The following is a 71,006-nucleotide window of genomic DNA, read 5'->3' on the forward strand; positions in this document are numbered from 1 at the left end:
GTGCGTCATCACACTACAACCAAGTCCTTTACTTGAATCGATTTCACTTTTCTACCTCAGCGTGTTTTGCGAGGCAGTTTCCTTGGCACGTCTTGTCAAAGCAGAGATCGTGTGCCCCCCTTTTATGGGATTCTCATCAATACGGACGTGGGTAACCCAATCGTGCCCGTTAGCATGTTTTCTCGATTAAATACGAGTCCCAAACGGTTACGGGGAGGGCTCCTGGTATTCAACCTTTTATAAAGAGACCAGGGCCTTACTCCTTTTCTCCAATCCCAAAACGAGTTCGCCTGTCGCCTCGAGTTCCAACACCCTAGGCTCCAGATTCCGGGCACCTCAGACCTTCGACAATGTCCGGTTCCGACCTTCAAGGCCGATGGATGCCCTCCTCCGTCACGGAGGAGGACGTGCTAAAGTTGAGAGAGGCTAAGTTCTTGACCGCCGAAATTTCGCACAGGTTGCCTGCTCAAAGGCAGGCTATCCCCAGTCCCCAGCCCGGTGAGAGCGTAGTGTTCGTGTCTCACTTCCTTCGGGGGTTAGGCTTCCCGATGGATCCCTTTGTGAGGGGACTGTTGTTTTATTACGGGCTGGAATTTCACGACTTAGCTCCGGAGTCCATCCTCCATATCTCCTCGTTTATCGTTGTATGCGAAGCGTTCCTCCGTGTTACCCCTCACTTCGGATTATGGCTCAAGACTTTCAAAGTGGAGCCGAAGATGATCAAGGGACGGCACGCAGAGTGCGGAGGCGCTATTATAAGCAAAAATGCTGATGCTCCATGGCCCGAGGGCTCTTTTCAAGAGGAGCTAGGCTTGTGGCAATGAGAGTGGTTTTATATCACCACTCCCCGGAGCACCAAGTGGGTGGCGCTTCCTGCCTTTCGCTCAGGTCCCCCACCACGGCTAGCATCGTGGGTTAACAGAGGGTTAGATTGGGGTTTGCCCAAAGACGTGCCCTTGTTACAGGGCCGCATTAAGGATTCTTGGAAGGAGACCTCAGCCAGGTCAAGGTGACGTAGGTCATGCTGATTCGCCGAATATTGCCCGGCAAACGTCGCTCCCTTCGCCTGTGGGAGTTTAATCCAGAGGGACCACGAGCTCTCCAGAATTTTATGGGCGCAACGCCCGCGGAGATGTATAAACTGTTCTTTGGATCACAAGAGATGTGTCCGGATTTAACCGAGGACGTAGGCCTAAGCTGCAATCGCCCGGATACTCAAGTAAGCAACCTTGTGCCCGGACCTTATATCCGTATAATTGTCATAAACTTGCCCCTAAAAGAGCCGTCCTTTTAAACAGGAGTGGATAGCGAAGGAAAAGTTGATCAGGTGTCCGGCTCCCCTTCCCGAAACCAGGCCGGATCCCGTGCTGGTCAGGATGCTGGAGATAATGCCTTTGGAGGGAAGCAAGGGGGAGGACAAGGAAAGTATGGCCTCCTCGAAGGAGGCTGCTCCGAAGGGAGGAACCGACAATTCCTCTCCTAAGGGGAAGAAGAGAGCCGCCTCTGACGACCCGGAAACCATGGCCTCGAAGCGGGGGGGAAAAATCCTCGTCAGAGGGTCCGACGCCGGGGAGTTCCTTGGCCGGACTACACCCTCAAGGGGATCAGCCCTCCAGCGAGCCGTAAGTAGAGAAAGATTTTCCTTTTAAGGGATGAGGGAAATCCTTGATTTATATCTGAGAAGATTAACCAAATTTTTACCTTGTAGCTCGGACCTCAGCCCTTCTCAGCAGAGCTCGTCTTCGGGGGATCTCCTTCCGGAGATGATGGAGAGCAGGACGCCTCCCCCTGCCATGCCGCCTAGCGAGGCGGGCGACCCTGAGGTGTCGTCGCGGAGGGTTTCTCCGAATCCGGCAGGGGCGGAAGATAGTTATGTGGCCCCCCGAGGTTCTCCGCGTCCGGCCTTCGAAAGAGGTCGTGGGACAAGTCCGGCACCGTATGGTGCTCGGCCGGAGGAGCTAAAGATTCTGCTGGGGCGAGCTTCTATCTCGGAGGAGCACCGTGCATTGATGGGCACGGTGATTGAAAGGATCTCATCCGCAGAGAGCGGATTGCATGAGGCCGTCAAAAGTTTACTGACGGGTTTTGAGGTACATTAGATAATGTACACTTTTGTCAGTTGCGCATGAATAAGATGCGCCCTGTGTAGATAGTAGCCCCTGAGACTCTGCGCGTCGTCAAGAAATGACGGCACGCGGAGGATCATAATCCCAGGTCTAAGATGTCGCCTTTGAATGTAGGCGGCAGGGTGTCCGGAATTGAGCCGAACTGATGATTTTGCTGAACTAAAGCGGCAACTGGACGTCGCAGATGCCGACATCGCGCTTGTCAGCAAGCGGCTTGATGAGGCTCAAGGTATGTAATTCCTCGGGCGGCATCAGGTAAGAAGAGTTTTATGCCAGTGTCTTACGATGTGTGTGCTTGACACAGATGGTGCGGCCGCCGTGGAGAGTCTTAGGGCAGAACTTGCCCGAGCTAAAGAACAAGCCAGAGAAAGTGATGCGGCTGCCAAGAAAGCCCTTGAAGAGCTGAGAGCCAAACAGGCTGCTCATTGCCGAAGCAAGGAAGAGATGGCCGAGATGGCCGAAAAGTTAAAGAGTGCTGCAGACTATTGCAGACTTCTTGAGAAAGAAGACCAGGCGAAACAGACGGACTTAGAGAAGGCCGTTGCCAATGCCAAGGACGCGCGCTCTGCGATGAGAGCTGCGAAGGAGGAGCTGCGTCAGGCCGAACAGATTGCGGCTGGAAAGCCCTTTATGCTGCGAAGGAAATTTTGCGATCCGAAGTTTGCTCCGTTGGACCGGATGTGGAGTGTGGAGGATACCTATCTGGATTTGGCAGCGAGTGCTGCTGATGCGACCGAACACATTCGAGATCAGAAAGATCGCGAAGTGGAAAAGCTTTTCTGGTCGCAGTTTCACAATCCAGAGCGTCCACTGGCAGTGGACGATCGTTTGGCTCAATGGGCCGAACTGAATAGGTTGTCCGGACTCGCCATGAAGTACGTCATGGGTCATCTGTGGCCGGGGAGATCGGAGCCAAAGAGTTATTTCAGCTTGGTGCAGCAATTCCTTGACGCGGTGCCGTGTATTAATGCAATGAAGAGGTCAGCATGCATAGAGGGTGCAAGGATGGCTCTTGCCCGTGTCAAGACATACTGGGCAGAGATGGAGACCACCGTTGTTGCGTCCCGAGATTCGGACAAAAGCCGAGTACCCTCCGAGCACTATTTTCAGGAAGTCCTTGAAGGCGCTCGTGTAATAGAGACGCAGTGCTCGAAAGATGCTATGTTATGATAGCATATGTAATTATAAAGTAATATTTTGATAAACTGTAGTGGCCTTTTTATACTTGTGCCTTCAAGTATTGGGAACACCTCCTGTGCGGCCGTTTTAAGATATATATATACAAAATCTGAAAGATGGCAGTCGTTGGCTTCAGCCCCCACGCACATAGTGCGGGGGTGCTCACAGAAGACGCATTTTCACACTTAACCCAACGTCTTGGTCCTACAAAGGAGGTGATAGCGCACCGGGCCAGGCAACCGGACTATAATGCTTTAACACTTTCACTTAGCCATAGGAGCTTGACAGTGAGACTATTTAGGTAGCCTCTTGGTGGCGACTGCGCTCGCCCGAGTTCGGGGCGCGTATGTGCCTGACCGGGAAGCGGCCCTTCGTTAAAGCGGAGGAATCCGATAGATTCCGATAGGTCGTCGAGTGGCTGACCAGTCTCACGCTACATCATGACAGTCAGTTTTCGGCTTTCTCTACTGAGGTGCTCGCTCGGCCGAACCGGGGCACAATCGCAGTAGTTCTCCTGGTGCTACCTTAGCCGATAGAGCGGAACGTAAGGTAGCCGAACTCAGAAGCCGGGCAACCCAACATTTGACCAAAGACATGATTCGGAGCTGATGCATATAATGCCAAAACTCGCGACGCCGAACACTCCCTAAGGTGTTCGGTCTTTATGAGTGCGGGCGAAACAACACTCTTTATTAAAAAAGCCCCTAGTGTCCAGGTACGTGCAAAAATTCTGACGTGGCCACATGCCAAGGCGCCAGCCTCCTCCTTTGGTTATATCAGAAAAAACCAGGGGATGTGTATCAACAAGAGACAGTAAAAAAGGTTTACGCAGGGTCTTAATCTAAAAAGAATCCTTTAGGACGGGTCCCTACTGCACGTATGCGCCTATGTCTCCGTTGTGCCGTATCCTGGATGGGCGTCGCACGACGTTCATCTGTAAAAGAGAGGAACTGAGTTGAAAACGGGTCGTGCCAAACAAAAGTTTAAAATAAACAAAGTATAAAGTAAAATATATATATATATATATATTTGAGCTTTATTGTCTCTTATTGTATATGCGTGGAGCCCCTAGTGGGGGTATATGGCCACTAAGCCTGCATCAATGATGATTTTGTCCCGAACTCGTCTATCCGCGTTCGTGGTCTTTAATGACCTATTTCGAAGTTTTTTGGCCGGTGAGGCCATTTTACTGTGGGGTTGTCAAAGCGGCCGCACAGTCCTCCGCTTGGGGAGGCGCACTTTAGTGCTTCCCATTCAAAGAGATGATGCCTCGTGGACCGGGCATCTTAAGCGTGAGAGATGCATAATGCGGTATTGCGTTAAAGCAGGCGAAAGCTTCGTGTCCTAGTAGTGCTTGATAGCAACTTGAGAATGGGACGATATGGAAGGTCAGCTTTTCGCGGCGGAAGTTATCGGCAGAGCCAAATATAACTTTGAGCCAGAGAAAACCCATACAATGGGTGTCCGGACGAGGTGTTACCCCTTGAAAGGAGGTTTTGCTGCGGCGGATTCTTGTTGGGTTTATCCCCATGTGATGGATTATATCCTGATATATCAGGTTTAGTCCACTGCCGCCGTCCATAAGGACATTTGAAAACCGGAGTCCGCCAATTATTGGATTGAGTATCAAGGCAGTCCAGCCTGCATTCTTGATATTTCTAGAATAATCTAGCTGATCGAAGATGATTGGTTTTGACAACCAGTGGCGGGACCCTTTGGGGATAGGTCGTGTTGTGCGTACCTTTATGGGCGCCGCACGTTTTGTTATGTGAAGTAAGTTCACTGTTTTTACTTCTTGTGGGAAGTTCTTTTGTTTCCTGGTGCTTTGCTTTTGGGGTTCATCCTCGTCTTCGCTTGGTGTGTCGAGCCCCTTGTGTTCGGCATTGAGTCTGCCGGATTGTTTGAAAACCCAACAATCTCCTGTGGGTATGGTTAGCAGGCTTCCCGGGAGTACTGTGTATCTGACATATCCTGTCCAGGATTTTATTTAAGTTGGATGGATCGTCCCTGTTATCCTGGAGGGGTGGTTTTGCCTGATTTTGTCGTGAACCTTTGAATCCGGCATTGACTGTCGTGCTCTTCGGACTTTTTTCCTTAGTCCGGCGACGGTCCTTGTTGCGTCGCGGTTTTCCGTTTCCATCCCTAGTTTCGGATGTACTTGGGTCGCTGGGCCTGCACCTTGCCAACCAGCTGTCCTCTCCTGCACAAAAGCGGGTCATGAGGCTTGTTAGTGCGGCCATTGTTCTTGGCTTTTCTTGGCCGAGGTGTCTGGCGAGCCATTCGTCTTGGACGTTATGCCTGAAAGCTGCTAAGGCTTCGGCGTCCGGACAGTCGACTATCTGATTCTTTTTAGTGAGGAATCTATTCCAGAACTGCCGAGCTGATTCTTCGGGCTGTTGAGTTATGTGACTAAGATCGTCTGCATCCGGAGGGCGGACATAGGTCCCTTGAAAATTTGCTCGGAAAGCATCCTCGAGCTCTTCCCAACTTCCAATTGTGTTTTCAGGAAGGCTTTTGAGCCAATGCCGGGATGGCCCTTTAAGCTTAAGGGGTAAATATTTTATGGCATGGAGATCATCTCCTCTAGCCATGTGTATGTGGAGGATATAATCCTCGATCCAGACTCTAGGGTCTGTTGTTCCATCATATGCCTCTATGTTTACGGGTTTGAATCCCTCTGGAAATTCATAGTCCAGGACCTCATCGGTGAAACATAGGGGGTGTGCGGCGCCCTTGTATTTGGGTGTGCCGGATTCTGATGATGGCTTTATTGCATTGCTTACAAGAGCTTGCTTTCTTGGCCCATAAATGGACCTAACTGGGCCATGATGCGAATCCTTAAGTGGATCGCATGCCGATTTAGGTGCGGCGCCGCTTGCCGCTTTATGGGGTCGTCTATCCGACCATGTGGCTTTCTCATTTTTTGGATGCGAGGGCTCTAGGGCCTCTTCGTCGAATTCAGGCAGTAGCTTTCTTTTAGGATAGCTTTTAGTGCGGCGACTGTCGCCGTATTTATCGGCAGTATTGATTACTTTGCTCCATCTAATCCGGAGTGCATCTTCCGCTGTTTTTAGCTTCCACTTCTGCTTTTTTAGGCTGCGTGCAGTTGCAACGAGCCTCTCGTGGAGATTCTTCTGCTCCATAGGTTTATTCGGCGTGAGGTCGTCCGGAATGTCGTTTTCACCGGGGCAGGGATGTTTGGTTTCTCTATCCGTGTTGCCCTGTTCGGACGGTTGCTCTAAGGCCTGCTCGTCGTCTACCGGCTCGTCTTGCTCTATGGCCGGGTTTTTGTCGAGGCGGGGCTTGGGTCGGCGTTTACGCTGACGCTTTGATTGCTTTTCGGGGGGTTGATCTCCCGTCCCATCCCCTTTTTCCTTGTTGTCGCTTCCTTTAGGGGTATCCACCATGTACACATCGTGAGATGAGGTGGCTGCCCAATGCCCTATGAGCGTTGGTTCGTTGGTATCTCCTGCATCGTCATCCATGCTGTCGATGTCTCCGGAGTCGAAGTTGAGCACGTCGTTTAAATTGTCGACAGTGGCTACCAAGTGGGTGGTGGGTGGGCTTTGAATTTCTCCATCGTCCGTATCCCGTCCTCGCTGACCGTAGTTTGGCCAGGGCTCTCCTGATAAGGAGAGAGACTTGAGAGAGTTCAGGATATCGCCAAAAGGCGAGTGCTGAAAGATGTCTGCGGCGGTGAACTCCATTATCGGCGCCCAATCGGATTCGATCGGCAGGGGCGCGGGGGGTTCGGAGTTCGGAAAGGAGTCTGGATCCTCGGAGTCACGAATCATGCAGAGCGCGGGGCTAGCGTTCGGCTCGATCGCCTTTGAGATCGAAGCCCCCGAGGTGACGTCCAACTGCTCATCCTCGATTGGCGCAATAGGCTCCGAGTTAGGGGTCGGAACCGATGCGTGTGTGGCCTCCAGGACACTGTCCGGAGGCAGAGCTAGATCATGCCCCTCGAGATAGTGCGGCGCGCTTGGCCGTGGCTCGAACCCGTCGAAGATCAAGTCTCCGCGGATGTCAGCCGTGTAGTTTAAGCTTCCAAACCTGACTTGATGGCCAGGGGCGTAGCTTTCGATCTGCTCCAGGTGGCCGAGCGAATTGGCCCGCAAAGCGAAGCCGCCGAAGACGAAGATCTGTCCGGGGAGAAAAGTCTCGCCCTAGACCGTATCATTGTTGATGGTCAAAGGAGCCATCGGGCCTAAAGGCGATGACACAGAGGAACTCTCAACGAAAGCACCAATGTCGGTGTCAAAACCGGCGGATCTCGGGTAGTGGGTCCCGAACTGTGCGTCTAGGTCGGATGGTAACAGGAGGCAGGGAACACGATGTTTTACCCAGGTTCGGTCCCTCTTGATGGAGGTAAAACCCTACGTCCTGCTTGATTAATATTGATGATATGGGTAGTACAAGAGTAGATCTACCACGAGATCAAGGAGGCTAAACCCTAGAAGCTAGCCTATGGTATGATTGTTGTAGATGGAGTTGATTGCCTACGGACTACAACCCTCCGGTTTATATAGACACCGGATAGGGTTAGGGTTACATAGAGTCGGTTACAATGGTAGGAGATCTTGAATATCCGCATCGCCAAGCTTGCCTTCCACGCCAAGGAAAGTCCCATCCGGACACGGGACGAAGTCTTCAATCTTGTATCTTCATAGTCCAGGAGTCCGGCTGAAGGTATAGTCCGGCTACCCGAACACCCCCTAATCCAGGACGCCCTCACTAACCATAGCATGAAACATATGGATCCAAATCAGCCCCTTACGAAGCAATGCATAAACTAGGGTTTAAGCTTCTGTCACTCTAGCAACCCATCATCTACTCATTACTTCCCAATGCCTTCCTCTAGGCCCAAATAATGGTGAAGTGTTATGTAGTCGACGTTCACATAACACCACTAGAGGCTAGACAACATACATCTTATCAAAATATCAAACGAATACCAAATTCACATGACTACTAATAGCAAGACTTCTCCCTTGTCCTCAGGAACAAACGTAATTACTCACAAAGCATATTCATGTTCATAATCAGAGGGGTAATAATATGCATATAGAATCTGAACATATGATCTTCCACCAAATAAACCAATTAGCATCAACTACAAGGAGTAATCAACACTACTAGCAACCTACTAGCACCAATCCCGGACTTTGAGACAAGAATTGGATAATAGAGATGAACTAGGGTTTGGAGATGAGATGGTGCTGTTGAAGATGTTGATGGAGATTGCCCTCTCCCGATGAGAGGAGCGTTGGTGATGACGATGGTGATGATTTTCCCCTCCCGGAGGGAAGTATCCCCGGCAGAACAGCTCTGCCGGAGCTCTAGATTGGTTCCGCCAAGGTTCCGCCTCGTGGCGACGGAGTCTCGTTCCGAAAAGTTCCTTCTTATTTTTTTCTCATCGAAAGACTTCATATAGGAGAAGATGGACGTCGGAGAGCCACCAGGAGGCCCACGAGGTAGGGGGCGCGCCCTAGGGGGGGCGCCCCCCACCCTCGTGAGCAGGGTGTGGGCCCCCTGGCCTTCATCTTTGGCGTGGATTTTTCTTTATTTATTTTAAGATATTCCGTGGAGTTTCAGGACTTTTGGAGTTGCGCAGAATAGGTCTCTAATATTTGCTCCTTTTCCAGCCCAGAATTCCAGCTGTCGGCATTCTCCCTCCTTATGTAAACCTTGTAAAATAAGAGAGAATAGCCATAAGTATTGTGACATAAAGTGAAACAACAGTCCATAATGCAATAAATATCGATATAAAAGAATGATGCAAAATGGACGTATCACTGGTACATCATAACCAGATGCTTGGGCATTATGCACTTTTCAGTAGAATGCGTGTAGCATCCACACTTGTTGCAAAGCTTAGATTTATCAAACCTGGGCTTTGAAGTGCCTTTTCCCTTGCCTGGGTATCTAGATCTCATGTTCCCATTGCACTTTCGCTTATGCTCGAAATTGGATTGTTTACCCCGAGAGGTGCCATTAAACTTTTGTCTATTTGCAACATTCAGATGGACTTCGGGTAAAGGTTGTGCCCCAACTGGGCGTTGAGAGCCATTCTTAGCGAGTAGCTCATCATGCTTTTCAGCCTGAAGTAACATGTGAATAAGCTCGGAATAGACAGTGTAGTTACGAGCACGGTATTGCTGTGTGAGGATCCTATATGAAGGGAGCATAGTAGACAAAGTTTTCTCTATCTTCTCCCCCTCAATAGGTTTCTTCTCATAAAAGCGCTGGTTGGAACATATCTTATGGATAGCATGATTGTACTCACCAATGGACTTGAAATCCTGAAGACGGAGATGAGTCCAATCATGGAGTGCTTCTGGCAGACTACTGCCTTCTGCTGTTCATACCTCGTTTTGAGGGCCAGAAACAGAGTACTAGGAGATTCCTCCTGTAAATACTTAGACTTGAGATCTGGATGAATATGGTGCCTTATGATGAATAAAGCAGCATAGTTCTGCTGTTCTGTCAGCGGCGTGGCCCCAGCCGGGAGAGGAGTCTCCGGGGGTTGTATTGCACGTGCTATCCCACGGGACGCAAGACTGATCTTGATGTCCATAGCCCATGTAGGATAATTGTGGCCATTGAGGGCAAGCTCCTCAAACTCTTTGTCAGTCATCTTTGCCTACATGGGAAAACCAGAGATAATTAATTTACGGGTGGTAAATTAAAAACCATCATGGTTGTGTAATAAGAATGAAAAAAATTGATACTCAAGTGTAAACTTAAAAAATTCTCAACCTCAATTGTGTTAACATAACACTTTGAAGATCACTTAGATCTCACAGTAATAGGCTACATTGCTATTACCTTGTGTATGCTACAATTTGAATATAAGGAATGCATGGTGGAGGTAATCGGTTGTCATGTAACAAAACGTGGGCCTCGCAGTAAGAGGAGATGATCTGCATATGAGCAGTGGATCTCAACTCATTACCGTGTGATTCCAAATATAATGAGGGGGAAAGATTCAAAAATTTGCAAGTTCGATATGCGAGAGAAGATGATCTCAATCGCAAGTACATGTTCAAGAGAACTGGGTATGTGGTAAACACATAGAACATGTCATTCTTCCCAGATGAACTCCGGTACTTTATTTATATGCAATCCATTACATAATATAAACACACCTACTAATAATTACACAAGTCCTACATAGAATAAATCTAGAACAGGACTAAAATGTAAGTAGTAGTCAATCTAAGTACTAAACATAGTCTAAAATTGCACAAATACAATAATTAGTACTAATGTTAAGAAAACAGAGAAAATAAAATAAAATAAATCCACACTTCTGGCCGGCCCACCCGCCGCAGCACCACAGAGGAGAGGAAACAGCCACCGCGGGCGCCTGGGCCTGGGCCTGCCCGGCCTTTGGCCGACCCACGCGCCGCCGCACCGCATAAAGAGATAGGGGAGCGAGTGGGTTGGATAAGGGTCGGAGTATCCGAACCCCCGCACCACCACCTCTGCTCGATCCCCACTATCACATGGCGGCGCCGACGGGAGGAGTGGCCGCCGCAGGCCCTCGCGATTTCGGTGGTCACCGACGTAGCACCGACGACCCCTCCTCATCCGAAGAAGAGTCGACGACGACGTGATCCGGGCGAGCAGTTTCTGGTGCGGCGCTGGCGAGTCCGAGGCTCGCCGGAGCCCACGAGCCGGCGCAGCGGCCGGGACGGCGATTGAGGGCGGCGACGGCGCGCCCGAAGAGGCGGCCAAAGCACCGCCCCGCGTGGATGCTTGGGCCTGCAGAAGCCTCCAGTGGTGGTGGGGAGTTGACGCCGGCACCTTCCATCCCTACTCCGAGGCGGATGACGCCAGAGGCGCCGGTGGGCGCTGACACGAAGCCAAGCGTGGCCTCTTCATCCACAATGGCGCGCATCGGGACAGGCGCGTAGCCAGGAGGGCCACGGCTCGGGCCAACAGCCTCGCCGGCGGGCGTCGGCGTCGAGGGCGGGAGCCATGTGGCCGGTGGAGGCAGATATCCGGGGGGTGATCCAGGCGCAACGGCGACCCCGTTCATCATCGGGGCGCTCGGGCCGGCCACCATCTATGGGTCGAGCCCCATGGGCGCATGGCCATGGGCGCGAGGAGCACCACGGTGGGCGCGTCCTGTGGTGCGGCGACCCTGTCCCGGGACATGGTGAGCACCACGGGCGCCTCTCCTAGCGCCACGGTGGCCGCATCCAGTAGCGCGACGGATAGCCTGGCGACGGAATCGCCGGAGTCTACCCAGTCCGTGGAAACGGCGACCATAGCGTCGGCCATCCTCGTGGATCAGGCGGAGGAAGAAGGAGACGAGGCTCGGCATCTCACCGGCGGCAAGTGCTCTCCCCCCTTTCTTTCCTCTTTTCGCTCTTCGCTGGTTGTTCTACGTGCGTGATAACGTGTTTGAGATCGAAAGTGAAATCTCTGTATTGATTGATGGTTACAGGCGCTACTTATATCATCTGAAGAGACGCGACCGAGAAGAGGCGTCGGTTCCAAAGGACAGGAGTGAGAAGGCGTCTGTGCGGGACAAACCACACGACGGTTTGGGCAAGGGATGATTTTTCCCTAATTACAAAGAGGACTGCTACGCGTCCGTCGGCTGATCTTCGGCCGGCTCACGGGCCATCAGATCTGGCGCATTGGCGCTCTTCATCATTGCAACATAGGTCTTGTTGCGGAAAATTTCTGCAGCAGAGGTCTTGTTGCATTTTTTTTTTGCAACTCAGTTTTTGTTACATTTGTTTTGCAACATATGCTTTGTTGCAGAATATTTTTTTTTGTTTTCATCTTTTTGCAACTGAGGTTTTGTTGTAGTTTTTTTTTTTGCAACAGAGGCTTTGTTGCAGAATTTCTTTTTTCGTCCTTGTCTTTTTGCAACATAGCTAATGTTACGAAAAAAAAACTAATGCAACACTGGCGATGTTGCAGAAGTTGCAAAAATATCGTCAGCAACTAGTGGCATGTCACGTGGGACACATGTTGTGTGAGCAAGGAGGATGGATGGGTTCTAAGAAATCAACCGGTCAAGGGGATTGCGGAAGGACTTTTGTAACATGAATGATGTTGCACAAATTAGAGGTAGAACACCATGTAAAACAGTAGCCTGGGAAGAACACGGGAGGCGACTGCCCACAAAGGAACCAGATCCAGATCTTGCAACCTACGAGTTGTTGCGGTAGGCAAACCGCAACAAACGCTCAGTTGCAAAACTGTAAGAGATAATGTTAGGTGAGCCCACGCGAGACACGCGTCGCACAGACGATGCGGCGGATGTCCGCGTGCGATCCACCGGCTGAACCTAAGCGATTTTCAATTACAAATTGTAATTAATTCTAACAATATCGTGTGTGTTGCATGTACATGCTTGCTACTAGTTTCGAGTACCAGATAAAATTGAATTCATAACTGACTCAGCAGATATTTTTTTTTTCCACGAGCACTGCTATGCGAACGATAAAATTGCTGCTGCGGCCACCGTCGGATGCAGTTTGCCAGCACTTCTACCGCGGTCGATTCGAGTATCGTGTATTCGTGTGCATATCGGCCACGAAGCGTCGTGCGCACGGCAAGTTTCGTTTTTTCATGCGGTCCAAGGAGGCCCTTAAAAGCCATATTTTGACTTTGAAAAAAACGAAAAAAAGCCCGGCCTCGCCGACCCGTGCGGTCTCCTGTCCTCACACCCCGCCCGCGCGGAGCTCTAACCCTAACCCTAGGGCGCCGCCGCCGCCACCCCGCCTACCCCCGGTCCGTCGCGCCGCCAACCCACCCGGACCCCATCCGCCGCAGCCAAACCCAAATCCCCCAACATCGCCGTTCTTCTCCTCCTCCGCCGCCGCCGCCATGAGTCGCAAAAACGCCTCCTCGTCCTCCTCAGCCGCCGCCACGAGCCGCAAGAACGCCCCCTCGTCCTCCTCGGCCGCGGGCGCCGCCGGCAAGAAGGAGAAACCCCTCTCCGTGTCGGCCATGCTAGCCTCGATGGACGGCACGGCGCCCAAATCCAAGCCCGCCAAGGCGGCGCCCAAGCCCAAGCCCTCCAAGGCGCCCGCGTCGTCGTACATGGGCGGCATCGACCTGCCCCCGTCGGACGACGAGGAGGACGAGGCCGACGTCGCCGCCGTCGCCGCCAAGCCCAAGCCGGCTCGCGCCACCGTCGACCTCAACGCCCTCGCGCCCTCGGACAAGGACTCGAAGAAGAAGGAGAAGCGCGAGATGATGGCAGCCGCCGTCGCCGAGGCTGCCAAGCGGGAGGCGCTCCGCGACGACCGCGACGCCTTCTCCGTCGTCATCGGAGCGCGCGTCCCCGGATCCGCCGCTGAGGGCGATGCCGCCGATGGAAACATCAAGGACATCGTGCTCGACAACTTCTCTGTCTCTGCGCGAGGAAAGGAGCTACTCAAGGGCGCCTCCCTCCGGATCTCGCATGGTCGCCGCTATGGTCTAGTGGGGCCCAATGGCATGGGCAAGTCTACCCTCCTGAAGCTGCTCTCCTGGCGGCAGGTGCCTGTGCCCAAGAACATTGATGTCCTGCTTGTGGAGCAGGAGATTGTTGGTGATGACCGCTCGGCAACCGAGGCGGTGGTTGCAGCCAATGAGGAGCTCACGGCGCTCCGGGCTGAGCAGGCAAAGCTTGAGGCCTCTAACGACCCCGATGACAATGACAAGCTTGCCGAGGTATATGAGAAGCTAAATCTATGTGACTCTGATGCTGCACGCGCTCGTGCGTCCAAAATCCTCGCGGGGCTGGGGTTTGATCAGGCAATGCAGGCAAGGTCCACAAAGTCCTTCAGTGGTGGCTGGAGGATGCGCATCTCGCTTGCCCGTGCTCTCTTCATGCAGCCAACATTGCTGCTCCTTGATGAGCCTACCAACCATTTGGACCTCCGAGCTGTGCTTTGGTTGGAGCAGTACTTGTGCTCGCAGTGGAAGAAGACCCTTATTGTTGTCTCCCATGACCGGGACTTCTTGAACACAGTGTGCAATGATATCATTCATTTGCACGATAAGAGTTTGCATGTTTACCGTGGTAATTTTGATGACTTTGAGAGCGGGTATGAGCAGAAGAGGAAGGAGATGAACAAGAAGTTTGAGGTGTATGAAAAGCAAATGAAAGCAGCAAGGAAGACTGGGAGCAAGGCTGCACAAGATAAGGTTAAAGACCAAGCAATGTCAAAGGCCCATAAAGAAGTTGCCAAGGGGAAGGGGAAGGGAAAGAATGTGGCAAATGATGATGATAACGTGAAGCCAGCAGATCTGCCACAAAAGTGGCATGACTACAAAGTTGAGTTCCACTTCCCAGAACCCACTTTGCTCACACCACCACTCCTTCAGCTCATTGATGTGGGTTTCGGCTACCCCAACCGTCCGGACTTCAAGTTATCAGATGTTGATGTTGGCATTGACATGGGAACACGTGTTGCCATTGTTGGGCCCAATGGAGCAGGAAAGTCTACTATTCTAAATTTACTTGCTGGTGATCTTAACCCATCCGAAGGAGAGGCAAGAAGGAGCCAGAAGCTGAGGATTGGACGATACTCGCAGCATTTTGTTGACTTGTTGACGATGGAGGAAAATGCAGTTCAGTATTTGCTCAGGCTCCACCCAGACCAGGGAGGAATGAGCAAAGCAGAGGCTGTCCGTGGCAAGCTTGGAAAATTTGGCTTGCCAGGTCACAACCATCTTACTCCCATTGTTAAATTATCTGGTGGTCAGAAGGCCCGTGTTGTGTTCACTTCGATATCAATGTCGAATCCTCACATTCTCCTACTGGATGAGCCTACAAATCACTTGGATATGCAAAGTATTGATGCTTTGGCAGACGCTCTGGATGAATTCACTGGAGGTGTGGTCTTGGTTAGCCATGACTCGCGGTTGATATCTCGAGTTTGTGACGATGAGGAGAAGAGCCAGATATGGGTTGTGGAGGATGGCACGGTGACTAAATATGATGGCTCGTTTGAGGATTACAAGGATGAACTAATGGCAGAGATAAAGAAGGAAGTTGAAGAGTAATGCTGCTCATATTGAGCTGCAGATTGCTTATTCTTTGTAGAATGAGCTGGTTTGTTCTCCTGAAATCTCATGTATTATTAGCAGCTTTTGTTTGCTTTGGTTTGCAGAATATACATATGGTTTGTCATATGCGTACTATCTATATGGCCAAGATGAGTTATTTGTTTGCCTTTAATACATTACAAGATACTGGAAATCTGGTGGTGTTTCTTTTGTACGATTTTGCACAACACTGTCGTACTAATGCATCTTGGGCGGTATACTTCCATATATTGTATTTTCTCGTGTTAACTTGCTATATACTCCCTCCGTTCCCTTAAAAAAGACCTTTTACCTTTTTCTTGATTTGTATGTACCTAGACAGATTTTAGTATGTATGTTCACTCATCTTAGTATGTATGTAGTTAATATTAAAATAGCTAAAAGGTCTTATATTAGGAACGGAGGTAGTAGTTACCATTATATGTTCTGAACTAATAGTGCCAGATTCTAACTATTGAAATGCTTGGTACGACGGATGAGAACGAGCCATTATTACAGGTGTGCTTTCAACCAGCTGTCTAAGAGTACTGGTTCTTTGTTGCGCATGCTCTGTGTAGAAAAAATAAATCAATATGTACTGACTACATGAATTTAGTTGTTATGTGTTATGGCTGCTGAATTTTGGAATCATTATTGGCACAAGGCATTTCTTGTTTTGTCTATGTTTTGAGGAACTTAAGTTGTTTAGCATGACAATGTAAACTAACTCAGAGAAGTGGGTTAGCAAAATTGATATGGAAGGATCGCCTGCCCTTAAGTTGGATGTTTCTTTCAGTAGACCTATAATTGTTATGCCTAACAATACTAGTAGTCATGAGTAAGGATGTTGTGGTAAATATTAGTGTTTGGGTGATTATCTTCCGAACATAAGATTCTTATAAGTTCAGGACAATCCATAAATCTGATTAAAGTTGTCTTCTTCACTACCAATATTTGACACCCTTCTCACGATTGCCATTAACAAATCTGTAGATGATCTTTCCTGTTATCGTTTACCTTGGACCTATGCCTATACCTGATAGTAACCTTCCCTGATTCCGTCTTACTGTATATTCTTCTGTTTCAATGTATTCAGGAATTATCTGTAGAATATCTTTCATGTAGAGTATTGTTCGAACCGTAGCTCTTTTGCACTTGTTGTCCAGCAGTGTCAGATCCACAGCTGAACACTGTCTATTGCAAATCTGATTACTATTCTTGTTGCTGTTGGGCTTATAATTGTTCTTATAGCTATGGTTGCACACTTCCTTTGTAGGTAGAATACATGTCTGTTTCCTCAAAAAAAAAAAAGAATACATGTCTGATTTTGCTTGTTCCAAAGGAGAGAAAGTGTATGTTTTTACGGTTTCCCCTCTTTGAGTAAGAAACATTTACATAAGAAAGGGAAAAGCATGGAAGCAATTTAGATGAAATGTTTAGGTTTAGATTACGGGGAGTAAAGGACACATGTAGATCCTTTTGCCTTGGGTTTAATCAGTGTATAAGGTTTCCATCTCTGTAAAGATTTCTATTTTACTGATGTTTCGCAGAATCAAATGTTTCGATCTCTGTAATGTTTTAACTTTTCACAGAAATCAAATGAACGTCTGTCAATGAAATGCCTGTATGCAGCTCTTGAAGTACCAGCGTTTTTCTTGTGTTTTGCCGTGTGTCACTCTTTGTTTTATTTTTTTCATCTTTTCTTGTGATTGAGTACTATATTACTATTTGATTTACTATCTATGATGCTAATTTGGTCTTTCGAGTTATCTTGCGAGTTCACCACATTAATCTTCATAAGGATGCGTACAATCTTCGTTGTACCAGAGTTCATTTTTCTGATGTAATTTTATGCTTCTGTTCTCAGTTTCATCAATATATTGGATGAAAACAGCAAGTTATTGTATTGTGAGCCAACGGACAATTTTTTGGATTGCGCATTTCCAAATGCAATTTAAACTTTGCGCATTTCCAAATGCTGATAGATTCCCACGACATTTTCCCCATAATGACTTTTATCTTTTATGTTCTTGGTTCTTGGTTTCATCACATGGCATTTGCATCCTCATAATAACAAAAGTTACAACGGAGGAATTAGCTGAATTTGTTGCACTGTCGCTAGGCTAGCTTAGCAACTGTTGCTAATAACTACAGCTCAGTCACCTCCGCTTAGAAATATGAGACCTATTTGGCTGTTGCTAAAAGTTACAAAATCACAACCATACATGATTTTAAAAACGAATCCAGCAGGGCCAATTTGGGTGAAAATTGAAAAATTAATTAGATTAACTGTTATTCAAAGCATGACCTTGTGCACATTTAAAAAGGAAGGACCTCCTGCGCCTATTTTTGGTGCCAAGAGATTCTTGCGCAATTACAGATGCAATTTCAACCTTCCATTATTTGAGTTTCATCGGCAAAGTACCAGATTCCTATAGTATTTGGTAAGCTTGGACAAGCATCAGTATGTCTAACAGTCATAACCACCGACATAAGCTCATATGAGTACAGCCGCCGGTGCAAACTCCTACTCCCTCCGTTCCTAAATATAAGTCTTTCTAGAGATTTCAATATGGAGTACCTAGGCGTAGTTTAGAGTGTAGATTCACTCATTTTGCTCCGTATATAGTCCATATTGGAATCTTTAGAAAGACTTATACTCCCTCTGTACCGAAATAGTTGTCGCTGGAGTAGCTTCAGCTACTCCAGCGACAACTATTTCGGCACAGAGGGAGTATTTAGGAACGGGGGGAGTAACTGGAAGCGCCACCGGAGAGCACAGTGGCGCAGCGAACCGTGGAAATGGTGTCTGATTCACAGGACACCCGGCTTTTCTTCCCATGGGTTGGTCTGGGTGGCAGCGTCACGCGCACGGCATCCGCGTGACAGCCATGTCCTTGGATATCGTGAAGAGGTCCAGGTTGTGGTGGTACCTGCCCTCCACCACGGCATCATCACCGTCAGCTGCTCCGAGGATGCTCTCATCCAGAGGCGGCGAGCTCCTCTTGCTGAACCGCACAGCTTGCTCGTCGTCATCGTCAGAGCAGTTACCGTTCTCCATGACGTCCTGCATGGCTAGGTCGTCGTATTCCTCGTCAGACTTGGTGGAATGCTCGTCGACCGAGCCCGCTTCAATCTGAAGACATTGGTTTGTGCAGAAAACATTTAGCAATCTAGAAAGCTCAGATAACTGATGCGCAAGCTATCAACTGGCAGTCCTGGTTAGTCCAGGAAGCAACTGCAATCAAATGTTCGCTCCTAAAATAGAAATAAATCCCACTAGGAAAATTGCTGGATAACATAGTCGCTACCTCGTGAACATCTCTTTCTTCATCAGTTAGATCCTCATCAGTTTCAGCATCAGGTGGGTTGTCAGCTTCTTCTTCACTACCATAGACTGAATAATCCTCCATATGCTGGAAAGGGCAAAGAGCGTTTGTTAGACTGGAATGTAAAACATCAGCAATCTACTAACAGAAATATGAACATATTACTGTCATATTAATAACAGAATATCGTTGTACCTCTTTGGATGCGCAATCTGATGTCTTTGGCGAGCTGCAGCATGAGGAGAAGTATCTACCGCCTGTCTCAATGCCATCAGCCCTCAGGTCATCTACACTCCCAGTATGGCTGGTGCCACCTGTATCACTCAGCCACGCACTAATCCCGAAGGAACCAAATTGGAGATTAACTGACTCTACCTTCCCAATTTGTGATGGGTTAACCTTTCCTACTGATTTATCACTGCTTCTACTGCCATTGGCATTGCCGTCACATGAATCTACATGCCAAGCCTTGGTGACTGAACCATCAGGGTTAAGGAGAGCCATCAGATTCCTAGAAGACCCCTTCCTTTGAATGAACTGGAACATGCCCTTGGAACCCAAGGAGTTAGATGCACGCTGGTTCCTGTATTCCTCATCCACCACAGAAACAGTGTTTGTGTTGAGATCATACAACTGCTCCCCAACTTCTCGTCGACGAAGACAGCTGAAAACCGTGGCATGTATGGCTGCCACGCTCTGGTCAACATTAGTATTGTTAATCTTAGGCACCAGATGCTTGTCCGCTCGGTTGCAAAGGTATTCCTGGATAGCCCTGATATTCCGGATGTACTTGATATATCTGTTCTTTGCCGGGTCCAATGTCATGTACTTTGCACGTACAGCAAATCGCTCCATGTGCTTCTCCTCATTTGCAATGTATACCATAAATGGTATTATGGAAGGATGTTTCTTCATTAGCCCCATCTATTAGATATTCAAAATAAATAGCTTAGTCAATTCTTCAAAGTGCAACAAAATATAATAGGCAAACAATGCAAGTATCACATGAAGAACACTAATAAAGTATCCATCTTGTTTCCTGACTAGTACGCACCACAAAATTGAGGCTCAAATGAACTCCTTCAACAATAACAGATCGCTTCTGCTCCTCCCATGATGTAATTAATCTGTCCAGGCTGTCAATGACCATCTCGCTTTGCGCCTTGAACCCTTCTATTGCCATTTGTTTGTTGCCAATCAACTCGGTTCTAGGAGGTAAATCTGAGGAGCCATGATGAGATTTAACATCTGAAGTGCCATCTTTGCCTCCATTGGTATGAGAAACCGTTGCTAGCTTCTTTGCCTTTGACTTAGCAACTGCAACAGGGTCCAAGTATTCGCCTGCATGGTAGGTTGATGCATAGAGAAGAGGATTTTGCTTTTCATCCGCAAAGCTTCTCATCATATGGCGTATGGAATCAGTAGAAACTACTGTCGTAATGCCCAATCTACTACCCTGGGTAAAACAAACAGACCATATTAAACATTCAGCAAGAGTCAGCATCAGTTATCTCTCTGATTCATAATGCAATCTTCTAAAAGGAACAAGACATACAATGGACCAGAAAGCAGTCAAAGTGCTTTAAATTGATATTTGATTTGCAGATACTTATTATTAAATGCTTCTGCATGTAACAAACTATTGTGTCACTGGTGTACCATAGATAGTATAGCCCATCCAGAAATGGCAGAGACTCTTAAGTTAGAAAACAACATACCAACAAAGATGATAGAGTGGACTTGCCACACCCGCTTGTCCCACACAAGAGTACTGTCACTGATTCCTTTTTCTCCTTAATTCTGATCAGAATAATTGGAAAAGGCACAATGGCAAAAATTAAATGCCGTTGAATTCATTGAGGTAGCTACCCAATGGTTGCAATGAAATGACTTGGGAAATATATGCATATTTCTTTGGGCATAATGCATGTACTGTGCTCATAAGAATAATTTAGGCCTTTTCAAGGGAATCATTTGACTTTAACAAAGCACGTTAAGCACACACATTTATCATAAGCCTGTTCTGTTGTGGAGATAATAGACGACTACTACTAGGAGCTGTAAATTAAATAGATGAAGCAATATGCTTGTTGGATTGCTTCTGTGAACTCAATGAGATAGAGATAGGGTAAAGTTACCTGCAAGCAAGAAGCAAGTCAGCCTTCTGGTTTGCTCCAACATACTTGTAAGAAGAGAGTGCATCACACACAATATTCAGAAACTTTTCTCTTGAAATAAGAATTGTTGTCTGTGTCTTGTACAATTCGAAGGGCATGCTGCTGCTACTTGCATCTGGAATTTCTGTGCTAAGCATATTAGCATCTTCCCCAATGCCCAGGCTAGGAGCATTTTCTTCTTTGACAGCCCTATCCGACCTCGATGCATCCAAGAATTCACTCCTCATCACACTGAATACTTTCTTGCTAATCTGACAGTGCCAACAAGGGATGACAAGAAAACTTTGTTAAACTTTACACACCAATAAGAAAAAGTTGTGCACATGGATGGCGTAGTACTTTGCAGCTTATCGAAATGGACGACGAGGAAAAGAAGATACGCCAAACTGCCATGACCAAATCAGAGCAAGGAAAATCACGTCAAGTGAGAACCGATACCAGAGCTCAGGTCAAGTCCAAGATGCATGTTGCTTACGCAGCTAACCAATATGGACGATGAGGAGAACCCGACACCAGAGCTCATGTCAATTCCAGGATACAGACTAGAAAGGTAGCCCGCCAAGCTACAGTTCCCGAGCAAAAAGATCATGCAAGGCAAAGCCTAAATGTCTACATCATATAACATGGTGCTGTCTCTCTCATCAGAGCCTAATAAAGTGAAGAAAGGAATAGCAATTCACGCAAGCTATGACAGTATGTGATGATAATGACCCGTAAGCAAAGTATCACCAAAAGACAATTTCGGGATCTTGATACATCCTGGCGGACGTATCCTTGAAAAAAGAGACAAATTCAGTCTGCAACAAGAACAATAGCTTGGTAAGGAATGACACACGAAATACGCTGAATCAGATCCAATCCTTTTGCTGCAAAGAACGACCCTGTCCAAAAGGATATGAGAGTTTTTCTGTCTAATCCAAGGGCGGTGAATTGACCTAGGGGAATTTGGCTCGAGCAACGAACACAGTATGCTCATCAATTAGTAGAGTATATGTCACCTTCCCATGTCAAAATTGTCCTACTGCCAAACACTATGCTAGGCATGCCTAACTACATCATTTGAGGTTCTGAACCAAGAACTAGCATTCAGTCAAGAGGAAGAAAAAGCACCAAGAACACTATGCTAGACATGTGCTGTCCGGGAAGGATCTACCGCATCTAAAACGAAACAGAAGCAGGGGGTTTCGACCTCAGTCTTTAATCGTGGTATAACGCGAGCATGTCGCGCGAGGGCCTCCAATCGGAGGCTGGCGTCCCTCCATTTTCCGGGATCAAGATCGCGGACAGCGAGAGGGGTAGCAAAGAGGGGGAGGGGCAGAGGGGATAACCTTGAAGGCGTGGCGAGCCTTGCAACCCATGAGCTGGAGGGTGCTCTGCAGGACGGGGCGCGTGTACCGGAACGCCCGCCGGCCGCCGCCGTCGGCGACGGCAATGTAGAGCAGCTTCGGCGGCGCCGCCTCCGCCATGCCTGCGCCTGGATCAACAAGCCTGCCGGGTCAGAGATCGGGGAGGGGAGCGGGGTGGGGTTTTGAGGCGCATTGCGGCGGCGCGGTCATGGGCGCGGGCGTGGGGGTGGCGGGGGGAGGGCCTGGAAGGCGGCAGGTGTCGTCACGACGTCCACGCCGCGCGCGCCCATGGCTTCCACATGGCCGCGCTCTCTCTCCGCTCCGCCCGAGTCGTCGCCTTCCTCCTCGATTTTTCTGGGATTTGTCTCCCTCCCTCCCTCTCGCTGGTTTTCTCCTCTCCTCCTCCCGCTTTTATGGTCTCTTGCCTACACTCCTTTCTTTTACCTTTTCATTCTTTTTGCTTTTGGCTCCCCGGCGCCATGGAACCTGGATTTTGACAAAATGCAAAAAATAAAATTTGAAGTTTTAATTTTTCTGAAAAAATAGAGATGTGCATCGGGATGTTTTCTACTCCCTCCGTTTTGAATTACTTGTCGCGGGTATGGATGTATCTAGATGTATTTTAGTTCTAGATACATCCATTTCTGCGACGAGTAATTTGGAACGGAGGAAGTACAAGCGTGTGAATTTTTATGATGAAATAAGTTAACATTTGAGATGTACAAAATATCACGTTCAACATGTGAGCTACACAACAAAATAAAATATTTTTCAGGTTTTTTTAGCTCATCAAAATGTACTTTATCATGAAAATTTACATACATGTAGTATAGTACATCCCTATGGTTGTGTGCATCTTTCGGATTTGGTTGAAATTCGTAAGGCTCATTTAAAAAAATTCAAAATTAGAGCACCTAAAACTGAGCCAAAAAAGCACGCTCATTCTTTTTAGTAATAATAACATGTATCTTCTATATCTAAAGTGCTAGCTTCACTAATATATTTTTCTCAACATGCAAGTATGTCATCTCATCATGCAACATGCATGGAAAATGGATCACCTTAACATGTCATCATGCATAGGAAATAGCTGACCTCAATATACGAACGTGCGTGATGATTTTAACTCTATTACACTATTTACATTTAACACATACTCCCTCCATCCCATAATATAAGAGCGTCAAAAACGTGCGGGGTATGTTGCAACTATACAATAGTCAAACACGATAAATCATATGTATTTTTAGTTTTAGTTATCATTAAAATATAACAGAAAATATTTTCACTGCAACGTGCGGGATATCATCTAGTAATGTAATAAAAGCACTACTCCATACATAGGTTATTTGAAAAAGAAATCTAATAATATCAATTATGCTATATATGTAAGTTACATATCAATGGAGTAATTGCGGGTCAAGTTGTTATCCTAACAAAAGTTAAATGAGGGGACAAGGAGCGATGTTTATAAACTGAAACTTTGCGTCGACCGTCGACATAATCTTTAGGTACAACCTTGGCGGCTACCATGAGACCTTGATACAATTTCATTTATATTGGATTTATTTCGCCATCGTGCTCTTAAACCGACAGTGGGCATTTCACAATCCATAAAAAGAAGTACATGGCCCTTCTTTCTTGTGTCAGTCGTTTTCGATTCTCTCTTGGGTCGATCTTTTGTGTTGATGGATGCATCTCTTCTTTGTCGACGCTTGAGAACACTACTAAATTGCCTTGATTACACCGGTGTTCCCATGTGATGATTAATTAAGAGAACGATAGGATTAGGCAGCTAGCTGCATCCATCGACGCTAGGTGCCGACCACGTACACAAGTACTCTTGTTTAATCCAACGTTATCTTTGGAGCATACAAATCTATCCTTTCTGGAAGGAACCAAGACAAAAATACAATTGCTTTTTGTACGTCTGGCTTGGTTTCTACGTAACTAATAAAGCGTGACTGCGCTAAGTGGTACTGTGTCGCGTAAAAGATGATGTTTTAGACATGTCTTAAGTCAAACTTTGTTTTTTTTGCGGAAGCTAACGTTCTTATATTATAGGACAGAGGGAGTATTAAAGTTTGACATCAATATTGTTTTAAAAATTGAAATAGAAACTGAGAAGTTGTGTCTTGAGAAATACTCTAAGAAAGTTATAACTTGTTTGTCATCGGACATGAATCGTAACAAAACTAGCGGCCTCGTCAATCTTACATCAAAATAGAGTCGTTTTCTCCTTTTGCTTTCTTAATCTGAAATTTATTTTTAAATAAATTTTAAGATGGTTCCAAATCTATTTAAAAAAATCAAAACAGAGTTGTTTTCTTTTCGTATTTGCAGGCCCTCTTCGATGTTTTCTTTTCCTATCGATGGATGCTGGAGGGAGAAGACTTCGACATCCCAAAAGTTTGGATGTATTTCCCTTTCTCTGTAAAAGGCGTGTTTATAAGGATATGCAATGCAGACATGAATTTTTGGAACATGGTTCCATGCATGCCCGTGAGAACAACAAAGCAATTTTTTTAAAAGTTTTTTCTCAAAAATATGGTTTTTTTGTAACATACATAGTTGTCTGGTATACGTCATGTTAAGTTTCACAAACAAATGACATCTGCGATAATCTGGGAAAAAATGTCAAAATTGAAGCTATATTAGAAAACACTATTTGGTGAATACTAAGGTCTCAATTGCAATTTCTTCACTAAGAACACCACGGATGTCAATACTTCACAAAACTTCACACGTGAGTAGAATGGTATGCCAAGTTTGATATCCCCCAAAAGCAATTTTTTAAAACTTTTCAACTTTTTCTTTCAAATTTACTATTCATGCGGGTGCGCATACAACCATGTTCACTTTGGTATTTTCGCATGTGATATATTTAACATATAGCTATAGGCCTTTCCGGAAAAAACCACACACTAAAAACCACAGCAACCATGTAGGAATAGCCTAAGACGTTTTTAAGGATGAATGAGGCCCAGCCCACTACAGAGGTCTTACATGGGCCATCCGAGTTGGGTTCCACCGAAAGGCCGTATTTGCAGGGCCCATATGGGAACACCAGGGAGGGACTGGCGTCATTCTAGGGCAAACCACCTCGAAGCAAACGATCACCGTCAGATTCAGATCCAACCGCAGGTACGCCATCCTTCCACCCCTTTTAAGCTGCCAAACCCTCTCGCGGAACTCCCCCCTGCGCCGTCGCCTTCCTGCTTGCCGCTCTCGCTCCGCAGACGCCGCCGCCGCCGCCGCCGCCACGGCCAGAGCTCGACTCGCTCCCTAGAGGTACCACTCGCAGGAGCACGTCGCCCCGATCCCTCCCTCCCCCCTCTCCCTTCTGTTTGTTCCCTAGATCGGCGCGTAGCTATTCCGGATCTCTAGTTTCACGGCGGCGCGGTGTATCTATGGCCTGATCCCTGGCGAACTGCAAGCTTGTAGTTTCTTCTAGCGTGGCTAATGTCTTATTGATGCCTTGGTCTTATCTGGGAGCGATGTAGGATCAAAAGCAGCTCTAGTCCTTGTTAACTATTGATGTCGTGTACGTAGGTGTTTTCTTGCCTGTGTATCCTGTTCATGAGGTTGGAGACTAGAAGGAATAGTTTGCTGGAGAGCACGTTTGGTAATTTTTCGTGTTGTAGACTTGTAGTGGCTTGTGATTTGGGCCGATGAAATGCGAGAAATGAAATTAATTTTTTTTTGCTTCATTGTATCCTTGAGATAAACCTAGGAGATGCACCTGCTTTCAAATGCCATGAAATGTTTTGTGTTGTTAAATCTTTAGCGAGCTGAACATGAACCTTGCTTGGGTTGTCATATCGCCATGCTCTGTTTACATGTGTTAAGGAATCATGAACTTCGTTTCTGTCTGTTCACGTGTTGATGTGCTTAATTGTGTATCCACCTAGTTGAAGTGCATCACAGGTTTGTGCATGATTCGTTTTGGAACGTGATTCACTTTTGCTGGAGTAGCTAGTAACCAATCGTCCTATCTGCTTGTGTACTGTAGAATTTGCTTTGACTTGCATGGAAGATGCCATTGAACTAGTTGAATAAACTCATCTTAGCCAGTGTCTGATAATTGGAAGCACTTGCATACATAGGATTATGTTCCTTTCTGTATTGAATTGTTGTAACAATTTTCATTCTTGTGCCAACGTAGACCTTGCTAGAATGAATATCCAAAGTGTTAAAATGTAAAAACTGTTCCATTACTATTTACATACAATGCATGTTTGTCTTTTTTCCACTTCCATTTGTTTTCTAAAAGGCTGTTGTTATTCTGCAGGTAAGGATGGTGAGAGTCAGTGTGCTGAACGATGCTCTCAAGAGCATGTACAATGCTGAGAAGCGTGGGAAGAGGCAGGTCATGATCAGGCCTTCTTCCAAGGTCATTATCAAGTTCCTTATCGTCATGCAGAAGCACGGTTAGTTCTACCACCTGCATATTCTGTTTTGTTGTTGCTCTCTGAGAATCTGTAGCTGACTGTTCTCTTTGTTCTAGGATACATTGGCGAGTTTGAGTACGTTGATGATCACAGGTCTGGCAAGATCGTGGTCGAATTGAATGGCAGGCTGAACAAGTGTGGTGTCATCAGTCCTCGCTTTGATGTTGGTGTCAAGGAGATTGAGGGATGGACTGCAAGGCTCCTTCCTTCTCGTCAGGTCAGTTGCCTTAACTTACTACTGCTCATTGAATTGTGTATGTAACTTGATGCATAAACTGAGTGTTCTGCACGTGTCGGATCTTGGATCATTAACTTGATGTACATTCTCCCACCTGATTTGCAGTTTGGCTACATTGTGCTGACAACTTCTGCTGGGATCATGGACCATGAGGAGGCAAGGCGTAAGAATGTTGGTGGCAAAGTGCTAGGCTTTTTCTACTGAAAATGGAAAATGGAAAATTGGATGAAAGTACCTGAGATGTGTTAGTAGGATATTTCCCAAGGAACACCTAAGTTGTCTTTTTTTTGTCTGACTAGCTGCCGCTGCTTGTTGAGTTATTCTGGAATCTGTTATGCACTTTGGGATTGGGTGCCTTTGTTTGAAAACTATGAGCTGTGCCTGTCGTTAATTCTGAAAATTCTATATGCAATATTATGTTGTTCCGTCAAGATAGATGCCGAAGAGGTTTAAATCTAGTAATCTGCCCGGCTCACAGTAGTTTCAATCTTGTCTGTGAGCTCATGCTTAATTGTTTGACTTTGAGATTACAATTCAAGGATGGTTTTTATCGTCTTGCATGACGATGTTCTGCTGGTGATTTGCATAGATAGTTGGGTGAAACTTGAAAAGTTTAGAAAATATAAGCTGCCTTCTCTACTGCCGGATTACATCTCCCAGCCGTTTGATTTTGCGTCCGATGGCCAACTTTTTCACCAGTGGCACTGCTTCCTCCAACGGCCTTGGCACCAACGCCTTCCCACAGAAGTGGTGATGCTGTGACCCGAACCCAGATCGCAGATCTTTGCAGTGGTACCGGCGTTGCAGCTGCAGAAGCACAGCCGTCGTTGCGCCAGAGCTGTTGCTGATGCATTTGCGACAGAGATTGCCTCGTCGGCGGTGCTACTGCAGCACCGGTCGAAAAGCATTGCCGGGAGTCGAGCACCGGCCCTTGCAGCGGCGGCAAACGTGCTCCTAGTAGTGTGCGGCCTCACGGCGGTCCGCCTTGTCTCAGAAGAATCGACATGGACTGTATAAGCATCGATGCCTACCGTCGTTGACAGTGGGGCGGCTTGCAGCAAAGGATGGTGTCTACAGAACAAGCCCCCGGCGAGTGCCCTGACCGAGAGGGAGCGCCACGCTGTGCAAAGGGAAGAAGGCCGAGCGGCAATTACTATGAAAAACTAAAACGTTTAGAAACAACCGGCTGATCACAGCGCGGGCGTCGATCACTTCAAACTTGTAGAACAAGCGTAAGACGAACAAAGACCGGATCTACCACTCGAGTTTCAAGACATAGACACATAGTGGAGCACTCGGGAGTGCTACACAAATACACAATACAACTTCCCAGCGCTGAAAAATCAGCAGCAAAAGTTGACATGACAAAAACACCAGCTCGCCACAAACAGGAATACAGCAGCCTCCACAACAAGAGCACTAGTATATTTCTTTTCAACGAAGCAACAGAGCACTAGTATAGATAGTATTGGTCGTAGAAATGCAAGACGGCGAATTTCCACGAACGAGAGCCAAGCCCACGGGAAGGGATGCACGCACAGTTTACACACTCCATTACAATCCTCCCATGGAGGAGGAAGAAGAAGACATTTGCCAAAGATGTATAGTTGCCCTACACGGCCTGACACCCGCCTAGCTAGCTAGCTACCTCCGCCGCCGCGCACCGCCGTCGCCGCCGGTGAAGCAGCTGGGAAGTAAGACGCCGACAGTGGCTACCGTCAGAGGCCATTGTTGGGGGGTATATACCTGGGAGGAGCTCCTCCCAGGCGAGGGAGTCCTCCATGGGAGACGCCGGGCAAGGCTTCATATATAGAACCGCACAAGCGCACGAGGCTTCCATCGGCGAGTGGAAGCTCCGGTGGCCCGGTGACCTGAGTGAGGGGGCATCTTCCCTGGCATATTCCTGAGCATATGAGAACTTCTGCTTTTCTCGCCCCCGTGCTTTGCTCCGCTTTGGAGTATTCAAAGGTATATTCTGTGCTTTCTCGCGTGGCTTTGGAGCCCTCTGTGATTGTGGAATAATTTGGGCGATTGCGAGCGGCCTCTGTACGTGTTTTGGAGTGGCTTGACGCAGCATGGGCTGGAAAGGTTGTTTGTTTGGTGCGTGGTCGCCTAGATCAAATCTTGCGTGGACCTACTGAACAGCTGACAACACTATGGCTGCCTTTGCATTGTCTGCCCCTACCTGTAGTATCCTCCTGATGATGATGTTTTTGAGGTACAAATCTCACCGGGCAAGTAAATCGTATTATCTCCAAAATATGCTCATGTTGTCTTTGATTAAGGCCCCCGTTCGGATCCCCTCCTGTTCCCAGCTTCATCGGCTCCGCTCGTGGAACTGGCCCGAACACAGCAGCTCCGAGAAGCCCCCGCTTCCCGGAGCAAACAACCCTCACAGTGCAAAAATGAGAAGCTGGTCAGACCCGTTCTCAAAAACCGAAGGAGGCGGAGTTGGACACTATTACCTGAAACCGCCAAAGCGCCAAGTGACCTCGGGGCAGCATATCGGTTCACTCAAAATATTTCTTTCTCCCCGATATGCTCTCTTTCCCATACTATTCGACCTAAAATATGGTCTGCCTTTCCTTCAAACGGGCCTAATGCAAGCTTATTAGGCTATTAGCCCAACCAATTGGAAGTGGAGCTGACCTCCCGGACAGTTTCTCTGAAGCCGATCTTTGTATGGGAAGCATGATTTTGCGAGGAGGAGCTGGTACCGGGGAGGATCCGAACGAGGCCTTATTACTACTTGTCATCTGATTTTTTTATGAGAAAACTTCCGATCTATTCATCACATGTCATAGTAGCACAATGAACACCAAGTAACAAAAATTACAGCCAGACCCATAGATCACCTAGCGACGACTATAAATACTGAAACAAGCTGAGGACACATCATGACTAGCCCCTCTCTAGAGAAAAAAAAAAGCAAGTCACATCCCAAAATAGAGAAACACTAGCCAAAACAAACTTGACATCACCACCATCAAATCAAGCCTAAGCCATTGACGCCAACTTCATGGGTTGGTGGCCGCCAATTCGCAAGACCATAACCCTAAGGGCTATTTGTTATCAACGGCGATGACCACACTAGGACACACATAGAACCGTGAGATTGTTATACCGCGCGCGATCGTCTCTACGTAGCGCCCCAAAACAATCCAAACTTGATCCATGGTTCCTTTCCTTTTCAGGTTTGGTTCTTCATAAAGGGGAGGACGACTTGAAGAACTAGGAGAATGCTGAGTTGCAACTTGCAGTTGAGCCAAAAAAAAAGCAAGTGTGCGAGTCATGACTAGCCTCTCTCTAGAGAGAAAACAATATGTTCTATTCCAGATCAAGAACCGCTAACCGAAACAAATCTAATATCAACACCGTCAAATCAGTCCAAAGTCCTTGACGACAACTTGCTGTGTTTATGGCTTACGATCCGCGAGACAAAAACCCAAAGGGCTCCTTGTAACAACCATGAAATTTTTATGTGTGGTGTGTGGTGTGTTGGGGGGGGGGGGGGGGGGAGGGATGCGCCACCCCTTGCCTCCGCCACTGGCCGCCTCTACCACTGAGACATAGCCGCCCAAAACAAACAAAACATAGCACACAAGGAACTTAATCTTCTTAATGCTAAACCTTGATCCATGGTTCCTCGGACCTCCTCCTTTTTTATGGTTGGTTTCTTCACCTTTTGGTTCTAGACTAGAAAGGTCGTCGGAGGCCAGAACCTGCAAATGGAGGAGGAATATTTCACCCCCCCAAAAAAAAAAACGGAGGAGGAATTCCGAGTCACAGCACGTTGCAATCGACCCAAAACTCCCTCAGAAAGCAAGCGTCGCAGTCTTGACCAAAATAGCCTCTCTCTCTCCAGAAGGAAAAAAAAAAAAACACAAGCCTGTTCTCCCCAGATCCCCTCCTCGTCCCCGATTCGATTCGATTCCCCGCATCGGCCGGTACCAATCCGGCGCCCGCCACCCCACACTCCGCCGATGTTCCTCCGATCGCGCCGCCTGTGATCACCCCGCTCTCTTCTCTCTCGCCAGCTCAGCCAGCCGCCGGTTAGGATCGGGGCCGGGGGAGCGCGATGGCCGCGCCGCCGGCTAGGGCCCGCGCCGACTACGACTACCTCATCAAGCTCCTCCTCATCGGCGACAGCGGTGATTCTCCTTGCTCCTCCTGCTAGATCTCTCTCCCGGCATCCCGCGGGCTTCTCTGCGCGAGTGCGCAATGGTTAGTAAGGGGATGATAGTTGTGTATAAACTGGCTTGCTGCGTCTGTTCTTCGGTTCCAACTAGAAGTCATCTGGCCTGGTTGCTTGTAAGTTATAGATGGATGGACTGGCCGTTTTGGCAGCTTTAATTTGCTCCAGCGGATTGATAAAGGCCTAAGCCTAACCATCATCACTGCTGTGGTGGCAGTGCCACTGATGCGAGGAAGTCACCAGTATGCTCTTCCTTAGTTTCTTGGTGAGCTGCCGAGGAAGGGATTTCAGCGTCCGGAGCTGCCGCCGAACGCTCTGGAAAGTCAGAAACTGTAGGTGATATAATCAAAGCTGTAGGTGGAGAGGTGAAAAGCCTAGGTCTGGCCTGAGCTGGTTATACCTGGCAATGGCGATGTTTTTTTTTATGTCGTTACCTTGTTGAAGACATTGCTCGGATTGATTCTTCAGGCTAAAAACCTAGATTCTGGCCTTGGTGGTTGGATCCGATGATGGCGACACTTGAATGTCACTCCCTTCTTGAAGGCGTTGTTGTTGAAGAACCTCGTTGTCCGTGTGGTTCATGAGCTGGTTTGCGCGGACATGGTCATTGATGTGGTTTGCCGATTATGGATCTGATAGCTTTGGGTTTTCCTTTATTCCTCGCCAATGCATGGTTTTGGTCTTATACGACTTTGCTATTTGCCAGCGTGTTTTTTGAGTGCATCCGTTGGTGTTGGCTGTGTGCATCCTAGCTATGCAGAGGCCGGGTGTGTGCTCTTTCGGTTTGTATCCTCTTGATGCTACCTTTTGAGCCAATAAAATCCACCCTTTGTCCAAAAAGGTGAAGAACTTTTACGATCAACAGAGGAATGACTCTGACTACTACCTACTGGATGCCGTTTATTTTGTGTTATTTTCATTTTGGTTTGATAGATGCTTGGTTTGTTTTCTTCAGAACACCGCTGCTAGGTTGAAAGTTCGTGGGGTTGTGAAATGGTATCCTATGATATCCGTTGCCCACTAATGCGTTTCTTTGCATGATTGAAGGAACCTCTTGTAGAAGGGGTGCTTTTGTACTTATGCAAGTATGGTTGTTTCATGCTTTACCAATGACAGCATCTAGTTGTTTTGAAGGTCCTCATTTAATACTCGGCTAGTTTGCTGTCAGACTGTCTAAGCATGTGTACAGGACAACAATTCACCTAGTTGAGTTTTGTATGGAAGTGTGTGACTGAAAATGGGAACAGTACTGAAAGTTTATAAAGAAAATACAATGGGTCCTGTAAGAACCTTTAATCAATGCAATTTAGTGTAGAGAGTAGACACATTGACCAGTCAAAGCTGCCTTGCGGATCCTTTCTGGATATATTCTGTGTGTATGAGACCCGCATGGTGGCTAGCGAGAAAACTAATCAATTGTGAGATATGATGACATACAATCAGCATTGTTACCCGTGATAAAATAATCACATACTCGAGTATAATGTGCTTTAGATTAAAAATACGTTTAATTTTGGTGTGATGTGTTGTTGTACTCTATTTGATTTCACAGTGTGGCTCAGTTCTTTTGGCCGATTCTCTCAGAACCTTGAGAATTGGACCCCCCCCCCCCCCCCACCCACCCACCCCCAGATTCTACCAGAATCTTCAAGCCATATCTTTTTGACAATCCTACCTATTTCGGGAGGTCTGATTTTCAAGATCCTGGGATAATCGGCCAAAAGAACTGGGCCACATCTCTTCTGGTAGTATATGAGCTTGACCCTATCGGACATTTGCGTGAGTTGCGAAATATAATGGTTAGTAAGCCAGTTCTCAAAGGACTCATGCTTCTCTTTGTGGCTTTCTCAGTCTTGTATTGATAGTTTATGACATACTTATTCACTCTATTCTTTTGCCAACTCACTTATTGGAAATCTTCCATTTTTATTCTCATTATCTAGGTGTTGGCAAGAGTTGCCTCCTCCTACGGTTCTCTGATGGCTCCTTCACTACTAGTTTTATTACTACAATAGGGTATGTTTTGTGTTCAGAAGCTTTCTAGTTTTCATCATAGGCACTGTCAGAGTGTCACCCCTGTTTGTATAAAATATTTGGGACTGTCTGCCCTTCTTTATTTAAAATCATTCCTATGTGCAGTATTGACTTCAAGATAAGAACAATTGAACTGGATGGCAAGCGCATTAAGTTGCAAATTTGGGATACAGCCGGTCAAGAGCGATTCAGGACTATCACGACAGGTGCAATGTTTGTTTCGCTCTGTGCTAGAGACTAATTCTATGAAGCTTATATGAAAATCCTTTTCTCAAGTGAAGTTAATTTTTTCTCAGCATACTACCGGGGAGCCATGGGAATCTTGCTTGTTTATGATGTCACGGATGAGTCATCTTTCAACAGTACCGTCTTTCAGTACACTCTTCAAGCTTCAGTGTAGATGCTAAAGTTTTCTTTTTTTGTATTGACATTTGAGTTTATTTTTTAACATACAGACATACGGAACTGGATACGCAACATTGAGCAACATGCCTCTGATAATGTGAACAAAATTTTGATAGGCAACAAGGCTGATATGGATGAGAGTAAAAGGGTACTGATCTAGGCATCCTCCCTCTATATGTTATCTGCTGTTCTTATTGTCTACTCCCTAGTGCATGCATCGCATTCTAGAAATGTACACACTTCACACCCATATGCATGTAGAGAAGATTATAGCCCTCCTTATTAGGCTACTTACCGCCTTTGGAAGTTGTGTCTAACAAATGGCTAGCTAAAGGTAGGGTTATGCAAGGGGAAAAAAATCTCTGTAAAGTTATCTCAAAATGGTAGAATGACATGCATTCAGGAACCAAATATGGATGCAAGAAGGAATGGATGGAGTAATACTTAGAAGCGTCTTCGTACTGTTGTTCATTTGGTATTATTAGCTCACAGCTCATTATCTGTGCAATTGTTATTGCAGGCTGTTTCTACTGCAAAGGGACAAGCACTAGCGGATGAATATGGCATCCAGTTCTTTGAAACTGTAAGTTGTTGTGCTGAAGGTTTGATCTTTTCACAAATTGAACCTTCTTCAATTTTACCTTGTGCTGTATCTTTCAGAGTGCCAAGACAAACCTCAATGTTGAGCAAGTTTTCTTTTCCATTGCCCGAGATATTAAGCAGAGGCTTGCTGAGACTGATTCCAAGCCCGAGGTAAAGGTCATACCGAGCAATTTTCCTATGTTGATTTGAACTTTGTTTGGATTTTGAAATATTACATTGATGCTTATAGGACCGGACGATCAAGATTAACAAGACAGAAGGTTCTGAGAATCCAGAATCTCAGAAATCTGCCTGCTGTGGCTCATGAGGAATACGTGGACTTCTACCATGGGCTGTTTTAACTTTATCTGTTTATTACTGTCAGCTTGTTATTATAGGAACTGTAAGACTTAAGGAGATGACTATGTTGTGGTTGTTGTGTTACCTTCTATATTCTTTGCAGCAGCAACTATTACTTTTAATGTAGTTTTTGTGATTTCTAGGGGTGATTGCATGTTGTATTGCCATCGTGAGAACCATCCACTTGCTGCTGATGTAACTGCATTTCAGTTTTTCAATCGGTTGGTTGCTACATCTGCAAAACTCCATTGAGCTCCATTTGCGCGTCGTGCTACACTTTAGTTGAATGCTGCACTAGCCATGGACAACTTTTTGCTAGGATGCTTTCCCCGATGAGCACCCGCCATCCTTCGGTGGATAATGAATGACCATAATTATTTGAGCAAGCAAAATCATTCCTGAGGAAGTTAATTTGAGCACCCTTTTCTACAAACATGCAAACTGCATGAATTGCAAATATTCCAGTAATATTGTACTCCCTCCGTCACATATTGGTTGTAATAACATCTTATATTACGGGATGGAGCGAGTACCATGCATACTGCGTTAGGCTATGCCAACTTCGTTAGTTTCGTGCCTTGTAAATGGTGGGTAGAATTTGTCTTTGATCGTCAATGAAAAAATGACCACCTGAAATCCTGAATGATGAACATATGTTGTGTGTGCTTGAATGTTTCCATGGACTGCTGTAGACCTTGTTTTGTTCTATATATTTATACTACTTGTTTAGATGTGCCGGTGAAAAGTTAGAAAGCGTCTTTGAACTGTTGAATGTTTGTTTCCTTGCGTCCAGTTTTCATTTATCTATTAGGAATGCAATACAAAAGTTCCATGTTGTCATGCTGCTGCAAGCAGAATGGGTTGACTGTGCTCATGTTTTTTTTGCGGGGGACGTGTTTATTTATTTGACGTAATTGGCTTTGAAATGTCTTTTTTTTGTGATGAAATAAAAATTGAAATGTCTGTCATTTGACTTTGTGTTCTGAAGAAAATGCTAGCCTTCATCAGTAGGAACAGAAACTTTATGAAAATTGACTTGCTGAAACAAATGTTAGCCTTCATTAGTAGGAACAAAAACTTTATGAAAATCGACTTAGAGGGTGCTTGATACGTTTTAGTCCCATGATTAAAAGTAGTGGGACTAAAACTTGCTAGCCTCATTCATGCTTGGATTCAAATACTAAAAAGACTAAAATCAAGTTAATGAGCATTTATTATCGTCCAAACCTTCCAATCCAGAACTTGCCTGTGTTAAAGGAGAGAACTTAAATGAGAAGAGAGAGGACTAATCCACATTCTAGTAGGGGTACCCCAGACTAAATTTTTTTAGTCTTAAGACTAGTTTTAGCCCCTCTTTAGTCAGGAGTGCTTGGAACTTTAGCCTCTTAAAGAGACTATTTTTAGTCAGACTAAAATAAGTCTTTTGGATCCAAGCACCCTCTTACTTTTCGAAATGAACAGCCTAGTAAGCAAACATTATTACACGTTCTCAACATGTAATGATTCAAAAGGGCGACAATAAGTGGTAAATTTCATGAAGTATTATTTACAGCAAGGAAATGCAAAAGTTCATGTTTGATCCGTTTCAGAACTACGCCGGCGTGCCAGCCTATGAACATTTACATCTAAAAATTTACAACAAAAAAATGTAACAGATATAAAATAAAAGTATAAAATAAACCAATAGAACAGTTTAGCAGGAAAGCAATCAGCAGCCACCGCCATGCGAGGAACATCAGGGGGCACGAGCAATCTGAATGATCAGAGGGAGCAGTCTAACATGGCGAGCGCCTTGTGTACGCCCTGCCCGGCAGCGGCGCCGAGCCCCGCCGCGCTCCTGCACTTGGCGCAGTTCTCCGACGGCGTCAGGTTCAGGTCCAGGCAGATCCCGCCGGCGTCGCACGACGCCAGCGCCGTCTCGGGCGCCGCGGCCTTGCTGCTCGGCGCGTTGGTGGCGGCCTCGGCCTCGACGCGGTGCCGGCGCATGTGCCCGCCCAGCGCCTGGCCGACGGCGAACTCGAGCCCGCAGACGGGGCACTCGTGCGCCCTCGGCCTGGCCGGCTGCGGCGGCGCCTGGCGGCCGAGGCGGAGCGCCGCGTCGTCGTCGACGCTGCTGAGAGCGAGCTGCGGCTGCGGATGGTGCAGCCTGGGGCGCTTGTGGCTGGCGCGGTGCCCTCCGAGCGCCTGGAACGTGGGGAACTGCCGGTTGCACGTCTTGCACTCGAACACGCGGCCGCCGCCCATCGCCTGCGCCGCCCCGGCGACGGCGCGCTGGTGCTGGTGCTGCTGGTGCTGCTGCGCGAGGAGCATGAGCAGGCGGGCCGTGTCCAGGCTGCCCAGCTCCATGTCCCACACATCCCTGCCTCTCTTGCTCATGGCTCTCGACTTCTCGAGCCTGGACTTGATCTCTCGCCGGCCGGTTAGGGTAGGTAGTCGAAAGTCGCAGTGTACTTTGCGTGCGTTCGTACCACCTTGGCCTGCACTGTGTAATGCATATGTGGGTCTGGCCCGTATGGTGGATGCCTCTTATATAGTGTGCGCAGCTTGAGGTTGGGGTTTGGTGCACGTAGGAAACGGGCGCGCACGCACGACTACTACTAGTGGCTTCATGTGTTTGTTGGCTTCCAGACGTGGACGTGTGTGCGTCTACTTTTCGATCGGGAAGTTTGACCGCGCGCTCTGAGGGAGATTAGTTACTGGTCTACTAGAGTCTACAGTACGACCCGTACTGAATCTGCGTTCAATCTTGTCATGTGACTAAGGTAGATCGCAGTATCTAGTCTAGTCAACATGTGTGTTCAGGCGATCGAGCTGACTCTTCTAGACCGGCCGGCTGGCTGCACGCCCCGGCTAAGCAAGCACAGAATCGTAAACAGCAGACACCTGCGGACGTGCCCGATGGCCATGGTGCGGCGTCGCGACCGACGTAGCGTAGCGTGTTCGTTCTGAACAGGGGTGCCTCTGGTTCACCGTGCCGTGCGTGTTTTACTTCCGCGCGGGCGGCGATCTCGACCCAGCCTCTGCATGGGTTTCAGTCTTTCACACACTCTCCGGTTGACGTACTACGTGGTTTTGTTGCTGCCGTCACCAAATTTATTGGCTCGACCGGCGAACGGAGAGTTGGCGATCGACACGAATACCTCCATCCAAATCATCTAGAACGGGCGGCGCGACGTCCCTGTTCAAAACAGGCCCCGTTGTTGCCTCCGTGGAATCTAAAAATTCATACCACTACTAGCAGTCTCGGTAAAAAGTTTAGCTTACAAAGCAGTCCGATTCAGTGTTGATTAATCACTTGACCGGAATTAACGGCTGCTTAGCCAGCTGCCGACATCTTATAGGTGTGTGCTCAACATGATCGTGCAGGCTGCTCGATCGTTAATTGTTTTCCCCGGGCTGCTAATTGATGCGTCTACCGGCGATGTTCATGCTTCAGCTAGCCTTGGAATTCTTTGGATAATCAACACTTGGTCATATTTTTTTCCCTAGAGAACCAATGATCAATTTAATTTACGACGAGCTACTGGGAACGAATGATCAACTCTGCAGCAGCCGAGTCAAATGTTATTGTGTACTAGCCCGCGTTCTTTATACCTGCCACTTGTCAGGAATCATGTTCAAACAAACATAATTAAAGATCTTGCCAAGATTAACATAAGCATAATCAGCACTATAATTTCAAGCCAACTGGTTGACTAAACTGGCCAATCAAGGAGAAAAGAGAACCATAGAAAGAGAGGCGAAGGGCTGCAAGGGATTGTTGGTGACGGTGGACGACCGATGCGCTGCATATATCGTCGTTAGGTAGGGTGCATATGCAGTCCGGTCTTGGCGGCAAAACGATTTGGCCCATTAATCCCAATGAAAATGACTTGATCGTACGTCGTGCGAGAAATTGTAGCTCATTAGTGCGTCGCATGTATGTACGCATGCATCTTGCTTGGCTCGCTTGGTCCCATCTTAATGCCTTTCTGCACATAAATTAGATACTGTACTCCAATGAACAAGTAATGTGCGTTTCTGAGAATAATGTGAGTGCAACTAATTCACGTGTTTTAATCGATTCTTGGTCCAAAATTAAACAAATGAAACTTAGGTGCATACATGAATGCTGTTGGAACCCTTCCACCAACCAAAAAAGTTGGAAGGCAATGATCATTCTCAAGTGTAAGTTTTTTTCATGGCTTGTGTTGCATGGCCCAATCCGCATTGCAGAGACTCTGACAATCGGGGAATGACCCCATAACTCAACCTACCAATTATGCTTGCAAGTAATAAGACGTTGCACATCTATAAACCTTTGTAAGTCTTTGTAGGTGTAGCATTATTGATGTAATGACTACCCTCCCGCGAAGCAGGTATGGAAGGCGGTCAATGTTGGAATTAGCCTTCCCCGATCCAAGGCAATTTATATTAACCTATGGTTGGATGACTTTCTTACGGCCTGTTCGACTAGTGCATGCGCGTAGTAGCAATCTAATTTATGCACCATGGACCATTTAGAAGTAAAGGAAACGATCAAAGTTTACCGGCCAAAGAATGACTTACCGGGAGGTGGCACATCTAGCTTTGCGGACGTTCGCATGTGCATTCTTGTAGTTTTTTCCTGCACGAGTAATTTGCATGCCGGTTTGGGGTTTTAGTTAAGCCTCACCAAGACATAGTAGCGTCCTTCTGACTAAATTCCTTGAACCTATGAATCTAAAGCTTATTTGGTTTGCAAGATTTCACAAACACACGAGAGGAAGACATAGAAGCTGGACCTTGATGACATGAGATGTTACATCATACATGAATTGGAAAAAAAAATTACATGATCGTGTAAGTCGTTTGTCTGGTTGCGTCAGAGAAGAAACACAAATTTTTCTTTTGCAAAACACGTGATTTTTTAAATAAAGGATTACGCCGTAATTGTTACTGAAACAAAAAAAACTTAAAGGTGAAATTCTGCTTCCAAATTGCATGCAAACTAGACCTTAAATATTCCATGATTTTCAATCCGATGAAAAACAAGAAACATAGGAAAGTTCTCCAAGAAGTAAAACTCTCCAAAATCAGTGAAACTACTTCAGAAGGAAGAGGCCCGTAGTATGTCACAGAGACATAACTAAAGTCTTAAATTTTTAACGTTCATAACGACTCCTAGCATATGATGCATGGCTCATGCGTGGTGGATGAGAACTCCATAGAGCACCAACTAACCCGTGCCTTTTCAACAGAAACATCACGAGTGTTGATCGATGGGCCAGCTGGTTAGAACCGGATCTTGGACTCGATCGGACTAACAACACGGCGACGACTCGGCATTCAGCAACCAGCACGATTCACTCACCAGACGTGCCCGTTGAATTTGATTACAGCTACCTAGATTATTACGCCCTAGCTAGATCATGCTTTGCATAAGTCCCATGGCCACATCCATGCGTACTGGGACTGCACGATTGTGGCTGAAGTGCAAAAGTCAAGCTGGCTTGTTTAATCATGCGACTTTTGGATTTGTTAGTGGCTCAGGTGTCTGCTTTGTTTCTTTATCCACCTGGGTGCTTGAATCTTCGGGTATAAAAAGATCTAGGAATTTGTTAGGGTCGCCAATGTCAAATTACCTCCACTTACCATCAACAATGCGTGTGATCGCATAATTTTCAGCAGTCAAGTTTCTTTATCTACAAAATTTTGGCCCATGTGATGCAAATAATCATATAGGTATGTGCGAAACATGATCGTGCAGGCTGCTCGATCGCTAATTGTTATTTCCGGGCTGCTAATTGATGCATTTGACCGGCGATGTTCATGCTTTAGCTAGCCTTGGAATTCTTAATTTGGATAATCAACGCTTGGTCATATTATTTTCTAGGGAACCAGTGATCAAGTTAATTAATGACGAGCTTCTGGGAACGAATGATCAACTGTGCAGCAGCCGAGTCAAACGGTAATGTGTACTGTACTCGCCCCCCTTCTTTAGACGTGCAGCTTGTAAGGAACTGTATTATATTCAGACAAAACATAATTAAAGATCTTGTGAAGGTTAACCTAACCATAATTATACTAGTAGTATGATTTAAAGCCAAACTGGTTTACTAACCCGGCCAAATAATGAGAAAAGAGAAGCGGAGAAAGAGAGGCGAAGCTTGGCTGGGCTGCAAAGGGATTGTTGGTGACGTTGGACAACCGATGCCCTGCACATATCGTCGTTAGATGGGGTGCATATGCAATCCGGTCTTGGCAGCAAAACTATTTGACTCATTAATCCCTATGAAAATGACTCGGTCATACATTGTGCTAGAAATTGTATTTCATCTGTAAAGATATATAAGACGTTTTAGATCTCTACTTTAGTGTGTCGCATGCATGTACGCATGCATTTTGATTGGCTCTCTGGGTCCTATCAAATAAATTAGATACTCCAATGATCAAGTGTTGTACTTTTCAAATGCACATGTTTTAATTGTTTCTAGGTCCCAAATTAAATAAATAAAAATAACAGTATGTGCATACATACAAATGATGCGGTTGGAACCCTCCTACAGCCAAAACATGGAAGGCAATGACCATTCTCAAGTGTATATTTTTTCATGGCTCACGTGTTGCATGGCCAATCCTCCTACAATCGGGGAATGACTCCATTGCTCAACCTACCAATTATGCTTTGCGAGCAATGAGACCTTGCACACCTTTGTAAGGACTGCCCTTCCTTGAAGCAGGTATGGAAGACGGTCAATGTTGAAATGGCCCTACCCATAAGAATAAATGTTTGAATTTGCCTTCCCAATCCAAGGTAACTTATTAACCTATGGTGGGATGGCTTTCTCGCCACCCATTAGACCAAAAAGCACGTGTGCATCAATCTGATCTATGCACCGTGAAATATTTAGAAGAAAAGGAAACGATCAATGTTTATTGGCCAAAGGATGACTTATCAGGGGTGGTACATCTAGCTTTGGCGGACATCCACATGCATATTCTCGTAGTTTTTTCCTGCCCTAGTAGTTTGCACGCCGGCTTGGGGTTTTAGTTAAGTCTCACCAAGACATGCAGTGCCCTTCTGATTAAATCCCTCGAACCTATGAATCTAAAGCTTATTTGGTCTGCAGGATTTAAAAAACGGGAATAGGAAAACATAGAAGCTGGACCTTCATGTCATGAGATGTTACATCCTGCAGGAATTTTAAAAATACATGATCGAGCCATTTGTTTGGTTGCATCAGAGAAGAAACACATTTATTTCCTTTTGCGAAACACGGGAATTTTTCGAAGGGATTATGCCATAATTGTCACTGAAGTAAAAAAAAAACTACAAGGTTAGGCTTTACGGAAATTTTACTTCCAAATATTACCATAAATATTGCCATGATTTTCAATCCAACGAAAAAACAAGAAACATGGAAAATTCTCCAAGAAATAAAACACTCCAAAATCAGTGAAACTACTTTAAATGGAAGAGGCCCATACTATGTCTTAGAGACATAACTAAACGTCTTAAAAAATTTAACGTACATAACGACTCCTTGCACATGATGCATGGCTCATGTGTGGTGGACGAGAAATCCATACTCCATAGTCACCAACCAGCCCCTGCCTTTTCAACATAAACATATCACGAGTGATGTGATCGAGTGCCACCTTGTTAGAACCAGATCTTGGACTCGATCGGACTAACAACACGCTGACGACACGACATTCAAAAACGGATATATACACCGGCACGATTCATTCACCAGGATCCCAGTAGCGGCGGCGCCACGGTTGGCTAGGGCGCACGCAGAGGAGGTGCGGCACCGTCGGGCGCTGCTGACGCCGGAGCAGCGCCGCGACGACACCTACGCCATCAACTCGCTGAACTGGAAGCGGTGGCTCGCCTTCGAGCACGAGCAGGCGAGGCGCTGCGGCGTGCGCGAGGTCGACCGCAGCCTGCCGCCGCCGCCGCTCGTTGTCTGTGAGGAGGACCAGGCAGCCCTTGCGGCGGTCTACTGCGAGAGTGAGGAGGACGGGCGGCGCAGGGTGGAGGCGGCGGAGGAAGAGGAGGCCCGGTACGAGGTGGCCATGGCGCAGACCATTGCCCTCTCCGCGGTCGGCGACTGCGTGGTGCCACCGGTGGCCCCCCTGCCCCCTCCCCGCCATCGTGTTAAGGCCGACCCGGAGGCGCAGCCCGAGCCGGAGCCGGAGCTGTCCTAGATCGAGCGCTACTCCTGGACGGGAGTACTGCGCGAGTGGGTGTCCGCGCCACCGGTTTGGATGGGTGTCCGCGCCACCGGTTTGGATGGGTATGAAACGCCAACGACACAGCAGGCCAGCCGATCGGAAGAGAAGGGTTTCATATGGGTCAATGGCTCAACTAGCTAGGTTGCCGATCGAGGTTACCTGCTGCTGTCGTGGAATTCGTAGAGCTCTTTTCTTTTGGAGTGAATGGCATAAAACTACCATTTTTTGTGTTAGGGTTATAAAAAACTATCAAAATTTTGTTTGTGACTGATAACTATCAAAATCGGCGTCGGCTATTTCAAAAAACCCAAATCACCATGTGATTTAGAATCGATCCGGTTTATGACATGTTGGACCCACTCCTAAACAAACCGTTTGTTTGACCGTTAACTAACATGTGGGGCCCACATGTCAGCCAAGGAACTATTCCAATAATCCGACCTGTTTTTTAAAGAGCCACCCACACCACGCGAACAGAGAGGAAGAACAGATCGAGGGGGAGGAATAGCTCCTCGGCCGCCCGCCGCCGTCGATCACCGGGGCTCAACATCGGCCGCTCCTCCGCCCCACCCCCTTCTCTCCCTACGTCTCCATACCCGCCGCCAGTCCGTGCTGCATGACGCCGCCTCCTCCCTGAAATTCCCCTCCCGCGCCGCCGGCCGCAGGTAGGCCACACACATACCTCCTCCCACGCTCTGCCGCCGGTTGCGGGCGCCCTCGTCCATGCCCACACGCCTGGGAGGAGCGCTACTCCTGCCCTCGTCCACGCGCCTGGGAGGAGCGCTACTCTTGCCCTCATCCACACACTTGGGAGAGCCCCCGGCTGCTCGTAGGAGCACGCTGCCCTGAGGAACGCGACGCCCCAAGCTCCTGGGCGCTGCAACCCGAGGTCCTAGACATGGCATCCCGGGCCAGAGGGAGGCGACGCTTGCTCTAGCGGCTCGGAGTTGTGGCTCGCCCGGAGCACAGCCGGGCACGGGGAGCACCGGAGGGAGCCCATCGTCGACCCTGCAGCATGACCGGGCAACGGGGAATGGCCGGAGGGAGCACTTGGGAGATCCTCTGCCCCTGCAGTTCGACGAGGTCACTGCATGCGGGTGCACAAGCTGCTGGACGACCTCCACAGGGATCCAATTGTTTTTTAAAATGATTCCAGGGACCTGATTGCTTTTTAAATAGTTTTAGGGGTTATTCTGTAAATAAATCTATGGGAGAGACATTGACATGTGGGCCCCATATGCCAGCTAACAGTGAAACAAACGGTCGAACAATCAGTTCTCTTACATGCGGGCCCCGGCTGTCATAATCATGATCAATGGTTAAATCCTCGACGATCTGGGTTTTTTGAACAGCCGACGCCGATTCTGATAGTTATTAGTCACAAAAAAAAATTAGTAGTTTTTTCAAACCCTAACACGAATTGTAATAGTTTTATGCTATTCACTCTGCCCTCCTATATCAGCCATATCACACATGCGCATGGACATGCGTGGGATGTGACATAATGATGAGGTGAAGATTGGTCACATGTAAATATGCATGTGCCGGTTTTGCTAAGCTAAGCTACTACTCATTGTGCTTATTACCAAGTCAAATGAAACGAGGACAGGCGTCTCTGTCACACGACAGGTAGCTGCGATTGGTTATTAAACGAGGATCTATGTGCTGGGAATTACATCAGATGTACGTGGCATCCTAATCTCAGGTCAGAGCTTAGTTAAGTACTTCCTCCGTAAACTAATATAAAAGCGTTTAGAATATTAAAACAGTGATCTAAACACTTTTAGAGTGTTTAGAATACTAAAACAGTGATCTAAACACTTTTATATTAGTTTACGGAGAGAGTAGTGAAGAGCACGACATCTATGCAAATCTAGCTATGTGTTGGTATCTAGCGGACACACGATGGACGCAGCAGAATAACTAATCTGCGCCAAACCAATGCGCCTGTTGTTACCATGTCCCGGCCCGCCGGCATCGTGGATGGCATAAAATCCTTGTCGCTAGCTGCAATCAGTTTCTTCCTGGCATCTTATTTCAGGGAACTAAATTTGATGCGACTAATCAAATCGCTGGAACCCTTGAGTCTGTACTGGGTACTGACAGCTCAAGTGGTTGAATAATAAGTTTCATCGCTGTAGGCAATAGGACACATCTACACGTTTCTGGTCTAACTTTCGCTGGACAAACTCCCTGGTAAGTACTCCGACTGAGACGTGCTGCAGAGGTCGGCGCTTACCTAGACGCGTGGCTGGGCCTGTCGATAGACTAATCTAACTCTAAGTCTCTATATGTTTCAATCTTTCAGAAGATCTAAAGATTAGGATCTGTTACCAGTCAGGAGAGAAAGCTGCTGTGTCCTGTCTGGGTTTAAACAAGCAAAATCCAGAACATCAGCGTCAGAAGATCTGATGACATTGCTGTTTAGGTGACAGATCGAGCGCCGTGTACTGATTAGTAGTAGTACAGTACTACCGACTAGGCTAACCCATCGATACTCATTTCTTTTACTCCGCATATAAAATTTGTTTGAAGTCAAATTAAACAAAGTTTGACCAAATTTATCTTAAAAATATCAACATCTACAACACTAAAGTTATATAGCATAAAACAATGTTTGATGATGCATCTAGCGATATTGATTTCATATTGTTAATGTTGATTTTTTTATAAAATTGGTCAAATGTTACAAAGTTTGACTTCAGTATATAGGCAATGCACTTGAGAATAGGCTCAAACATGTAAAAAGAAAACTTAAGAATAGGCTCAACCAAAACCGATGTGTGTGAGTTAGGGCAATGCACTTGAGAAGACTAATGTATGGATGAGCATTAAGCATCAATATAGTCTTGAATTAATGAGATACATGGTGCAAGGCCTGTCATTCCCACACACAACTAGCAAAAGGGGGTCACAAGTTTACTAATAAGCATATAGAGAACCTATGCTTGTGACAACCCGCGGTGAAGATAGAAGATGAAAGGCTCATAAAGACGAGGGATACCAATTAAGATGGCAAAAACCTCGTAAAGATAATCATGAGCAAAATAATCTTCACCACACAAGAGTGCATCAAGATGCAACGATAGAAGACACACACTCAAGGCAAAAGCTTTCATGGAGCCACCAAAGAAATAACATAAGAAAGACAAGGTGGACGTGAAAGAAAGGATATCATCTGGATATGCAACTTCTCTCAAGTGTATATATATCTACAAAGAAGGATGTACACCCGAAATAGTTACAACACGAAGGAACAAGATATCCAAAAGGAAGTCATACATATACCAATAAGATATTTGCTTGGAAGCATAGCACATGGCTAGATATGGTCTTATAGTATATAAATGAATTCCTACCACACACCCATCAAAGACATCACAAGTAGCAACATGAGATCATCGTTGAGATGCTTTCAGAAAGGAAACAAGTATCACAAGATGGAATGAAAATCATGCAAAGATGCAACCTACACAAGGTTTCATGCAAAAAAAGAATGCACGAAGAGATACTTGTTACCGAGATATCATTGGAAGGATGTAGTAGATACCAATTAAAGGTAGGTAGTAGTTCATTGATCATCCTAGAGTGACTCCAATTAGCACATGATGACACCACCTTCCTTGTGAGTGAGCCAAGCGTCCAATGCATCTCCAATTGTTCCTGGAACAACAACACAAACAAAATGGTACCCAAACTCATTGGGACCAAAGAGTTAGAGAACCAACAACACATAGGACAAACTCCACATAAATATGTGCATATAGATATGAAAATAAATTTCATGCACATCTCATCCAATTTGAGACTTGGTGGAGTTCCCCCTATATATTGGGTCAAAGAAAGAAAACATGCCAAAGAAACTACAAGAAGTAAATATGCATGCTCAAGACTTTCAAGAACCGAGACCAAAAGACAAAGAAATACCAAGCGAAGAAAAGATACCAAATGAATAAATCATTACTTGGAGGATATCCATAAAAGATACATCAAGGAATGAGATATCCATTGATACACTCAAAAAGAAAGATGTCAAACTCCCAAAAGAGATAATGGTTCCAAACAAACCAAGCCCTCTACAAAGTTTCATGATGGCACAAAGCACCAAAAAGAAATGGCTTGCCTTCCACAAACACACACTTGATAAGGATCACAAGATGAGTGTTTTATAGAGAATAGGATAGCTCCCCCAGTACTAGTGCATTATAGAGAATTTGCATTTGAATACAAAATGCACGAGGTGGGATCACCACATTCACTATATCTAGAAAACACTAGACAAGGTCAAGAAATTAACAAGATCCGCAAGTGGTATGGAATACAATGGGAGTTGACACAATCCTAGACAAGAGATAAAGCAAATAAAAGCAAAGGCCAATGTAAAGATGATCAATAATTTCTACCACACAAGTGAGTACCAATTGTCAAAAGACAAGAAGTATTTGGAAATAATTCCCGGTGGTAGATAACAAGGATATCCGACATCATCTTCACACCAAACAAAAAGAAAATTACAACTTGTAGAGCTAACATGCCACCTAGGAACAAGATAATTTACAATATCAATTCTAGGTGACAATATCTCAAATGTACACATTTTCTAGGCTAGTAATATACACATAGCATATTACTCCCCCATAATGTGATACCAATTAAAGATAAAAAAGAGGCAAATAAACGGATCCAATAAGAGATAATTAATGGACTATTTAGAATTTGAATTTCTTATGAGAAGACATACCACATAGCGACTAGATAAGCTTGCAATATCAATACTAAGTGGTATTCCCCATGTACCCACCTTTATAGGATTGTGAAGTGCACAAAGCACATCACTCCCCCATAATGGGATATTCCATTAATCTCTCACAAGAGCCAACTAAGATATGACCAAGATGCACAAAGGCTCAATGAACGACACACATGTACATGATGTGCAAACCAACACACACATACTTGATTGCTCAAGATAATCAAGTTGGAAGCACAACATATACAAACACATGCAAGGAACAAAGCCAAACATGCAAAGGGGCAAGTAACTTTAACAATTTAACCACGGGTTATCGCAAGGAGGAACATTGGATATAAGATAGAAACTTGATAATCCGAATGACTTGGCTTGAGACAATGAGAATGATGAAGTCCCCTTAATTCTTTATAATGTAGCCAAGTCTCCAATGACCTCCAACATCACCTATTGATCAAGTTTGAGCTTGTTGGTCCCCAACCAAGTTGGGTCCTAAGAGGTTAGTCACAATAGGCTTGGATACCCAAATGGTTCTTTGCTTCAAACCACTTTGAGTACCAACAAACTTGGCAACCACATTGCCAACCTTATCCTTCCCAAGAGAATAGACATCATCAATAATAATTGGGTTGGATAAGTTACCATTAGTGCATGAAGAAGCGAGGTGACCTTTCTCGCGACATAGGTAGCAACGTCTACTCTTCACTTTCTTCTCACTTGATTTCTCAACTTGAGAAGCATTAGCTTGAGTCTTCTTGGGAAGAGGCCTTTCTTAAACTTGAGGTTGAGCATGAGAATGTACTTGTAGCCGCTTCCCTTGTTGCTTGTCACTAATGGCCTTCTTCTTCAACGGGCAAGATCTAACATGATGCCCTTCAATTTTGCACTTGAAGCAAATAATCTTGGCCGAACTCTTGACTTGTTTTTGGCCCTTCTTGTTGTTCACCTTGGACTTCTTCTTGTTGGAGTTGAATCCAAGTCCACCTTTGTCATTGGGGGATTTTTGCACGCTCAAGATGTTGTTGAGAGTAAATTTCCCTTCATGACTCGTTTCCAAGTCTTTCTTCAAAGAAGTGACTTGGGCCTTGATCTCTTTGATTTCCTCTACATGGTTAGTCTCAACACAAGTACTAGAGGAAGTATAGTCTTCATCGTTAGAGAAACAAGGCAAGGAAAGTAATTCATCACAAGATGTACCAATGTTATGCATGGATGAATTGCGAGGACTAGCACAAGGCAATATAGCATTTTGAATAAAAGTAGTGCTAGTATCCACATGAGGCTCACTAGATGTTACCTTAGCAAGCATGGCCTCATGAGCTAACTTTAGCACATTATGGGATACTAGAAGATCATCATGAGAGCTTGTGAGCTTTACATGATTTTATTCCAACATCCCATAATTGCTAGATAGCAACTCAAGTTGAGCCCTTAGCTCAACATTCTCCTTCAATATGGATGCTTCACAAGAGATAGAGTTAGTAGCACAAGCATCAACATTAGAAACAAGAGGAGAAGACAACTTGGCAAGCTCTTTTGAATATGAAGCTTTAAGTTGAGCATGAGACTCGGTGAGTTTGATGAGCTCACTCTTAATGACCCTTGAGCCATTTTCGAGGTGCTCAAAGTCCTCAAGGAGTTTAGCATTCGCAACTTCAAGCTCCTCATTTTTAGTTTCAAAATCATTGGCCACCTCAAGAGCTCTATCACGAGATTCCCTCACTCTAGATAATTCTAGAGCAAAAGTCTCCTCAAGAGATTCCTTGGTGGTTGGTTCAAGTTCAAGAGCTTGAGAGAGGTCCGCAATCTCATTAGCGTAATCACGCTCATGACCTTCCATTTTCTCAATGGTGACCTCATGCTCCTCAAGACGAGATTCCAACTCATCAATATACTTCTTGCCCTCAATGGCAATGGACATGATTTCCATGAAGTTGGAACGAGCAATTTTATTTTTATCAAGATCTTTAAAAACCATTTCCCCCTTAATTTTTAAGGAGGCAACATTATCATTCTCTTCATCATTATCCTCATCATCATTAGTATCAACATCATCATCAAGAGACATATTGGGTTTCAAAGTAGGAGATACCTTTGAAGCCTTAGCCATAAGGCAAAAAGCAATAGATGATGATGTAGGATCCCTTGAAGCACCATTTAAAAACACATCTTGTTCCATGGAGTGTTGGGTTTCCTCTACATTGTTAGCGCCACAACTCAAGGAAATACAAGCATTTTTATCATGGCAACAAGATATAGCAAGCATATCATCATGAGATTTAGTCAAACAATTTCTACAGGATATGCACGGACTATCAACACAAGCATGTGAAACATGTATGGTGCTCGAGGTGTTAAAGTCCAAAGAAGATGCATTGCAATAAGATGGTGATGAAGTATCATCCACAATAAGCATACTATCATCATTGCAATGACCAACACTACTCACCATTTCATTACCTTGTGGCAAACCACATGTAGGTGAAGTAGAAGAAGTTGAGAACTCAACACGGCCGGAGGTGGAGGGAGAACACTCATCCCCACAAAACTTGGACACGCCATATTTATCTTGAAGCTTTGTCCACAACTCATGAGCATCCCGAAATGGCATGAGTTGAAATATAACTACATTGCTCAAAGCATCAAAAAGCACATTAGAAGCTTGAGCATTGAGATAAGAGTTTTTCTCATCCTCTAAAGATAATCTTTGGGGATCCTTTGGAGGAGAAAAACCCATATCTACAATTCACTCTAAATTTGGGTCCATGACCCTAAAGAGATTAAGCATGCGAATTACCCAAACATCAAAATTTGTGCCATCGAAACTAAGAGTGTCAGAGAAACCTAATCCCCTAGTCGACATCTTTACTCTCTAGGCGGTAAGGCCTAATAAAGAAAGACGAGGCTCTGATACCAATTGAAAGATCATGGATGTCACCTAGAGGGGGGGGGGGGGTGAATAGGCGCTTTAAAATAATTACGGTTGAGGCTTGAACAAATGCGGAATAAACCTAGCGGTTAATTTGTCAAGCACAAAACCTACAACAACTAGGCTCACCTATGTGCACCAACAACTTATGCTAAGCAAGAAAAACTAATTAGGTGATAGCAAGATATATGACAAGAAACAATATGGCTATCACAAAGTAAAGTGCATAAGTAAAGGGCTCGGGTAAGAGATAACCGAGGCACGCGGAGACGAGATGTATCCCGAAGTTCACACCCTTGCGTATGCTAATCTCTGTTTGGAGCGGTGTGGAGGCACAATGCTCCCCAAAGCCACTAGGGCCACCGTAATCTCCTCACGCCCTCGCACAATGCAAGATGCCGTGATTCCACTAAGGGACCCTTGAGGGCGGTCACCGAATCCGTACAAATGGCAACCCTTGGGGGTGGTCACCGAACCCGTACACTTTGGCAACCCTTGGGGGCGGTCACCGGTACCCATCAAATTGCTCAGGGCGATCTCCACAACCTAATTGGAGACCCCGACGCTTGCCCGGAGCTTTACACCACAATGATTGAGCTCCGAACACCACCAACCGTCTAGGGCGCCAAGGCACCCAAGAGGAACAAGCTCTAGGGTGCCCAAACACCCAAGAGTAAAAAGCTTCTCAAACTTCACTTCCACGTATCACCGTGGAGAACTCAAACCGATGCACCAAATGCAATGGTAAGGGCACACGGAGTGCCCAAGTCCTTCTCTCCCAAATCCCACCAAAGCAACTAATACTAGGGAGGAAAATGAGAGGAAGAACGAAAGAAGAACATGAAGAACTCCAAGATCTAGATCCAAGGGGTTCCCCTCACTTAGAGGAGAAAGTGATTGGTGGAAACGTGGATCTAGATCTCCTCTATCTTTTCCCTCAAGAACTAGCAAGAATGATTGGAGGGACTGAGGGTTAGCAAGCTCGAAGAAGGTCAACAATGGGGGAAGAACACGAGCTCAAGAGATAAGGTTCATTGGGGAAGAAGACCCCCTTTTATAGGTGGGCAAAAATCCAACCGTTATGCTCACAGCCCGCACCGAGCGGTACTACCGCTCCAAGGAGTGGTACTACCGCTAGAGCGGTAGTAGCCCTTTGAAACACAACAGCGAGGAGGCAAAAGGCCAGTAGAACCGCCGGAGCGGTACTACCGCTAGGGATCGCGGTACTACCGCAAAGGATAGCGGTACTACTGCTTGCGAGCGGTACTAAAAAAAATACATCCGGGCCTACCACCGCAAGACTTGGGACGAGTTTTTGGTCCGGAGCGGTACTACCGCTGTAGGAGCCGCGGTAGTACCGCTCTGGAGCGGTAGTAAAAAAATTACATCCGCTCCAATTCGCGGTAGTACCGCTGCGGCCTTTTCAGAACACCAAAACTGCCACAACTTTTGCAAACGGACTCCGAATTCAACGAAACCAAGTTTGTTGGAAAGCTAGCGACAAGGGCTAACACAATCTTGATAGAAATACCAATAAGAAGCAAATGAGAAAAGGCCCAAAAGAAAATGGTGAGAACCCTTCCTCGGATAAGACCGGTAAAACCTCCAACACCGAAAACATCATAGAATACGCATGCAAACTCCGTTTTCGATGAACTCAAGCTTGTCATCAAGATGACCATAAGCTCTAAGACTCACAAAGAGAACCAAACAAGAACCAAGAAACATGATGCAAGGATGCAATGGTTTGAGCTCTCGACGAACGATACGATCAAGCTACTCACTTGAGAGCCCCCCTTGATAGTACGGCTATCGATCCTATAACCCGGTCTCCCAACTATCACCATGAGACCGGTAAAATAGAAAACTTATCAAGGGCAAAACTTTGCCTTGCACATGATCCACTTGAGCTAGATGATGACGATCTTGTCCTCCTCAAGATGGACCACCTTTCTTGATTGCGTTGGGTCGATGGAGACTAGATGATTGCTCCCCCATACTCCACTATGGGTGAGCCACTCTTAGGCACATCTTCACAAGTCCATTGACACCACAATGGATGGCAAGCTTCAAGCACTTGATCTCTTCGTGATTCTCCACTTGAACTTGCACACGACAATCTTGATGACGATCACCACTTGATATCATCCTTCCCATGGGTTGTATGATATCATCCTCTTGACGCAAGCCCATGGACACGTACCTAACCCCACATAGACTCTCACATAGACCATGGGTTAGTACACAAAGTGCAATGGACAATGCTTACCATACCATGGGATCACTTGATCCCTCTCGGTACATCTTCTACTCTTTGTGAGTTGATCAACTTGATTCACTCTTGACTTAGTCTTGATCAACCTTTAATCTTTCCAACTCTCTTCGTTTGGATGATGTCTTGAAGGTAAACATGAATGATCACACAATTTTCTTCTTCAAGACATGCTTGCAATAAGCTCAACACTCACATGACCAATCTTTGGATAATTCCTTAATAGCACCTTGGTCAACCCATAAACTCCTTGAAACCAACACATGGACTTCAAGAAATGCCTATGGAAAAATCCTTCAAATATAACTCAATGCAACCATTAGTCCATAGAGAATGTCATCAATTACCAAAACCACACATGGGAGCACCGCATGTCCTTTCAGCAACCTCCACGACCACCGTCGAGCTTGCAACTCCACTCAGGCCCACCTGATTCTGGTTGCCCCACAACTCCCCACCGAGGATCCTCCCCTCTCCCCTCCAGCCCTCCTACTGTCGCCACCCCGACCCACCATGTCATTGAATCCTCAGCCAAGGTCCCGCTGCCGTCCAAGAGGACCACATCGCCAGACCAGCCCTTGAGCTTGCAGTCGTGCCTGCCCCGAGCACCACGCCGCCGGATTCCGTCACCATCCCTAAACATGTTGCAGCCATCGTCATTAAAGTATTGTGGTGTGAGGCTCCAGCCATGGGGAAAATGGACAGTGGTGATCTCTAATCCAGAATGCGGGAGCGTGTGTTGCTTGGCACATTCGCCACCGCGGAGGAGGCGGCACACATCTACGACGCCATGGCACTCCGATTCTTTGGAGCCAGGCGAAGTTCAACTTCCCCGCCGACACCGCGTTTGCAGTCACCATTGTACCTCCTATTAGCATCGTCTCCCGAGCTAAGGAGAGGGAGCACCGCTTGGCCGAGGTGCAGCTTGTAGCCGAGTGGGCCAATGACACCTTCATGGCCGCTCTCTTCTTGGAGGAGCTGCTGCTCCTCATCGAGAACTGAGCATTCTTCGAGTCCATGGAGCACGAGCACAAGGTGGAGCGCAAGTGCCATGAGCTCACCCGCCTCAAGGCCGAGTGTGAAGAGATGTTCAAGGAGCTCATCGAGCTACCGATGATTTTGGTGCTGTGTTTCCACACATGTAATTCAATTTTAATCCGAATCTCTTGCAAATATAGCACAATAATATAAAAATCCTATTTCGTTGCTACAAGTGGGCCCTCTCCATGTCGATGCCACATCAGCCATATACGGTGCCACATCGGCGCACTTTACGTCTACGGATAAGATTATCACCATATTTGCACATTTGCGCCAAGTTTTAGAACTAGTTCGGTGTATTTGTCAAGTTCAGAGACTAAACTTAACATCCATGGCACCCACCACGCCTGCTACGTCTACTGTTGGTGCGCGTGGTCGCGGTCTAGTCAGGCAGCCGCGCGCGGCCTCTACAAGGCGCATATCCAGGGAAGCACGCACTCCCCCGACGTTGCCACCATTATCTCCTACAACGATGCTCCGATCCCCGCCGGCGTCGAAGCGTGACGAAGCACATGCAGCAGCAGCGGCCCCCCAGGTCCTGAGCCCGGCGCTCATCGAGCTATGTTCGTCGTCCATGATGCAGCGCCCGCTCCATGACATCTCCCCGCCGCGGCCTCCAGGCGTTGAAGCCTCCCCAACCCCGCCTCTCCAATGCAACGGAAACCTGCAGAGAACCCCTATGCCATCCCGTGCTCACCCCCATGATGCTAGGCATGACCTGCCGGCGGGCCTGGCTGAGCTCATTGTGCCCTGCCTCGAGCTTCCGGCAACGCTCTTCTGCCCAAGGCAGTCGACGCTCCTGCCATCTACAACCACGCAACCTCCTCCTGAGGCGCCCTTGGCATCTCCAAGGCCAAGCCCTCCAGTGGCCCGTCAAAAGACTTTGGCGGGCATGAGAATCTCCAAGGAGGGTGGCATCTCTCTACAACGGATCCTGCGACCTTCCAGCCGCACGCCGGCTGCTCCGGTGGCAAAGGTGGCCGAGCGCCTGGTTTACCGCAGCCTGGGCATAACCAAAGATGGTCAAGATGTAACTGCTTCGATCCTAGAGGCGTTCACGGAGAGATTCAAGGAGCAGCTCCCTCCTGAAGTGATTGTGGCCATGAGGGACTTCTTCAAGCTTGATGCCAGTTCTATTAGCGCCGCTGAGGATGCACTGATAGACCATGGTGGTGGTGCGACATTAGACTCTTTGGGGCTGGAGCAAGACGGCCAGGGATTGCAGCCGGCGATCGCTTGAGCAGATACTACTTGTAGTACCTGTGTTAGAGCTTCCATGGTTGTCATGTTAGTAAACCAATCTGATGCTTACAAGGGTTCTGTTGCTGCTACTAGTTTGTATGCATCTAGTTTGTACTTCTTCACTACACTCCATGGGTTATGTAACTGGGGCTGTGTCCCCCACGGGTGTGTGTTCATACTTCAAATTTGGCCACGGGCCATGTACTGGGGTCTGGGATCCCACCTTGTTTGTGTTGATGTTTTATCTCATGTTAGTCCAAGGGCATCCCCTGTGCACCCATGATAGTACAACCTATCAATACCCTCAACTGGAACGTGAGAGGGATTAATTGCCCGGACCGTAGAGCAACTGTCAAGGCTACCATCGCTATCACCTCTTGCCATTTGGTCTGTCTCCAGGAGACTAAGTTGAGCAACGTTGACCGTTTCATTGCTGCTTCTCTTGACGGAAATAGGCTTCAGGGTTTCGCGCAACGCCCGACCTCCGGAACCATAGGTGGAATTCTTCTACTATGGGATGACAACCTTCTTGAGATTACCGACATCACCATCTCGACCTTTTGTCTCTCTGCCATGGTGCAGATTCGTGCTTCCGACTCCTTCTTCAAAATCACGTCTGTCTACGGCCCCACTGACAACGCCTCCAAAGATGCCTTCTTTGCGGAGCTGCTTAGCCAGAAGCCACCCCTGGGCGTGGCAAGGCTCGCCACTGGCGACTTCAACCAAATTTACCGTGCTAGGGACAAAAACAAGAGAAATGTTAACCACGGCAGAATCAACCGCTTTCGTGTCGCTTTGCAATCTTGCGAGCTCAAGGAGATCCATCTCCAGAATAGGTGTTTCACCTGGAGCAATGAGAGGACAAATCCTACCCTATGCAAGCTTGACTCATTCTTCTACAATGCTGAGTGGGACACCACCTTCAACACCCACGTGTTGCACGCCTTGTCCTCATCCCACTCCGACCATTGCCCCCTTTTGCTTGCTGACGACAAAGGGCCCAAAAGGCCGTGGTCTTTCAAGTTCGAGAATTTCTGGACCTCCCTTCCGGGCTTCCATAAATTCGTCCAAAAGGCATGGACTGAGGGTGTGCCACACACGGAGCCTTATCTCATTCTACATCACAAGCTCAAGAAGACCGCGCTTCGTCTTACGGCATGGAGTAGAAGCCTTTTCTCAGCAGCCAATATTCACTTCCATGCGGCCCTCCTCGTGATCCCGAGGCTAGACATTGCGCAGGAGGCGCGCCTCCTATCGCCGGAGGAGCTCGACCTCCGTGCCAGGCTAAAATGTAGGGTGATCAGCTTGGCTGTGCTCCAGAGGGCCAGAAAGAGCCAATGCGCTTGGATTGCCAACTGATACGTCTCCAACGTATCTATAATTTTTGATTGCTCCATGCTATATTATCTACTATTTTGGACTATATTGGGCTTTATTTTCCACTTTTATATTATTTTTGGGACTAACCTATTAACCGGAGGCCCAGCCCAGAATTGCTGTTTTTTGTCTATTTCAGTGTTTCGAAGAAACGGAATATCAAACGGAGTCCAAACGGAATAAAATCTTCGGGAACGTGATTTTCTCACCGAACGTGATCAAGGAGACTTGGACCCTGCTCCAAGGAACAAAAGAGGCGGTCACGAGGGTGGGGGCGCCCCCCCCTAGGGCGCGCCCCCTACCTTGTGGGCCCCTCGTTGCTCCTTCGGCGTACTTCTTCCTCCTATATATACACACGTACCCCCAAACGATCAGAACATGAGCCAAAAACCTAATTCCACCACCGCAACTTTCTGTATCCATGAGATCCCATCTTGGGGCCTATTCCGGAGCTGCGCCGGAAGAGGACCGTCATCACGGAGGGCTTCTACATCATCATAGCCCCTCCGATGAAGTGTGAGTAGTTTACCTCAGACCTTCGGGTCCATAGTTAGTAGCTATATGGCTTCTTGTATCTCTTTGAATCTCAATACAAAGTTCTCCCCCTCTCTTGTGGAGATCTATTCGATGTAATCTTCTTTTTTGCGGTGTGTTTGTTGAGACCGATGAATTGTGGGTTTATGATCAAGTCTACCTATGAATAATATTTGAATATTCTCTGAATTCTTTTATGTATGATTGGTTATCTTTGCAAGTCTCTTCGAATTAGCCGTTTGGTTTGGCCAACTAGATTGGTAGTTCTTGCCATGGGAGAAATGCTTAGCTTTGGGTTCGATCTTGCGGTGTCCTTACCCAGTGACAGAAGGGGCAGCAAGGCACATATTGTATCGTTGCCATCGAGGATAACAAGATCGGGTTTATTTCATATTGCATGAATTTATCTCTCTACATCATGTCATCTTGCTTAAGGCGTTACTCTATTTTTAACTTAATACTCTAGATGCATGCTGGATAGCGGTCGATGAGTGGAGTAATAGTAGTAGATGCAGAATCGTTTCGATCTACTTGTCACGGACGTGATGCCTATATACATGATCATGCCTAGATATTCTCATAACTATGCTCAATTCTGTCAATTGCTCGACAGTAATTTGTTCACCCACCGTAGAATACTTATTCTCATAACTACGCTCAATTCTGTCAATCTGCATCATCCCTTCCTCTTCGGGGAAAACCAACGCAAGCTCAAGACGTAGCAAGAAGGATTTCTGGCGCCGTTGCCGGGGAGTCTACGCAAAAAGTCAACATACCAAGTACCCATCACAATCCCTATCTCTCGCATTACATTAGTCGCCATTTGCCTCTCGTTTTCCTCTCCCCCCAATTCACTCTTGCCGTTTTATTCACCCTCTCTCTCTATACTCCCTCTCTATTTGCCTCTTTTTGCTCGCTTGCCTTTTTGTTTGCTCGTGTGTTAGATTGCTTGTTTGTCGCGATGGCTCAAGATACTACTAAATTGTGTGACTTCACCAATACCAATAATAATGATTTCCTTAGCACTCCGATTGCTCCTCTTACCGATGCTGAATCTTGTGAAATCAATACTGCTTTGTTGAATCTTGTTATGAAAGATCAATTCGCCGGCCTTCCTAGTGAAGATGCCGCTACTCATCTGAATAGCTTCGTTGATTTATGTGATATGCAAAAGAAAAAAGATGTCAATAATGATGTCATTAAATTGAAGCTATTTCCTTTTTCGCTTAGAGATCGTGCTAAAGCTTGGTTTTCGTCTTTGCCTAAGAATAGTATTGATTCATGGAACAAGTGCAAAGATGCTTTTATCTCTAAGTATTTTCCTCCCGCTAAGATCATCTCTCTTAGAAACGATATTATGAACTTTAAACAACTTGATCATGAACATGTTGCACAAGCTTGGGAGAGAATTAAATTAATGATACGTAATTGACCTACTCATGGTTTGAATTTGTGGATGATTATAAAAAAAAATTATGCCGGATTGAATTTTTCTTCTAGAAATCTTTTAGATTCGGCCGCGGGAGGCACTTTTATGGAAATCACTTTAGGAGATGCTACTAAACTCCTAGATAATATTATGGTTAATTATTCTCAATGGCATACTGAAAGATCTTCTAATAAAAAAGTGCATGCGATAGAAGAAATTAATGTTTTGAGTGGAAAGATAGATGAACTTATGAAATTATTTGCTACTAAGAGTGTTTCTTCTGATCCTAATGATATGCCTTTGTCTACTTTGATTGAGAATAACAATGAATCTATGGATGTGAATTTTGTTGGTAGGAATAATTTTGGTAACAACGCTTATAGAGGGAATTTTAATCCTAGGCCATATCCTAGTAATCCTTCTAATAATTATGGGAATTCCTACAACAACTCTTATGGAAATTATAATAAGATGCCCTCTTAATTTGAAAATAGTGTTAAAGAGTTTATGAATTCACAAAATATTTTTAATGCTTTGCTTGAGAAGAAATTGCTTAAAGTTGATGATTTGGCTAGAAACGTTGATAGAATTTCTCTTGAGGTTGATTCTTTAAAGCTTAGATCTATTCCTCCTAAGCATGATATCAATGAGTCTCTCAAAGCCATGAGAATTTCCATTGATGAGTGCAAGGAAAGAACCGCTAGGATGCGTGCTTCCAAAGATGCCTTTATTAAAGCGTGTTCTTCCAATACCTATGAAAATCAAGATGAAGATCTAAAAGTTATTGATGTGTATCCTATTAAATCTTTATTTTGCAATATGAATCTTGATGAAACTGAATATGATCTTCCTTTACCTAGAAGGCGTTCTAAAAATTCGGAGTATTTAGATCTTAATGATGAAATTGATGAAAGTGGGATTGAAAGAAATAAAAATCTAGATGTTGCTAAACCCAGTATATTGGATTTCAAGGAATTTAATTATGAAAGTTGCTCTTTAATTGATTGTATTTCCTTGTTGCAATCCGTGCTAAATTCTCCACATGCTTATAGTCAAAATAAAGCCTTCACCGAACATATTGTTGATGCCTCGATGCAATCTTATGAAGAAAAACTTGAGTTGAAAGTTTCTATCCCTAGAAAACTCTATGATGAGTGGGAACCAACTATTAAAATTAAAATTAAAGATCATGAGTTTTATGCTTTGTGTGATTTGGGTGCTAATGTCTCTACTATTCCCAAGACTTTGTGTGATTTACTAGATTTCCGTAATTTTGATGATTGCTCTCTAAACTTGCATCTTGCGGATTCCACTATTAAGAAACCTATGGGAAGGATTAATGATGTTCTTATTGTTGCAAATAGGAATTATGTGCCCATAGATTTCATTGTTCTTGATATAGATTGCAATCCTTCTTGCCCTATTATTCTTGGTAGACCTTTCCTTAGAACGGTTGGTGCGATTATTGATATGAAGGAAGAGAATATTAGATTTCAATTTCCATTAAAAAAGGGCATGGAACACTTTCCTAGAAATAAAATAAAATTACCATACGAAACTATCATGAGAGCCACTTATGGATTGCCTACCAAAGATGGCAATACCTAGATCTATCCTCGCTTTTATGCCTAGCTAGGGGCGTTAAACGATAGCGCTTGTTGGGAGGCAACCCAATTTTATTTTTATTCCTTGCCTTTTGCTCCTGCTTAGTAATAAATAAATTATTTAGCATCTATTTTGGTTGTGTTTTTTGTGTCTAATTAGTGTTTGTGCCAAGTATAACCGTTGGGAAGACTTGGGGAAAGTCTTGTTGAACTTGCTGTAAAAAACAGAAACTTTAGCGCTCACGAGAACTGCTGTAATTTTTATTTGAAGTGTGCTATTTAGTTAATTATTTTTTTAGATGATTAATAGATAAATTCCTCACATCCAGCAATTTATTTTAGAATTTTTGGGGTTCCAGATCTTGCGCTAGCTACGGTTTACTACAGACTGTTCTGTTTTTGACAGATTCTGTTTTTCGTGTGTTGTTTGCTTATTTTGATGAATCTATGGCTAGTAAAATAGTTTATAATCCATAGAGAAGTTGGAATACAGTAGGTTTAACACCAATATAAATAAAGAATGAGTTCATTACAGTACCTTGAAGTAGTCTTTTGTTTTCTTTCGCTAACGGAGCTCACGAGTTTTCTATTTTGAGTTTTGTGTTGTGAAGTTTTCAAGTTTTGGGTGAATTCTTTTGATGGATCATGGAACAAGGAGTGGCAAGAGCCTAAGCTTGGGGATGCCCATGGCTCCCCCAAGATAATCCAAGGACACCAAGAAGTCAAAGCTTGGGGATGCCCCGGAAGGCATCCCCTCTTTCGTCCACTTCCATCGGTAATTTACTTGGAGCTATATTTTTATTCACCAACATGATATGTGTTTTGCTTGGAGCGTCTTGTATTATTTGTGTCTTTGTGTCTTAGTATGCCACAATAATCCTTGCTGTACACACCTTTTGAGAGAGCCATACATGAATTAAAATTTGATAGAATACTCTATGTGCTTCACTTATATCTTTTGAGCTAAGTAGTTTTGCTCTATGTGCTTCACTTATATCTTTTGAGCTAGATAATTTTGCTCTTTGTGCTTCACTTATATCTTTTGAGTGTTATAATTTTGCTCTACGTGCTTCACTTGGATCTTTTAGAGCACGGTGGTGGATTTGTTTTAAAGAAACTATTGATCTCTCATGCTTCACTTAAATTATTTTGAGAGTCTCTTAATAGCATGGTAATTTGCTTAATAATAATATGCTTGGTATTCAAGATTTGTGAAACTTTCTTTTGAGTGTGTCGAATACTAAGAAAAGATTGAAGCATGATAATTGTTTTTAGATATGGAGGTGATAATATTTAAGTCATGCTAGTTGAGTAGTTGTGAATTTAAAGAATACTTGTGTTAAGGTTTGTGATTCCCGTAGCATGCACGTATGGTGAACCGTTATGTGATGAAGTCGGAGCATGATTTATTTATTGATTGTCTTCCTTATGAGTGGCGGTCGGGGACGAGCGATGGTCTTTTCCTACCAATCTACCCCCCTAGGAGCATGCGCGTAATACTTTGCTTTGTTAACTTCTAGATTTTTGCAATAAGTATATGAGTTATTTATGACTAATGTTGAGTCCATGGATTATACGCACTCTCACCCTTCCACCTTTGCTAGCCTCTCTAATACCGCGCACCTTTCGCCGGTATCATACACCTACCATATACCTTCCTCAAAACAGCCACCATACCTACCTATTATGGCATTTCCATAGCCATTCCGAGATATATTGCCATGCAACTTTCCACCGCTCCGTTTATCATGACACACTCCATCATTGTCATATTGCATATCCCGGTACACCGCCGGATGCATTCACATAGAGTCATATTTTGTTCTAAGTATCGAGTTGTAATTGTTGAGTTATAAGAAAAATAAAAGTGTGACGATCATCATTATTAGAGCATTGTCCCAGTGAGGAAAGAATGATGGAGACTATGATTCCCCCATAAGTCGGGATGAGACTCCGGACGAAAAAAGAGGCCAAAGAAGCCCAAATAAAAAGAGGCCATAAAAAAAGAGAAAAGGCCCAAACAAAAAAAATGAGAGAAAAAGAGAGAAGGGACAATGTTACTACCCTTTTACCACACTTGTGCTTCAAAGTAGCACCATGATCTTCATAGTAGAGAGTCTCTCATGTTATCACTTTCATATACTAGTGGGAATTTTTCATTATAGAACTTGGCTTGTATATTCCAATGATGGGCTTCCTCAAATTGCCCTAGGTCTTCCACAGCAAGCAAGTTGGATGCAGACCAACTTAGTTTCTTTTTGAGCTTTCATATACTTATAGCTCTAGTGCATCCGTTGCATGGCAATCCCTACTCACTCACATTGATATCTATTGATGGGCATCTCCATAGCCCGTTGATACGCCTAGTTGATGTGAGACTATCTTCCCCTCCTTTTTGTCTTCTCCACAACCACCATTCTATTCCACCTATAGTGCTATATCCATGGCTCACGCTCATGTATTGCGTGAAGATTGAAAAAGTTTTAAAAAAGTTAGAGTATGAAACAATTGCTTGGCTTGTCATCGGGGTTGTGCATGATTTAAATAATTTGTGTGGTGAAGATGGAGCATAGCCAGACTATATGATTTTGTAGGGATAACTTTCTTTGGCCATGTTATTTTGAGAAGACATAACTGCTTTGTTAGTATGCTTGAAGTATTATTATTTTTATGTCAATATAAACTTTTGTCTTGAATCTTTCTAATCTAAATATTCATACCACAATTAATAAGATTTGCCTTGAAATTATGCCAAGTAGCACTCTGCATCAAAAATTCTCTTTTTATCATTTACCTACTCGCGGACGAGCAGGAATTAAGCTTGGGGATGCCTGATACGTCTCCAACGTATCTATAATTTTTGATTGCTCCATGCTATATTATCTACTGTTTTGGACTATATTGGGCTTTATTTTCCACTTTTATATTATTTTTGGGACTAACCTATTAACCGGAGGCCCAGCCGAGAATTGCTGTTTTTTTGCCTATTTCAGTGTTTCGAAGAAACGGAATATCAAATGGAGTCCAAACGGAATAAAATCTTCGGGAACGTGATTTTCTCACCGAACGTGATCCAGGAGACTTGGACCCTGCTCCAAGGAACAAAAGAGGCGGTCACGAGGGTGGGGGGCGCGCCCCTGCCTCGTGGGCCCCTTGTTGCTCCTCCGGCATACTTCTTCCTCCTATATATACACACATACCCCCAAACGATCAGAACAGGAGCCAAAAACCTAAAGCCACCACCGCAACTTTCTGTATCCACGAGATCCCATCTTGGGGCCTGTTCCGGAGCTCCGCCGGAAGAGGGCCGTCATCACGAAGGGCTTCTACATCATCATAGCCCCTCCGATGAAGTGTGAGTAGTTTACCTCAGACCTTCGGGTCCATAGTTAGTAGCTAGATGGCTCCTTCTCTCTCTTTGAATCTCAATACAAAGTTCTCCCCCTCTCTTGTGGAGATCTATTCGATGTAATCTTCTTTTTTGCGGTGTGTTTGTTGAGACCGATGAATTGTGGGTTTATGATCAAGTCTATCTATGAATAATATTTGAATCTTCTCTGAATTCTTTTATGTATGATTGGTTATCTTTGCAAGTCTCTTCGAATTATCCGTTTGGTTTGGCCAACTAGATTGGTAGTCCTTGCCATGGGAGAAGTGCTTAGCTTTGGGTTTGATCTTGCGGTGTCCTTACCCAGTGACAGAAGGGGCAGCAAGGCACGTATTGTATCGTTGCCATCGAGGATAACAATATGGGGTTTATTTCATATTGCATGAACTTATCTCTCTACATCATGTCATCTTGCTTAAGGCGTTACTCTGTTTTTAACTTAATACTCTAGATGCATGCTGGATAGCGGTCGATGAGTGGAGTAATAGTAGTAGATGCAGAATCGTTTCGATCTACTTGTCATGGACGTGATGCCTATATACATGATCATGCCTAGATATTCTCATAACTATGCTCAATTCTGTCAATTGCTCAACAGTATTTTGTTCACCCACCGTAGAATACTTATGCTCTTGAGAGAAGCCACTAGTGAAACCTATGGCCCCCGGGTCTATTCTCATCATATCAATCTCCATCACTTTAATCTTGCTTTGCTTTTTTACTTTGCTTTTACTTTTTACTTTGCATCTTTATACCAAAAATACCAAAAATATTATATCTATCAGATCTCACTCTCGTAAGTGGCCGTGAAGGGATTGACAACCCCTAATCACGTTGGTTGTGAGTAGCTATCGTTTTGTGCAGGTACGAGGGACTTGAGCGTGGGCTCCTACTGGATTGATACCTTGGTTCTCAAAAACCGAGGGAAATACTTACGCTACTCCGCTGCATCATCCCTTCCTCTTCGGGGAAAACCAACGCAAGCTCAAGACGTAGCACCAACCTTAAAGAGGGTGATGCAAACACAAACTTCTTCCATCGTCGTATTAATGGACGGAGAAGGAAGAACCATATTCACCGAATCAAACTCGCGAATGGACGGGTTACTAACCATGGAGAAAAAGAAAAGATCATCCATGGCCACTTCTCTGTGGTCATGGGGAAGGGAGACATGAGCAATCTTGACTTCAATTGGGAGGAGCTCAACGTGCAGCTGGTCGATCTGCACACCCTAGATGACACTATTACCGAAGAGGAGGTTTGGGAGGCCATTAAGGTGATGCCAAGTGACATGGCGCCCGGCCCAGACAGCTTCACGGGCATCTTTTTCAAGAAATGTTGGGACATCGTCAAACACGATGTCATGAGAGTCATCCATCGTTTTGACTCCCTCCACACATCCAACCTTCAATGGTTGAACTCCGCCAACGTTGTGCTCTTGCCCAAAAAGGGCGGCGCAGAGGGCATCTCTAACTATAGGCCCATAAGCCTCATTCATGCCATCGCCAAAATCATTACTAAGGTGCTCTCTTTGCGGCTCGCCCCTCATATGGATGCCCTTGTCTCCAACGCCCAAAGTGCCTTCATTAAAAAGAGAAGCATTCATGACAACTTTATGTATGTGCAGAATTTTGCTCGATGCCTTCACAAATGCAAGACCCCCGCCCTTCTTTTCAAGCTGTACATAAGAAAAGCCTTCGACTCTGTCAGATGGGAATTCATCCTCGACCTCTTGCAACGAAAGGGCTTCCCTTGCAAATTCCGTGATTGGATTGCCGCTCTACTTTGCACCTCTTCCTCACGTTTCCTGCTCAATGGTCTGCCCGGACCTCCCATCAAACATGGTCGTGGTTTTCGGCAAGGGGACTCGATCTCTCCGTTGCTATTCGTCCTCGCAATTGATCCTCTTCACCAAATACTTGACTTGGCAACTAGGAAGGGCCTCCTTCATAAGATTCGGGGACGAGGTGCTATGATGAGAACCTCCTTATACGCGGATGATGCGGCCATTTTTATGGCCCCTATCAAGAGTGACATCGACAACCTCTCCACCATTTTGAAGGGCTTTGGTGATGTCACGGGTCTATGCACCAACTTTCACAAAAGCTCGGTTGTGCCCATCCGGTGCTCCAGCGTTGACTTGGATCATGTCCTTAGTGGCGTACCGGTGTCCAGGGCCAACTTCCCGATGAAATACCCGGGACTCCCACTCTTGGTCTGGCAGCTCAAGTCTGTAGATTTCCAATACCTTGAGGACAAGGCGGCCGACAAACTTGTCACCTGGGACGGACAAAACATCACCACCATCGGGCGCACGATGATACGTCTCCAACGTATCTATAATTTTTGATTGTTCCATGCTATTATATTATCTGTTTTGGATGCTTAATGGGCTTTAATATACCTTTTTATATTATTTCGGGACTAACCTACTGACCAAAGGCCCAATGCAAATTGCTGTTTTTTTGCCTATTTTAGTGTTTCACAGAAAAGGAATATCAAACGGAATCCAAACGGAATGAAACCTTCGGGAGAGTTATTTTTGGAACAAACGTGATCCAGGAGACTTGGAGTGGACGTCAAGAAAGAAGTAAGGAGGCCACGAGGCAGGAGGGCATGCCCAGGGGGCTAGGCGCTCCCCCCACCCTCATGGGCCCCTTGCAGCTCCACCGACCTACTTCTTCCTCCTATATATACCCATATACCCTAAAAACATCCAGGAGCACCATGAAACCCTATTTCCACCGCCGCAACCTTCTGTACCCGTGAGATCCCATCTTGGGGCCTTTTCCGGCGCTCTGCCGGAGGGGGAATCGATCACGGAGGGCTTCTACATCAACACCATAGCCTCTCCGATGATGTGTGAGTAGTTTACCGCAGACCTTCGGGTCCATAGTTATTAGCTAGATGGCTTCTTCTCTCTCTTTGGATCTCAATACAAAGTTCTCCTCGATTCTCTTGGAGATCTATTCGATGTAATTATTTTTGCGGTGTGTTTGTCGAGATCCGATGAATTGTGGGTTTATGATCAAGATTATCTATGAACAATATTTGATTCTTCTCTGAATTCTTTTATATATGATTTAATATCTTTGCAAGTCTCTTCGAATTATCAGTTTGGTTTGGCCTACTAGATTGATCTTTCTTGCAATGGGAGAAGTGCTTAGCTTTGGGTTCAATCTTGCGGTGTCCTTTCCCAGTGACAACAGGGGCAGCAAGGCACATATTGTATTGTTGCCATCGAGGATAAAACATGGGGTTTATATCATATTGCTTGAGTTTATCCCTCTACATCATGTCATCTTGCCTAATGCGTTACTCTGTTCTTATGAATTTAACACTCTAGATGCATGCTGGATAGCGGTCGATGTGTGGAGTAATAGTAGTAGATGCAGAATCGTTTCGGTCTACTTGTCGCGGATGTGATGCCTATATACATGATCATGCCTAGATATTCTCATAACTATGCGGTTTTCTATCAATTGCTCAACAGTAATTTGTTCACCCATCGTAGAATTTGCTATCTTGAGAGAAGCCACTAGTGAAACCTATGGCCCCGGGTCTATCTTCCATCATATTATTTTCCTATCAATTTGCTATTTCTCTCGTTGTTTATTTTGCAATATCTATTTTCCAATATATACAATAAAAATACCGAAAATATTTATTTCGTAAGTGACCGTGAAGGGATTGACAACCCCTTTATCGCGTTGGTTGCAAGGTTCTTATTTGTTTATGCAGGTACTAGGGACCTGCGTGTTACCTCCTACTGGATTGATACCTTGGTTCTCAAAAACTGAGGGAAATACTTACGCTACTTTGCCACATACCCTTTCCTCTTTGAGGGAAAACCAACGCATGCTCAAGAGGTAGCACACGACACTTGTCAAATCGGTCATTGCCTCCCAGGCAGTGTATGCAATCACGCCCCTCATCGTGCCACCGCACTCTCTTCACAATATCAACAAATTGGAGAGAGCCTTTCTCTAGTCTGGTTCAGATAAGACGACCGGTTCCAAATGTAAAGTGAATTGGAAGGTGGTTTGTCGCCCCAAGAAGTACGAAGGCCTTGGGGTTCTAGACATTGACAAGTTTGCTCGGACCTTACGTCTTAGATGGCCTTGGTATGAATGGAAGGCGCCGAACAAGCTTTGAGTGGGGCTTGGGAAACCCTGCATGGAGGACGACATGGACTTCTTCTATGCCTCAACGACCATCATTTTGGGCAACAGAGCCAAAACACCTTTTTGGGACTCCCCATGGCTTCTTGTGCGGAAACTGAAGGACATTTCTCCTTTAATATACGATGCATCCACGCGTAAGAATTGGAAAGTGCGTGAAGCCCTCGATGGAAATGCTTGGATTATTAAGATCAGCCACAACATTGTCGTTTCCATTGCCCACATCTGTCAATTATCCACGTTATGGATGTTGGTGCACGATCTACACCTGGACACACAAGCTGACAATGACATTATCTGGAAACATGCCAATAACGGGATCTACTCGGCGGCCACTGCATACAAGGCATAGTTCCTCGGCTTGACGCTTTCGCCTATGGACTTTATGGTCTGGAAGGCTTGGGCCCCTCCCAAGATCAAATTCTTTGCTTGGTTGGCTATCCAAGACCGGATTTGGACTGCCAACATATTAGAGCGCCGCGGATGAGAAAACTGTGAACTTTTCCCCCTCTGCAGGACTGAAGGCGAGACGGGCGCGCACCTCTTCTTATGCCGCTACACCATTCAGCTATGGAACTCGGTCATCCTTGAATTCGGTCTTGCTCACATGGACACCTCTTCTTGGCACTTGGATGGATCCGTTTTGGGATGGTGGGACAAGCGAACCAGCTTGCAAAACCCAGATCGACGAGCCTTGGCCTCCCTTACAATGTTGGTTTCTTGGACAATCTGTAACGAGCGTAATGCCCGGGTCTTCCGTCGCAAGAGTGCACCACCCCAGGTCCTCCTTCGGACTATCATCGACGACGCCAAGCTTTGGGTTCTCGCGGGTGCTATAAAACTGGGGTCAATTATTGTACGCGAGTAGTTGCCATGCCGTGTGTGTGGTCACTTGTAACAATCTAAAACTCTTCTCTCTTATTTAATGAATGAGGCAAATCTTTTGCCTCCGTTTCGAAAAAAAGCATCACTCATGTATTTACCCCTTTCTTAAACAATCAATCAACAAATTGAAATAGAGACACTAGTAACTTCCAATCTAGCACAACAAGGATCTAGTTGCAAGTATCTTTGTCTTTTCCCCAACTTATCCAAACATTCCTTGCCGCTCCGCGCGTGGACCTCGGCATCGTCCTCGCCCTCGGCGCGGTGCCGACGCATGTGCCCGCCCAGCGACTTATGCACACCCTGCCAGATTATTGAGGCTGGCTTTGCCACTGTTGGTGTGGATGAGGGGGAGGGCTAGTACGGGGATGCATGTGCTTGGGCGGTGGCAGAGTGGATAAGGTTGAACGATGAAAGTGGGGAAATTTTTACTCCAGCGGTGGCCGACCGAGTATATCTAAGAGTTAGCTGGGATATGGTGTAAAAAATTTGCTCCTCTAAAGGAGATAAGAGATTGTTTAGGTGCGCTTTAGAGGAGTGATACGTCTCGAACGTATCTATAATTTTTGATTATTCCATGTTGTTATATTATCATTCTTGGATGTTTCACAATCATTTTATAACAACTTTATATCATTTTTTGAGACTAATCTATTGACATAGTGCCCAGTGCCAGTTGCTATTTTTTGCTTGTTTTTTACTTCGCAGAAAATCCCAAACGGAGTCCAAACGCAGTGAAACTTTTTGAATATTTTTTCTAGACCAGAATACACCTGTTGGGCCAAAGAAATACTAGAGGGGGGCTCTGAAGGGAGCAAAACCCACCAGGGCGCGCCTGGGGGCCCAGGCACGCCCGGGTGGGTTGTGCCCACCTCGGTGGCCTTCCACACCGCCTCTTTGCTCTATAAATACCCCAATATTCCAAAAAACCCAGGGAGTCGACGAAAATCAATTCCAGTTGCCGCAATTTCCAGAAACCACAGATTCAATCTAGACACCATCATGGAGGGGTTCATCACCCTCATTGGTGCCTCTCCGATGATGCGTGAGTAGTTCATTGTAGACCGACGGGTCCGTAGTTAGTAGCTAGATGGCTTCCTCTCTCTCTCTCTCTCTCGATTCTCAATACAATGGTCTCTTGGAGATCTATTTGATGTAACTCTTTTTGCGGTGTGTTTGTTGGGATCCGATAAACTTTGAGTTTATGATCAGATCTATGTTTTTATCCATGAAAGTTATTTGAGTATTTTGATCTCTTATATGCATGATTACTTATAGCCTCGTATTTCTTCTTTGAATCTTTGGTTTAGTTAGGCCGACTAGATCGATTTTTCTTGTCATGAGTAGATGTGCTTTGTGATGGGTTCGATCTTACGGTGCTTGATCCCAGTGACAGAAGGGGGACCGACATGTATGTATCGTTGCTATTAAGGATAACAAGATGGGGTCTATTTCTACATAAATAGATCTTGTCTATATCATGTCATCTTCTTATTGCATTACTCCATTTCTCCACGAACTTAATATTGGAAATCGTTGCATGGAAAACAAAAAATTCTACGCACACGCAATGATCTATCCATGGAGATGCATGTCAACGAGGGGGAGAGTGTGTCTACGTACCCTCGTAGACCGTAAGCGGAAGCGTTTCTCAACGTGATTGATGTAGTCAAACTTCTTCGTGCTTCAACCGATCAAGTACCGAACGCACGGCACCTCCGTGTTCTGCACACGTTCAGCTCGGTGACGTCCCTCGCCTTCTTGATCCAGCAAGTTGTCGAGGTAGTAGATGAGTTCCGCCAGCACGACGGCGTGGTGACGGAGATGGTGAAGTGATCCTCGCAGGGCTTCGCCTAAGCACTATGAAGATATGGCCGTGGGAGTAAACAGTGGAGGAGGGCGCCGCACACGCCTAACAATTGTCTGGGGTGTGCTAGGGGGCGCCCCCCACATATATATAGGTGGGAGGGAGAGGGGAGAGGCCAAGCGGCGCCCCAAGTAGGACCGAATCCTACTTGGGTTCCTCCTAGGCCGGCGCCCCCTTCCTTATTTATCGGAGGAGGATGGAAAGAGGAGGGAGGAGGGAAGGAAGGGGGAGGCCGAATCCCCCCTTTCCTTCTCCCTTCCCCTCTTTCCTTCTCCTCTGGTTCGGCCCATATGAGGGGTGCACCAGCCCCTGGTGGCTGGTGCGTTTCCCCTCTTGGCTGTTGGGGAACGTAGTAATTTCAAAAAATTTCCTACGCACACGCAAGATCATGGTGATGCATAGCAACGAGAGGGGAGAGTGTGATCTACGTACCCTTGTAGATCGACAACGGAAGCGTTTGGTTGATGTAGTCGTACGTCTCCACGACCCGACCGATCAAGCACCGAAACTACGACACCTCCGAGTTCTAGCACACGTTCAGCTCGATGACGATCCCCGGACTCTGATCCAGCAAAGTGTCGGGGAAGAGTTCCGTCAGCACGACGGCGTGGTGACGATCTTGATGTACTACTGTCGCAGGGCTTCGCGTAAGTACCGCTACAATATTATCGAGGACTACGGTGGAAGGGGGCGCCGCACACGGCTAAGAATATGATCACGTGGATCAACTTGTGTCTCTTGGGGTGCCCCTGCCTCCGTGTATAAAGGTTCAAGAGGGGGAGGCCGGCCGGCCATCATAGGGCGCGCCAGGAGGAGTCCTACTCCCTCCGGGAGTAGGACTTCC

At 45.9% G+C, this 71,006-nt stretch overlaps 4 protein-coding genes and 1 pseudogene across 5 annotated transcripts; 3 read left to right on the forward strand and 2 right to left on the reverse strand.

The window, feature by feature from the left end:
• The first annotated feature begins 12,937 nt into the window (after window positions 1–12,937).
• Window positions 12,938–15,543, forward strand: LOC147980647 (ABC transporter F family member 4 pseudogene; annotated as a pseudogene).
• A 2,178-nt stretch (window positions 15,544–17,721) lies between these two features.
• Window positions 17,722–22,595, reverse strand: LOC147980648 (P-loop NTPase domain-containing protein LPA1-like). Its single transcript, XM_087513434.1, has 7 exons — window positions 22,182–22,595; window positions 20,815–21,104; window positions 20,395–20,476; window positions 19,731–20,132; window positions 18,872–19,600; window positions 18,659–18,763; window positions 17,722–18,483 (listed from the first exon to the last, which is right to left on the reverse strand). Exons 1-7 carry the CDS (start codon window positions 22,317–22,319, stop codon window positions 18,211–18,213), a joined length of 2,019 nt encoding a protein of 672 aa, XP_087369560.1. The 5' UTR covers window positions 22,320–22,595; the 3' UTR covers window positions 17,722–18,210.
• Window positions 22,596–25,335: 2,740 nt separating this feature from the next.
• Window positions 25,336–27,319, forward strand: LOC125528133 (small ribosomal subunit protein uS8z/uS8w). The gene is made up of 4 exons (XM_048692642.2): window positions 25,336–25,490; window positions 26,491–26,629; window positions 26,707–26,867; window positions 26,994–27,319. The coding sequence occupies exons 2-4, from the start codon at window positions 26,497–26,499 to the stop codon at window positions 27,090–27,092; spliced, it is 393 nt and encodes a 130-aa protein (XP_048548599.1). The 5' UTR covers window positions 25,336–25,490; window positions 26,491–26,496; the 3' UTR covers window positions 27,093–27,319.
• Window positions 27,320–30,705: 3,386 nt separating this feature from the next.
• LOC147980649 (ras-related protein RABE1c) lies at window positions 30,706–34,698 on the forward strand. Of its 2 annotated transcripts, XM_087513436.1 has the most exons (8): window positions 30,709–31,039; window positions 33,027–33,099; window positions 33,223–33,323; window positions 33,414–33,479; window positions 33,573–33,670; window positions 34,043–34,105; window positions 34,183–34,275; window positions 34,355–34,698. In XM_087513436.1, the coding sequence occupies exons 1-8, from the start codon at window positions 30,967–30,969 to the stop codon at window positions 34,430–34,432; spliced, it is 645 nt and encodes a 214-aa protein (XP_087369562.1). In that variant the 5' UTR covers window positions 30,709–30,966; the 3' UTR covers window positions 34,433–34,698. The 2 variants fall into 2 exon arrangements, with proteins under 2 accessions (XP_087369561.1, XP_087369562.1); XM_087513435.1 differs by having other exon boundaries at window positions 30,706–31,039; window positions 34,043–34,275.
• Window positions 34,699–35,964: 1,266 nt separating this feature from the next.
• On the reverse strand, window positions 35,965–36,946 carry LOC147980650 (zinc finger protein ZAT12-like). Its single transcript, XM_087516930.1, has one exon. It carries the CDS (start codon window positions 36,838–36,840, stop codon window positions 36,226–36,228), a length of 615 nt encoding a protein of 204 aa, XP_087373056.1. The 5' UTR covers window positions 36,841–36,946; the 3' UTR covers window positions 35,965–36,225.
• Between the last annotated feature and the right edge of the window lie 34,060 nt (window positions 36,947–71,006).

Source organism: Triticum urartu, chromosome 3A (genome assembly GCF_056163025.1).
Source record: "Triticum urartu cultivar PI428250 chromosome 3A, HENAU_Tu73, whole genome shotgun sequence".
NCBI classification, from domain to species: domain Eukaryota; kingdom Viridiplantae; phylum Streptophyta; class Magnoliopsida; order Poales; family Poaceae; genus Triticum; species Triticum urartu.

Bases quoted from the DNA above. Each gene is read 5' to 3' on its own strand.
- LOC125528133 (XM_048692642.2), top strand. From the start codon at position 26,497: ATGGTGAGAGTCAGTGTGCTGAACGATGCTCTCAAGAGCATGTACAAT. The intron at 26,630-26,706 runs GTTAGTTCTACC...TCTTTGTTCTAG, and splicing joins TATCGTCATGCAGAAGCACG to GATACATTGGCGAGTTTGAG. The intron at 26,868-26,993 runs GTCAGTTGCCTT...CCTGATTTGCAG, and splicing joins GGCTCCTTCCTTCTCGTCAG to TTTGGCTACATTGTGCTGAC.
- LOC147980649 (XM_087513435.1), top strand. From the start codon at position 30,967: ATGGCCGCGCCGCCGGCTAGGGCCCGCGCCGACTACGACTACCTCATC. The intron at 33,324-33,413 runs GTGCAATGTTTG...ATTTTTTCTCAG, and splicing joins ATTCAGGACTATCACGACAG to CATACTACCGGGGAGCCATG. The intron at 33,671-34,042 runs GTACTGATCTAG...TTGTTATTGCAG, and splicing joins ATATGGATGAGAGTAAAAGG to GCTGTTTCTACTGCAAAGGG.
- LOC147980648 (XM_087513434.1), bottom strand. From the start codon at position 22,319: ATGGCGGAGGCGGCGCCGCCGAAGCTGCTCTACATTGCCGTCGCCGAC. The intron at 20,133-20,394 runs GTATGTTGTTTT...TGTTTTACCCAG, and splicing joins CCACTCTATCATCTTTGTTG to GGTAGTAGATTGGGCATTAC. The intron at 18,764-18,871 runs GTACAACGATAT...TGCCCTTTCCAG, and splicing joins CAGATTGCGCATCCAAAGAG to CATATGGAGGATTATTCAGT.
- LOC147980650 (XM_087516930.1), bottom strand. From the start codon at position 36,840: ATGAGCAAGAGAGGCAGGGATGTGTGGGACATGGAGCTGGGCAGCCTG.